General features: G+C 39.8%; 1 protein-coding gene across 1 annotated transcript; it reads right to left on the minus strand.

The window, feature by feature from the left end:
* Positions 1 to 35,817: 35,817 nt before the first annotated feature.
* Positions 35,818 to 39,712, minus strand: LOC149233600 (uncharacterized). Its single transcript, XM_089379804.1, has 10 exons — positions 39,564 to 39,712; positions 39,148 to 39,403; positions 38,775 to 38,979; positions 38,210 to 38,300; positions 37,971 to 38,116; positions 37,635 to 37,878; positions 37,404 to 37,508; positions 37,075 to 37,257; positions 36,546 to 36,747; positions 35,818 to 36,430 (listed from the first exon to the last, which is right to left on the minus strand). Exons 1-10 carry the CDS (start codon positions 39,666 to 39,668, stop codon positions 35,943 to 35,945), a joined length of 2,025 nt encoding a protein of 674 aa, XP_089235930.1. The 5' UTR covers positions 39,669 to 39,712; the 3' UTR covers positions 35,818 to 35,942.
* Positions 39,713 to 72,089: the final 32,377 nt, after the last annotated feature.

A 72,089-nucleotide genomic window follows, 5' to 3' on the forward strand; every position in this document is an offset into this window, starting at 1 on the left:
GAATCCCCTGCAAGGCCACGGAGCCGGTTACCTGCAACCACCGTGACAAACAGTGTTAGGTCGCGGACATAAACAAGCTTATGCAAAGGTGAATAAGCCACGAGAGCCGAATAGACAGAACAGAAGAAAGAAATAGGACCTTACCAGTTGTAACCAGGTCCATAAACCGCTGAGTGCTCAGTGACAACCTAACCACAGAGGAGCTGTGAAGGGTTAGGCGAGCGTTCAAGTTGGAAACATAAATATATAGCATGCAACAATTTCTTACCTGAATCGACGGAGTTGGGCGATGGTTTGGAGCCAGAGACGAAGCTGCAACTGTGAGTTCCCCACCGAGACGGAGCCGAAGTGTTGAACAGAACCCATAAGCAGAACCGAACACCATAACAGAGCCACAGAGGGCGGAGTGTTGCAGAGAGTGACAGAATTCATAGGCAGAACCAAACACCAGAACAGAGCCACAGAGGGCGGAGTGTTGCAGAGAAAACCAAGCTCATGCACAGAGCCGAACAACAGCATAACCACAGAGCCCAACAAACAGTGAAAATGACCGAATGACCGCGAACAATCCGGAGTAAAGGCAAGTGAGATTAGGGTTTTGTCAAATCCCAAGGCGGACAGGTGGAGCGTGGAGAGGCGGAGAGGTACATGCGGGTTGATTAAATATCAACTAACCATTAATTACACAATCACAAAATATCCCATTGCAATACAATCACACAAGGTCCACGTAAGGAGCGGAGGAGAAGGCCACGTGGGCTGGGTCCCCATCAATTGGTATCAAAGCCAAGTTCTCTAGTAAGAGAAGATGGCAGAAGGACAAGTGCCAAGACGAGGACGTGGAAGAGGTGCACGAAGAGGAGCAGATGAAGGATTACGAGAACAAATTAGAGTTCTTACAGCTCGCTTGGAAGCAGTAGAAGCGGGTAGACGAAGAGACCCAGAACTGGGAGACACCAGTGAAGAAGAGGTGATGACAGCTGCAGAGGGGTCTGATGAGGAAGCTCCAGAATTGAGGTTGCTGCGACAGGTTTTGATGGCCAGCAGCAAACCAAAGACAGAAATCTCAAATTATGATGGCAGTCTGTCTGCAGAAGTCCTGTTGGACTGGATAAGCGAACTGGACAAATATTTTGAAAATGAAGAAGTCAGTGAGGATAAGAGGGTTAAGTTCGCTGCCACTAAGTTGAAGGGACACGCACTATTATGGTGGGACAGTGTCCAAGCAGACAGAAAGAAGATGAACAAGACGCCGATACGACTATGGTCTCGGATGATAGCGAAGTTGAAGGGCAGATTTCTGCCGAAAGATTACCAGGTGGAATTATATCGGCGAGTTCAGAGTCTAAGACAGAAAGGAATGACAGTTAGAGAATATACAGAAGAATTTTACAGAGTAAATTTACGTGCTGGCTACACTGATGATAACCCAGAAAAAACAGCAAGGTACGTAAATGGATTAAGGATGGAGATACTCGATGAAATTAGTATTCTTTCTCCCCGGAATATTGAAGAAGCCTTTCAGAGCGCTGTTAAGGCGGAGGAAAAGATTAACAAAAAACAGAACAGCAGAAGAGGGAGAGGAAGTAGCAGAGGACGAGGACAGTCCTACGGAAGAGGTAAGGGTGCTGCAAACAGCGAAGAAAGCAGCAGTTCAAAAGCTTCAGGGACGACTGAGAAAGGAGATAGCACCAGAGGAGGTCGGTCATACCAGAGAGGAAGAGGAAATGGCCGCGGAAGAGGGGCGAATGTCCAGTGCTACAGGTGCCACAAGTGGGGGCACAGAGCCTTTGAATGTCCAGAAGCTGAACAAGCTGGTCAGAGGGGAACGCTGATGGCACAGCCTGAGGAAGCTGAAGCACAACCCCGGGAAGTGGAAGACATGGCAAAAACGGGGGAAGCTTTAATTTTGAATAAAGTGTTGATAAAGCCAACCAAGGAAGTGGCTGAGACAACCCAGAGGAAGGCACTATTCCGGACAGTTTGTAAGTCGCATGGAAAGTGCTGTAAGGTAATTATAGACAGCGGAAGCACTGACAACTTGGTAGCCACGGAAATGGTAGAAAAGCTGGGGTTGAAGCGGATGAAGCACCCCACACCTTATAAGGTGTCGTGGCTGCAGAAAGGACACCAGTTGTTGGTCAATGAACAATGTGAAGTGGAGTTCCGCATTGGCAAGTATCACGACACAGTGGTCTGTGATGTCATGCCAATGGATGTGTGTCACATACTGCTCGGAAGGCCATGGCAGTATGACAGGAAGGTGACACACGATGGCAAAACAAATTGTTATAAATTTACGAAGGATGGGGTCAAACATACTCTTGTACCCATCAAGGAGGAAGATACCGCTGAATCCAGTGGGACAAAAGCATTATTACTTGGAGGAAAGCAGTATATAAAACAGATTGGAAAAAATGAGATTAATTTTGCAGTGGTAAGGAGAATGAAGCCAGTATTATTGAGCGTGGAAAGGACAGAATTGCCTAAGGAGATCCAGGAGCTGTTAGAAGAATTCAATGAAATTGCGGCTGAGGAGTTACCTGATAAGTTACCTCCCAAGAGGAGCATCAGCCACCATATTGACTTTATACCCGGATCAAGTTTACCGAATAAAGCAGCATACAGAATGAGCCCCAAGGACAATGAAGAGGTACGCAAGCAAGTGCAGGAATTGTTAGACAAGGGACTGATCAGAGAGAGTTTGAGCCCCTGTGTGGTACCTACAGTCCTTGCGCCCAAGAAGGGGGGAGAATGGCGAATGTGCACAGATTCGCGGGCCATAAACAAGATCACCATTCGATACAGGTTTCCCTTGCCTAGAATGGATGATATGATGGACTGTCTTAGTGGAGCAGCGTATTTTACTAAGATCGATCTGAAAAGTGGGTACCATCAGATCAGGATAAGAGAGGGAGATGAGTGGAAGACAGCCTTCAAGACCAACGAAGGGCTGTACGAATGGCTGGTCATGCCATTTGGATTGAGTAATGCTCCAAGCACTTTTATGAGATTGATGAACGAGATGTTAAAAGAGTTTATAGGCAAATTTGTAATAGTCTATCTGGATGATATTTTGATTTTCAGCAGGACGAGAAGAGAACACCTTCAGCATATCCGAAGGGTGTTCGAAAAGCTACAGCAGAACCAACTGCTGGTAAATTTAAAGAAATGCACTTTCTTGCAGAAGGAGTTGATTTATCTGGGATTCGTGGTAGCAGAGAATGAGTTGAAGATGGATCCAGAAAAGATTGAAGCGATCATGAGTTGGCCGTCACCCAAGAGTTTGTTCGAGGTACGTAGTTTTCACGGTTTAGCAAGTTTTTACCGGAAGTTTATCAGGAATTTTAGTGAGATCTGCGCACCCATGTTGGAGACCATCAAGAAGGCCAGTCAACCTTTTTGCTGGACTAAGGCGGCAGAAAACAGTTTCCAACTCCTGAAGCGTAAGATAACGGAAAGGCCAATCTTGAGACTGCCCGATTTCAGCAAACCTTTTCAGGTTCGGTGTGATGCCAGCGGGACAGCTATTGGCGCTGTACTCAGTCAAGAGGACAGACCAGTGGCATTCTTTAGTGAGAAGCTGAATGAGAGTCGGCAGAAGTATTCGTCATATGATAAGGAATTTTATGCAGTGGTTCAAGCCTTGAAACATTGGAGGCACTACTTGCTAGGAAATGAGTTCGTTTTGTTCTCTGATAATTCTGCTTTGCAGTATATAACTCAGCAGCACAAACTGAACCATAAACATGCCAAGTGGGTGGAGTACCTACAGAGTTTCACCTTTGTGTTGAAACACATAAGTGGGCAGGCCAACAAAGTGGCGGATGCTTTGAGTAGAAGAGCCCTGCTCTTACAGGAAAGTGGCATACAGGTGATGGGATTTGAATACTTGAAAGATTTATACCAGATGGACACGGATTTCAAGGAAGCTTTTGAAGCATGCCAGAATCCCGTATTGAGAAATACAAGCCCATGGCTAGATTACAATCTACAGGAGGGATTGTTGTTTCGAGGGGGACAGCTGTGTGTTCCAGATTGTTCGATGAGGGAAAATCTGGTGAGAGAGAAACACAGTGGTGGACTAGAGGGACATTTTGGCGTCAATAAGACAGTGGAGCAGCTCGCGCATTTTTATTACTGGCCAAGGATGAACCGAGACGTACAGCGATATATAACCAGGTGTAAAATCTGCCAACTAGCAAAGGGACACAGCCAGAACATGGGGCTGTATACACCTCTACCTGTTCCAAGCAGACCGTGGGACTCAGTCAGCATTGATTTTGTCCTAGGATTGCCTAGAACACAGAGGGGATATGATTCGGTGATGGTAGTGGTGGACAGGTTTTCAAAGATGGCTCATTTCATTCCTTGCCGGAAGACAAGCGACGCCACGAACGTGGCACATCTTTTTTTTACAGAAGTAGTTCGACTACATGGCTTACCAAAAACTATTGTTTCAGACAGGGATGTGAAATTTACAGGACATTTTTGGCGCACCCTGTGGAAAAAGCTGGGCACACAATTAAACTTCAGCTCTGCGTATCACCCGCAGACTGATGGACAGACAGAGGTGGTAAACAGGAGTTTGGGCAACTTACTACGCAGCTTGACGGGAGAAAACTCACGTTTGTGGGACCGAGCTCTTGCCCAGGCAGAATTCGCTTATAACGATTCGCCAAACAGGAGTACCGGTCTTAGCCCATTTCAAATCTTGTATGGTATGCATCCGCGAGGAATACATGAGTTACGAGATTTGGGACAGCTAGAAAGAAGGAGTGCAGACGGGGAAGATTTTGCAGAAGCAATGAGTGAGCTGCATGAAAAGGTCAAGACAAGACTACAGGACAGCACGCAGAAATATAAACAACATGCAGACATAAGGCGGCGAGAGGTAAACTTTGAAATTGGGGACGAAGTCCTTGCACATTTGCGCCGGGAACGGTTTCCTAAAGGCACGTACAACAAACTGAAGTTTAAAAAAATCGGCCCATGTAAAATTCTGCGAAAATTCTCAGCAAATGCATATGAAATTCAGCTGCCACCTGATATAGGCATATCACCCATATTCAATGTGGCAGACCTGTTTCCATACCATGCCCAAGTAGAGGAAGGACGAGTGGTACAGCCACAACGGGACACCCAGTTCGAGGACAATCTTTGGAAGAAACAGTTACCATCGGTCAAGACTCATGAGATAGAAGGAATCATCAGCACGCAGGTGGCCAAAAAGACACGCAGAAAGGAATATCTGCGTTATCTCGTTAAATGGAAGGACCGTCCAATGGAGGACAGTTCTTGGCTTGACGAGATGCAGATCCGAAAAGCAGGTTACTCGGTGGAAGAACTCATGGAACGGAGCCATGAGAACTCTCTTTTACCCCGGCAGCCTGATGCAGGAGCATCTGGTCGACAGGGCACAGACCGAGAAGTGGCAGAACAGGTTTCCGAAGAAGATTGGGGAAAGTGATTAATTCTACAGAAGGACAGCAAGACTGTCTTAGTTTTTTCATTATTATCATTTTTGCTCTTTAAGGATTAGACTACAGCATTTAGTGATTAGCTTAAATGACTTGTTAACTTGTTCCTGTTACAATTGTAATAACCGGTCCTAACTATAAATGTTAAGGGCTTGTAGTATAGATTTTGAATTAAGATTATTAGACTAATTAGGCAAAAGACCATAAATTACTGTAGGCATCAAACTATTGCGAGACAGCAAGCACAGGTAAACAAAAAATAGCCAAACCATGTAACTGGAGTAACTGCCAGGTAACTGTAATCTGGAACTAACTAACAGTTACCTAACCACTGAGTTATGGTATAAGAAGAGAGGGAAAATACATGTAAAAGGTTCTGGAGTACGATATTGAAATAAGAGAAAAACAACAGAATGTTATTTTTCCTTCATATATATTATTCAGTGCATCCTAACCAATTTACAGATTGTGATTCTATGTCCTCAAAACATATTTTGCATCTACAGAAATTCTGGTCAACGCATCTATTATGAATGTGAACCGTGACAGCATTCCACACAGCATCCACGCACAAAACATTCTATTTCCAATTACTGTTTATATCCATCCATTGCAAAGTAACTTTGTAACCAAATTTCATTAAGTCGAGAGGCCAATGCATGCATACATACAGTTCTGTTCATTATAATAATTTGCAGGTCAAACAGTGACAGGGTAACTCCAAATACAAACGTCCCATAACCAGCCGAAGCGAAGTCAAGCGAAGAACAAAAGGAGTCGAGCAGTCGAGCCAGAAAGAGCCATGGTCTCAAACCACAGGTAAGCAACCACGCCGAAACCCAAAAAAGGAATTATTACATTTGCTGTGTAAACAAAAGTTTTATCCAGACATAACATTGCCAACGGCCGAGGGAGCGAGAGCTCACAAGGCTAACCAAGCACGACTGTGGAAAGAACTATAGACGAAGAGCAAAGGACTGAAACAGTTATCTACAAATACCACAGAAACCCTCTGAAGATTACAGAGTGGGTCGAGCCCCTTAAATACTTGACTCATTAACAGAATACAGACACCCATGGCAAACAAATCTCGTGCAGACCAAAAGACACAGAGAAAGGTGAAATAGAAACAGAGCTACCCGAAAAGATAAGCGGTCGAATCCCCTGCAAGGCCACGGAGCCGGTTACCTGCAACCACCGTGACAAACAGTGTTAGGTCGCGGACATAAACAAGCTTATGCAAAGGTGAATAAGCCACGAGAGCCGAATAGACAGAACAGAAGAAAGAAATAGGACCTTACCAGTTGTAACCAGGTCCATAAACCGCTGAGTGCTCAGTGACAACCTAACCACAGAGGAGCTGTGAAGGGTTAGGCGAGCGTTCAAGTTGGAAACATAAATATATAGCATGCAACAATTTCTTACCTGAATCGACGGAGTTGGGCGATGGTTTGGAGCCAGAGACGAAGCTGCAACTGTGAGTTCCCCACCGAGACGGAGCCGAAGTGTTGAACAGAACCCATAAGCAGAACCGAACACCATAACAGAGCCACAGAGGGCGGAGTGTTGCAGAGAGTGACAGAATTCATAGGCAGAACCAAACACCAGAACAGAGCCACAGAGGGCGGAGTGTTGCAGAGAAAACCAAGCTCATGCACAGAGCCGAACAACAGCATAACCACAGAGCCCAACAAACAGTGAAAATGACCGAATGACCGCGAACAATCCGGAGTAAAGGCAAGTGAGATTAGGGTTTTGTCAAATCCCAAGGCGGACAGGTGGAGCGTGGAGAGGCGGAGAGGTACATGCGGGTTGATTAAATATCAACTAACCATTAATTACACAATCACAAAATATCCCATTGCAATACAATCACACAAGGTCCACGTAAGGAGCGGAGGAGAAGGCCACGTGGGCTGGGTCCCCATCAATTGGTATCAAAGCCAAGTTCTCTAGTAAGAGAAGATGGCAGAAGGACAAGTGCCAAGACGAGGACGTGGAAGAGGTGCACGAAGAGGAGCAGATGAAGGATTACGAGAACAAATTAGAGTTCTTACAGCTCGCTTGGAAGCAGTAGAAGCGGGTAGACGAAGAGACCCAGAACTGGGAGACACCAGTGAAGAAGAGGTGATGACAGCTGCAGAGGGGTCTGATGAGGAAGCTCCAGAATTGAGGTTGCTGCGACAGGTTTTGATGGCCAGCAGCAAACCAAAGACAGAAATCTCAAATTATGATGGCAGTCTGTCTGCAGAAGTCCTGTTGGACTGGATAAGCGAACTGGACAAATATTTTGAAAATGAAGAAGTCAGTGAGGATAAGAGGGTTAAGTTCGCTGCCACTAAGTTGAAGGGACACGCACTATTATGGTGGGACAGTGTCCAAGCAGACAGAAAGAAGATGAACAAGACGCCGATACGACTATGGTCTCGGATGATAGCGAAGTTGAAGGGCAGATTTCTGCCGAAAGATTACCAGGTGGAATTATATCGGCGAGTTCAGAGTCTAAGACAGAAAGGAATGACAGTTAGAGAATATACAGAAGAATTTTACAGAGTAAATTTACGTGCTGGCTACACTGATGATAACCCAGAAAAAACAGCAAGGTACGTAAATGGATTAAGGATGGAGATACTCGATGAAATTAGTATTCTTTCTCCCCGGAATATTGAAGAAGCCTTTCAGAGCGCTGTTAAGGCGGAGGAAAAGATTAACAAAAAACAGAACAGCAGAAGAGGGAGAGGAAGTAGCAGAGGACGAGGACAGTCCTACGGAAGAGGTAAGGGTGCTGCAAACAGCGAAGAAAGCAGCAGTTCAAAAGCTTCAGGGACGACTGAGAAAGGAGATAGCACCAGAGGAGGTCGGTCATACCAGAGAGGAAGAGGAAATGGCCGCGGAAGAGGGGCGAATGTCCAGTGCTACAGGTGCCACAAGTGGGGGCACAGAGCCTTTGAATGTCCAGAAGCTGAACAAGCTGGTCAGAGGGGAACGCTGATGGCACAGCCTGAGGAAGCTGAAGCACAACCCCGGGAAGTGGAAGACATGGCAGAAACGGGGGAAGCTTTAATTTTGAATAAAGTGTTGATAAAGCCAACCAAGGAAGTGGCTGAGACAACCCAGAGGAAGGCACTATTCCGGACAGTTTGTAAGTCGCATGGAAAGTGCTGTAAGGTAATTATAGACAGCGGAAGCACTGACAACTTGGTAGCCACGGAAATGGTAGAAAAGCTGGGGTTGAAGCGGATGAAGCACCCCACACCTTATAAGGTGTCGTGGCTGCAGAAAGGACACCAGTTGTTGGTCGATGAACAATGTGAAGTGGAGTTCCGCATTGGCAAGTATCACGACACAGTGGTCTGTGATGTCATGCCAATGGATGTGTGTCACATACTGCTCGGAAGGCCATGGCAGTATGACAGGAAGGTGACACACGATGGCAAAACAAATTGTTATAAATTTACGAAGGATGGGGTCAAACATACTCTTGTACCCATCAAGGAGGAAGATACAGCTGAATCCAGTGGGACAAAAGCATTATTACTTGGAGGAAAGCAGTATATAAAACAGATTGGAAAAAATGAGATTAATTTTGCAGTGGTAAGGAGAATGAAGCCAGTATTATTGAGCGTGGAAAGGACAGAATTGCCTAAGGAGATCCAGGAGCTGTTAGAAGAATTCAATGAAATTGCGGCTGAGGAGTTACCTGATAAGTTACCTCCCAAGAGGAGCATCAGCCACCATATTGACTTTATACCCGGATCAAGTTTACCGAATAAAGCAGCATACAGAATGAGCCCCAAGGACAATGAAGAGGTACGCAAGCAAGTGCAGGAATTGTTAGACAAGGGACTGATCAGAGAGAGTTTGAGCCCCTGTGTGGTACCTACAGTCCTTGCGCCCAAGAAGGGGGGAGAATGGCGAATGTGCACAGATTCGCGGGCCATAAACAAGATCACCATTCGATACAGGTTTCCCTTGCCTAGAATGGATGATATGATGGACTGTCTTAGTGGAGCAGCGTATTTTACTAAGATCGATCTGAAAAGTGGGTACCATCAGATCAGGATAAGAGAGGGAGATGAGTGGAAGACAGCCTTCAAGACCAACGAAGGGCTGTACGAATGGCTGGTCATGCCATTTGGATTGAGTAATGCTCCAAGCACTTTTATGAGATTGATGAACGAGATGTTAAAAGAGTTTATAGGCAAATTTGTAATAGTCTATCTGGATGATATTTTGATTTTCAGCAGGACGAGAAGAGAACACCTTCAGCATATCCGAAGGGTGTTCGAAAAGCTACAGCAGAACCAACTGCTGGTAAATTTAAAGAAATGCACTTTCTTGCAGAAGGAGTTGATTTATCTGGGATTCGTGGTAGCAGAGAATGAGTTGAAGATGGATCCAGAAAAGATTGAAGCGATCATGAGTTGGCCGTCACCCAAGAGTTTGTTCGAGGTACGTAGTTTTCACGGTTTAGCAAGTTTTTACCGGAAGTTTATCAGGAATTTTAGTGAGATCTGCGCACCCATGTTGGAGACCATCAAGAAGGCCAGTCAACCTTTTTGCTGGACTAAGGCGGCAGAAAACAGTTTCCAACTCCTGAAGCGTAAGATAACGGAAAGGCCAATCTTGAGACTGCCCGATTTCAGCAAACCTTTTCAGGTTCGGTGTGATGCCAGCGGGACAGCTATTGGCGCTGTACTCAGTCAAGAGGACAGACCAGTGGCATTCTTTAGTGAGAAGCTGAATGAGAGTCGGCAGAAGTATTCGTCATATGATAAGGAATTTTATGCAGTGGTTCAAGCCTTGAAACATTGGAGGCACTACTTGCTAGGAAATGAGTTCGTTTTGTTCTCTGATAATTCTGCTTTGCAGTATATAACTCAGCAGCACAAACTGAACCATAAACATGCCAAGTGGGTGGAGTACCTACAGAGTTTCACCTTTGTGTTGAAACACATAAGTGGGCAGGCCAACAAAGTGGCGGATGCTTTGAGTAGAAGAGCCCTGCTCTTACAGGAAAGTGGCATACAGGTGATGGGATTTGAATACTTGAAAGATTTATACCAGATGGACACGGATTTCAAGGAAGCTTTTGAAGCATGCCAGAATCCCGTATTGAGAAATACAAGCCCATGGCTAGATTACAATCTACAGGAGGGATTGTTGTTTCGAGGGGGACAGCTGTGTGTTCCAGATTGTTCGATGAGGGAAAATCTGGTGAGAGAGAAACACAGTGGTGGACTAGCGGGACATTTTGGCGTCAATAAGACAGTGGAGCAGCTCGCGCATTTTTATTACTGGCCAAGGATGAACCGAGACGTACAGCGATATATAACCAGGTGTAAAATCTGCCAACTAGCAAAGGGACACAGCCAGAACACGGGGCTGTATACACCTCTACCTGTTCCAAGCAGACCGTGGGACTCAGTCAGCATTGATTTTGTCCTAGGATTGCCTAGAACACAGAGGGGATATGATTCGGTGATGGTAGTGGTGGACAGGTTTTCAAAGATGGCTCATTTCATTCCTTGCCGGAAGACAAGCGACGCCACGAACGTGGCACATCTTTTTTTTACAGAAGTAGTTCGACTACATGGCTTACCAAAAACTATTGTTTCAGACAGGGATGTGAAATTTACAGGACATTTTTGGCGCACCCTGTGGAAAAAGCTGGGCACACAATTAAACTTCAGCTCTGCGTATCACCCGCAGACTGATGGACAGACAGAGGTGGTAAACAGGAGTTTGGGCAACTTACTACGCAGCTTGACGGGAGAAAACTCACGTTTGTGGGACCGAGCTCTTGCCCAGGCAGAATTCGCTTATAACGATTCGCCAAACAGGAGTACCGGTCTTAGCCCATTTCAAATCTTGTATGGTATGCATCCGCGAGGAATACATGAGTTACGAGATTTGGGACAGCTAGAAAGAAGGAGTGCAGACGGGGAAGATTTTGCAGAAGCAATGAGTGAGCTGCATGAAAAGGTCAAGACAAGACTACAGGACAGCACGCAGAAATATAAACAACATGCAGACATAAGGCGGCGAGAGGTAAACTTTGAAATTGGGGACGAAGTCCTTGCACATTTGCGCCGGGAACGGTTTCCTAAAGGCACGTACAACAAACTGAAGTTTAAAAAAATCGGCCCATGTAAAATTCTGCGAAAATTCTCAGCAAATGCATATGAAATTCAGCTGCCACCTGATATAGGCATATCACCCATATTCAATGTGGCAGACCTGTTTCCATACCATGCCCAAGTAGAGGAAGGACGAGTGGTACAGCCACAACGGGACACCCAGTTCGAGGACAATCTTTGGAAGAAACAGTTACCATCGGTCAAGACTCATGAGATAGAAGGAATCATCAGCACGCAGGTGGCCAAAAAGACACGCAGAAAGGAATATCTGCGTTATCTCGTTAAATGGAAGGACCGTCCAATGGAGGACAGTTCTTGGCTTGACGAGATGCAGATCCGAAAAGCAGGTTACTCGGTGGAAGAACTCATGGAACGGAGCCATGAGAACTCTCTTTTACCCCGGCAGCCTGATGCAGGAGCATCTGGTCGACAGGGCACAGACCGAGAAGTGGCAGAACAGGTTTCCGAAGAAGATTGGGGAAAGTGATTAATTCTACAGAAGGACAGCAAGACTGTCTTAGTTTTTTCATTATTATCATTTTTGCTCTTTAAGGATTAGACTACAGCATTTAGTGATTAGCTTAAATGACTTGTTAACTTGTTCCTGTTACAATTGTAATAACCGGTCCTAACTATAAATGTTAAGGGCTTGTAGTATAGATTTTGAATTAAGATTATTAGACTAATTAGGCAAAAGACCATAAATTACTGTAGGCATCAAACTATTGCGAGACAGCAAGCACAGGTAAACAAAAAATAGCCAAACCATGTAACTGGAGTAACTGCCAGGTAACTGTAATCTGGAACTAACTAACAGTTACCTAACCACTGAGTTATGGTATAAGAAGAGAGGGAAAATACATGTAAAAGGTTCTGGAGTACGATATTGAAATAAGAGAAAAACAACAGAATGTTATTTTTCCTTCATATATATTATTCAGTGCATCCTAACCAATTTACAGATTGTGATTCTATGTCCTCAAAACATATTTTGCATCTACAGAAATTCTGGTCAACGCATCTATTATGAATGTGAACCGTGACAGCATTCCACACAGCATCCACGCACAAAACATTCTATTTCCAATTACTGTTTATATCCATCCATTGCAAAGTAACTTTGTAACCAAATTTCATTAAGTCGAGAGGCCAATGCATGCATACATACAGTTCTGTTCATTATAATAATTTGCAGGTCAAACAGTGACAGGGTAACTCCAAATACAAACGTCCCATAACCAGCCGAAGCGAAGTCAAGCGAAGAACAAAAGGAGTCGAGCAGTCGAGCCAGAAAGAGCCATGGTCTCAAACCACAGGTAAGCAACCACGCCGAAACCCAAAAAAGGAATTATTACATTTGCTGTGTAAACAAAAGTTTTATCCAGACATAACATTGCCAACGGCCGAGGGAGCGAGAGCTCACAAGGCTAACCAAGCACGACTGTGGAAAGAACTATAGACGAAGAGCAAAGGACTGAAACAGTTATCTACAAATACCACAGAAACCCTCTGAAGATTACAGAGTGGGTCGAGCCCCTTAAATACTTGACTCATTAACAGAATACAGACACCCATGGCAAACAAATCTCGTGCAGACCAAAAGACACAGAGAAAGGTGAAATAGAAACAGAGCTACCCGAAAAGATAAGCGGTCGAATCCCCTGCAAGGCCACGGAGCCGGTTACCTGCAACCACCGTGACAAACAGTGTTAGGTCGCGGACATAAACAAGCTTATGCAAAGGTGAATAAGCCACGAGAGCCGAATAGACAGAACAGAAGAAAGAAATAGGACCTTACCAGTTGTAACCAGGTCCATAAACCGCTGAGTGCTCAGTGACAACCTAACCACAGAGGAGCTGTGAAGGGTTAGGCGAGCGTTCAAGTTGGAAACATAAATATATAGCATGCAACAATTTCTTACCTGAATCGACGGAGTTGGGCGATGGTTTGGAGCCAGAGACGAAGCTGCAACTGTGAGTTCCCCACCGAGACGGAGCCGAAGTGTTGAACAGAACCCATAAGCAGAACCGAACACCATAACAGAGCCACAGAGGGCGGAGTGTTGCAGAGAGTGACAGAATTCATAGGCAGAACCAAACACCAGAACAGAGCCACAGAGGGCGGAGTGTTGCAGAGAAAACCAAGCTCATGCACAGAGCCGAACAACAGCATAACCACAGAGCCCAACAAACAGTGAAAATGACCGAATGACCGCGAACAATCCGGAGTAAAGGCAAGTGAGATTAGGGTTTTGTCAAATCCCAAGGCGGACAGGTGGAGCGTGGAGAGGCGGAGAGGTACATGCGGGTTGATTAAATATCAACTAACCATTAATTACACAATCACAAAATATCCCATTGCAATACAATCACACAAGGTCCACGTAAGGAGCGGAGGAGAAGGCCACGTGGGCTGGGTCCCCATCATTATCAAAGCTGCTCGAAATTGATTTTTATGCGCGTAAAGCCAAGATTACATATTCGCATAGGACCAGGAATATTTTGATTACTTTCACAGAGAAATAGGAGGCCATCCAAATGCCGTAATTTGGATGCTTTGCGGTCTACAGAGTTCATCCGTCAATGGTGGGCTCCAGTGTCCACTACCAATGACTTTCATATTTTCGTTTATCATTATGTCAATGATTAAGGTGGGCGGCTCCAGTGTCCACTACCAATGACTTTCATATTTTCGTTTATCATTATGTCAATGATTAAGGTGGGCTCCAGTGTCCACTACCAATGACTTTCATATTTTCGTTTATCATTATGTGAATGATTAATACATTTTAGTACAGTGATGTGTGGTTTGATGATAAATTTATTGGGGCGAAGATTGAGTACTCTGACCTGTTTTCTTGGATACTCTAGAAACAGATTCCCACTCTTGTCTTGGCAACACGAAAATCTAGCTTTGCAGATTTTGCACTCTTGCCTTGGCAACATGAAAGTCTCGCTGTGCAGATTTTGCAGATTCCCCACTCTCCCTTGGCGCTTTGCTAAAACTATAAATAGTTTCTTTCGTCGACGTGCAAGCGTTGCGATCGACCCGAGATCACTTAATTAATCTCTTCTGTGACACGCTTTTGTGGCTGAAAGCAGGGGACTGTCTGCCCCAATTCTAGCGAAATTTGTTGGGATGGATACGGATGATTTTAACTTGCCATCTGTCAATCCAAATACAAACAGTGGTCCATTTTAACTTATCATCTGTCATTCCAAATACAAACAAAGAGACTTCACTTTGCGTGTGGCAACATTGAAATTTGTCTATGAATCAATATTGTTTTCCATTTGGCTTATTACCAGTATAAATTAAATATGCCTAGGTTTTGTGTATTATTTAACTCCAAGAAATATCCACCATTTTACAGCAAGGATTTCACATCATGTGACCATGTTGTACATTTAACCAGCTTAATGCCATTGACTTTTGCAACATAAAAGAATTTACTTAATCGCATGCCATTGCAATCAATTCGAAAAAAATCGAAAATGTACAATCTTAAACACACACATATATATATATATATATATATTCCTGTTATATATATTTGGTTTTGAATTAGAGATTAACAAATAGGAATGGGGTATTGAGTAGGTTTTGTTTGTTCTTGAATATGTACATGTGAAAATACATCGCGTGTCACATAAATTATCTTACCTGACAGCAGGTTCGCTTTTGGTCTTTCTACTAGTCTCTCAGACAATAGATGAGATTTGGATGGATGATAAGCACAGGCACCAAACAGTATCGACGGTTAGACTAAGCACATGTTTCCTAATCTTCCAGGGTATTTCTTTTTCAAAAAAGACAAGTACTTATTTTCAAAATTAATTTAAAAGAGATAAAACTTTCAAAGGTGTGAACGTAATGTATATTTAATTTTGGTGATTAGGATGATGATTAATCTTTATTGTGATGATAATCGGTTAGGTAAAAGATTATTTGAATTTCTTGGAATTTTATTTTTATATATAAAAAATATTAAAGAAAGTATTTTGGTTTTATATTTAGAAGATATTAAAGAAAGTATTTCAAGTTTATTATTGACATAAGAGGTTAAAAATGTGATAAATTTAGTAAAATTGTTTTGAAACATATAATTTTATTGATCCATTAGATGAAAAAATATTATATATATTTTTTCTCTCAATGCGAATACAATGAAACTAATGACAGAAGCTTTGGTAGGCAAAAAATCAAAGTTGAAAAAGAAAGTCAGTTTCCCCAAATGTGGTGGAGCCTCAATGCAACAATAAAGAATACAGGCTGAGGAGAAAACGCATAGTTGCTACGACAATGTCTTCTTCTAGAGAAAACAAGACATCCAAGAAGTACATGAGCAAGACATTGCAAGAGTTTAATCGAACTTTGAAATTCATTAGGGATTCGGTTAAAATAGGGATGTTCAAACTTCACACAAGCATGGCCACCAACAACCCAGTGAGAGTGGTGCCAAAGCGGTGAGAGTTAGGGGCACTTAGACAACAATGAACCTATCTTCAAGTTGTTAATTTTTTCCAAGTATGTTCGCCCGGTCTAAGGGGTGATATGTGTTGTGGACTGTTTTCACTATTCATGCTCGTTTTGGCCTTTTCTTGTCTCTGGATGTCATATCTAGAATGGTCTTCTACAAAGTGTTGGGGGACATGGTTTTGTGATGATACCTTTCTTAGACTTCGTTTGAGGTGTTCTTAAGCTTCTGGTATAACAACGGTTTATATACTTTATTGTATCTTCTCTACACACCCCCCTCATCAGTTTAAGCGTATAAATGCCTTCCGGGACTGAATCATATAGGGAAGCCTATTCTCTCATCTCTTTCGGGGAGGACTCTTGTCTACATACAAACAATTTTCCCTTGCTCTAGCACTAGTGGACTAGCTCTTTCATTATTTCCAGGCCCTACAAATATTTTGGATTTCGTATCTGCAATTTCTGGTTGACTTGCATGGGATGCTATTGTTGTTGTTGTGAAGGTCTTTAGTTACTTTTCTCTTCTTCTGCATGTTCTGTGGTTGATTTCCACTTTGTTTTCCTTCTAGCTCACTAGTTTTTGCTGGCCTTCAGCTCTGGTTCTGGATTGTTTTCCCGGTGTCGAAATCCAGTACACTTGGCTGATATTAATTTTTCCAGGGTGGTGGGTGGCATAATCTCCCCGCATCGATCTTGTATCACATGCCATTTATTTCCAGATGCCATCCGGACAATTTTCCATGTGATCTGGGGACCTCGTACTCCGCTCCTTATCTGGCTCTTTATTATTATATTTTGTACACCACCATTTTTCTGGTTTTGGATGTTTAACTGGTGGCAGTCTTTTCTTAGGCTGGATGTGGGCATTATTCCCCGCACGCTTCTCTTTCTCGTAATCTGATATTGTCTCAATCCCTAGATTTGGGTGGGTACATCTGGTACATTCTACCTTATTGTTCTTATCTACCACTCTGTCATATCCTTTAATTCTGACAAGGAACTCTTATCATGATAATTCTTTGTGGATCTACAGCCCTTTTTGGGGGGTATGGACGTTCTTGACTCCGACATGTCAACCCATGAGGCTTTCATCCGGGCTACCATGGACGCTGAGTCACACTTGCTTCAATCATCTGGGGTAGATCGTTGAGGTGGCACTCGGTCCCTGGATGCTTGGCACACTATCCTAGGAGATGCACAAGTGCCAGATGGTAGTCATGCGTCCCTTAATCTGCAGGGTGGCGAACATGCAGGTTATGAACGTCGATCCAGGCATCAACAATGTTCTATCAAGACCACCACCCTACTACCTGCACTATTTTTTGACAATGAGGTTTTGATTGACTGTATCTCTAGTTTACAGAAGCATGCTCTCGTCGGCCGGTGGCATTTTATGGAGCTTAGTGATTCTGAGATGAGAATTTGGGTGGATAAAAAATGGAAATCCTTACTGGGGTATATGCCGACTATCGTGCGGCTGCTTTGGGGTTGGTATAGCTTTCATTTTCTCAGCCAGGAGGATTTGGTGAAAATCAAAGCAATTCCATGGATAAATGGCAGGAGCTTCTTGGCGCTCCACTCCTGGTACATTGGGTTCAACCCACTTAACAACATGCTGCAGAACAAGCTTATTTGGGTGAAATTGCCCGGGTTGCCTATCGAACTTTGGACAAAGCAGGTTCTTATGGACATCGGTAATGCCATTGGCAAGTTTGTTTTTGTTGATCCACGGTGTTTGGGGGCACCAGATAAGAGAGTCACTTGGATTTTGATTGAGAAGGAGTACCGGGGTGGCTTTCCGGATCACATTGAATTGCACTGGGGGGAGACTCACTTATCTCAACATCTAGATTTCTGGGGCATTCCATTCAGATGTTCAAATTGTCATCATACTGGGCATCTCTTGGCCCATTGCCCTCGTCGATCAGGTGGTTGTCTATAAGGATGGAACTGTTTTAGCGCGTCCTCAAAATCTCATTATGGCGGGGGTCAACCTGGGGTAGCACAGCTCCATGGGATTGTTGTGTGGCATAACACAGGTATTTTTCATGGCTCATATTCTTTTCGCCCCCTGTAAATAGTTCCTCAAAATATGGCTCTTTGCCCATCACTGTTCCATCATCCCCTTTGTCCTCTGTGAAGTCAGACATCCCTGTCTCACCTTGTCCTAACCAGAATATCCGAAAATACCCCCCAAGAACCACTCATCCTAATCATGATATCCTGGCACCTTTTACATCACATGACACTCCCTCCACATATCATATTACCTACGTACCTACTCCATCACCCTCTCGTTTTACTAATCGGGCTAAAGGGTCTAGAAACAGTCTTACTCTACCAATTTCACCACTTGCTTCCCCCACAATCTCTGTCGACAATGATTTGGACTTCCTTCTTCAAAGGAAGACTTTGGACTTACGCACGCTCACTATCCATAAGCTATCTGGCTCCTCATTTCCCCACATAAGCCCTACCTCTGCTGGATAAATTACTATCCAATGTAAACAGAACTGACGAAGTGACCATTTCCGGGGAAGACCCAAACCTATCCCTCTCAACTCTCCTATTGATCGCTTTTTGGTTGACATTCCTATTGTTGATATTCCTTCTTCACAGGCCCTTGGAGCACGGATGCCCGAACAGGATTTATCATGACTTTTATCCTCTCTCTCAACATTCGGGGTTTGGGGGTTGCCCCGAAATTTTTGGCTGTCAAGCGACTCTTCCTCTCTATACATCCTTATATTATTCTCCTTCAGGAAACCATGCATTATGTTCCTCATGTTATTCAATACTTCCGGAAAATGTTCCCGGACTGGCATATCGCTGCCACGGCTGTTGCTGGTCTATCTAGTGGTCTCGTGGCCTTATGGGACCCTCGATGGGTTAAGGTCAAGGCCTTCAAATGTTTTGTTGGTATTCTGCTTGAAGGATATATCCATGGACTGGGTGGTCGTGTCCACATCGTGAATATGTATGCCCCCTATAGGGATAGGGCTGTATTTTGGGACAAGCTGATCTCATCTGGGATTATGGAGCTAGTTTCTCTCATCATTGCGGGGGACTTAAATTGCACTATTGGACTGGACAAAGTTTGGGGCTGGTCCAGGAAAATTGACCCACTGGCAGGGAAGATACGTGACGCAATAATGGATCACAATTTTGTTGATATATGTCCAACAATAATGGCTCCTACATGGGATAATGGTAGAGTTGGGATGGCATATGTTGCAAAGCGGCTGGATCGGTTCTTACTGCATGAGCAGATGGTGGAGCGTCTAGGTGATGTACATGCTGGGGTTATCAGTAACTTTCTATTTGATCATCGACCCATTACTTTACAATGGAGGAGGGTGGATTTTAGACATGGCATGCCTTTTAAATTCAACCGGACTTGGTTGGATGACCGAGATTTCAAGACATTGGTACTGTGACCGGGGGCCATCTCCTATGGTTCACATCCTCGACAAGCTGGATATCCTTCGTGGGGAGGTTAAAACATGGCAAAAGCAGAAGACTAAGAAATTACATAAGGAATTAAATGACATACAACACGAACTGGATGCTCTACACCCCAGATGACTTCTAATTGTCTACTTGAATCAACTCGGAATCGTATTCAGGCATTAGAGCTCAAGAAGAAACATATTCTATCTATTGAAGAAGCCACCTGGCGCTTGAAGAGCAGGGCTTTATGGATCAATGAAGGGGACCGAAACACTAAATTTTTTCATCGGTATGCAAATCACAGGCGCAAAATAAATTCTATCTGGGAAATAAAGGATGTTGATGGTCATTGTATTCAGTCGCAGGAGGATATTTGTAAAGTTGTTGTCTCCCATTTTCAGATGGCCTATGGCTGTAATGAGGGGATTGAAGTGGAGGATATTATATGGGGGGTTGATCCATATCCCTCAATGTATGATGATGAATCAAATGCTTCACTGTATAAAATGGTCACTGAAGATGAGCTCCATGAGGTTCTAAAATCCTTCAAAGGCGATAAAAGTCCGGGACCGGACGAGTGGACGGTGGAACTATTTACACACTTCTTTGATCTTTTTAAACGTGACCTGTTGGACATGGTGGAGGATTCGAGGGTCATGGGGGCCATTCACCAGCATATAAACTCCACTTATATTGCTCTTATCCAAAAGTGTTGTCCATCTTCAAGTTTCTCGGATTATAGGCCTATATCACTTTGTAATCTCATCTACAAAGTCATATAAAAAACTATTGCAAGCCATATGTGGAGTACATTATCTCGCTATATCTCACCAGAACAATATGGCTTCCTTCAAGATAGACAAATACATGATGCGATTGCTATTGCTCAAGAATGTATGCATTCGATTCATACAAAACATATAAATGTTGCCATTATGAAGGTGGATTTATAGAAGGCATACGACTGTCTAGACTGGGGATACCTCAGACTGGTTCTTCATAAGATTGGTTTACAACCCAGATGCGTAGCTTGGATTATGGCATGTGTTACTAATGTAAATTATGTGGTGATTATCAATGGATATCCAACACATTTCTTCAGGGCTGGACGGGGACTTCGTCAAGGTTGCTCACTTTCCCCACTCTTATTTATTTTGGTGATGGATGGGATGAGTCTGCAAATCAAAAAAGCGATGGTGAATGATCAGTTCTGGGCTTTTCACATGGAAACAACATCAAAATTTCTCATGGTTTCTTCATCGATGATGTGCTTATCATGCGTATGTTAAATCGATTTTCATGGCTGACTCTTTTTCATATTTTCAAAAAGTTTGCTAACACCATTAGTTTGCATATGAATATTCAAAAGTCTACTATTTATCATGGACTGGGTGATATGGATACTATTGCATATATAAAAATCATATTTGGTATAGAGGCGGAGATGATGAAAAATGGTATGAAGTACCTAGGGTATCATATCAAACCATGTAGTTACAGGATTGTTGATTGGCAATGGCTCGTGGACCGATTTTACAAAAGAATATCCAGATGGGAATTTAGATGTCTGTCATTGGGAGGTTGTGTCATCCTTACCCAAGTTTTTTTCACGCAGCTTGCGGTATACTGGGCTCACCATTTTCATATCCCTATCACCATTATTAACAATCTTAATCGAATCATGGAAAATTTCATATGGGGGGGGGTGGGGGAGTAGTGGTCAAAATGAATTTCATTTGGTTAAGATGTCTCACATTACCTTTCCAAAGCCCATGGGTGGCTGGGGGATTATGAATCTTCGACGCTTTGGATGGTCATTACTGATCAAATCTTTATGGAGAGGTATATTTGGGGCTAGTACTTGGAGTAGGGTGATCAGACACAAATATGTAAAGGAACATGACTTTCTGTTTTGGTATCAGAAAGACACTATAGGTTCCCCGAATGGATCAAAAATTTGGCTTAGCTTCCATAAGATTGGTAAAAAAATTCTACAACATTTTGCATGGTCTATGGGATCGGGCCACAAAATCCTCATTGGTGTTGACCATATTCTAGGTGCTGGTATTGAATGCAACATATTTGTGGCGCTCATCCATTTTTTTAAATGGATGCGGTATATATTTCTAGAATAAAGTTTTATCATATTGGTGGGGTCCTTGTCCTATTTGGAAAAGTGCTCAAGAGATGGGACTGGTGGGGAAAATGGAGCTTGAGTGGAACCGGATTGTTGCTGACATGAAACTTCTCGGTATATGCTGAGAGGGACGATATGACAATATTGTATGGATAGGGAAGTTGAAGGCAAGGGATATCATAGTTGTTAATATTTATAATACCCTCTGTGGTAGGGAGGCTCGGCATGGGGCAAATCCTGTATTATATGCTCTCTGGAAGACCAAAATTCCTATCAAAATCATCCTATTCTCCTGGCTGGTTTATCAAAACAAAAATCTCACTTGGGAAAATCTGCAAAAGCGACAGTGGCATGGTCCTAGTATCTGTACAATCTGTAAAATGGAAGTGGAAAACAACAATCATATGTTTCTCAAGTGCCATCGCACGGTTCAGGTATGGAAAAAACTAGCATCTCAATTCGGTTTTCCTTATATTCAATATGAATGTATTGTGGATTGTATGACGTGGTGGAGTACACAGAAGTTAACATGGAGGATCATTCCACTTTTTCTATTCTGGGCTATATGGAAATCGTTGAACAAGTGCATTTTTCAGAATTCCACTGATGAATTCATGTTGGTATATGAGCGCACAATATCTAATCTCTCAATGATCACTTTTCTTGACTTTGTCAATAAAAAAAACACAACACAAGTGAACTGATCCCCAACTGGAGTATCCAGTGGGCTTTTTTGATGGTGTTGCACAAAGGAACATTTGTGGATGTGGATTTTGGATAGTCATATCAAAAGAATTGGAATACAGGATACACTGGAATGCAGGAAGCGGCACAAATACCAATGCTGAAGTGTTCACAAACTTCCTCAATATTCTTGGTATACATATTTTTGGGGATTCTAAGATTATTATTGATCAGGTAAATGGTTGTGCAAACATCAACAATCCACTGCTCCTTGGATGGTTATGGAGAATTGATCATCTATGGAATTAGTTTAATAATTCAACAATTATGCACATAAGCATAGAACATAACCAAGTAGTCGATGAACTTTTAAAGAGGGACCTACAAGGTAATCTTGGTAATATGCATATTGAAATAATTTTGGATCACAATGTTCTAGATGTTGGGGAGTTTCCTTTCCCTCGGTAACTTCCACTTCCCCTCTTCTTTTTTGCATAATTTTGTATTTGTTTTCTTTTTCTAAATTTGTTGGCCTCCTAGACTGGATGGAAGGATATGAGGAGGTATTCTGATACACCATGTATATTCTCATTAGTCGTATTGCTAGTTGATTTACTTTGGTCTATCTTCTTCAAAATTTCTGAATAGTTTTGCTTATCGGTCATTTGATTTTTCATGTGATGTATTTAGCGTTATATGGTTTTTCGGATCGGGAAGCATGATACGCTTTCCAAGATGGATTTTATGCTGTAATTGGATAAGGATAGATGATGACTATATCTGTATTTTGATCCTATATTGTAATATATTACGTTTTTTTCGTATTGAAAAAAAAGAAAAAGAAAAAAGGGTAAGAGATATAGCATGGCATATGTATAACATTTTCAGCTTTATCTTATCATACCATGTATTTTTGACTAAAAATTCAATGGTAATAACTATGCAAGATTATGGAAAAGGCTATCTATTTTCTAGGGAATACAATATTTCTAAAATTAACTTTATTATTCTAGAAACAATATATTCTATAATAACTTATTCATCTAGGAAAATCATTTAAATAAATAAATTTTAGGATTATGAGGTTAACAAATATTATAATATATATAGTGAAATTTAGTTCTAAGATGGTGAATTGAGTTTTAATTTGGTGTACACACAACATTCTAGGAAAAATTGCCTTTCGTTTTCAACCCTCATAGTGTCACAAAGATGATAGGCTCTTGCATATCACTGTGGTGATTTGGGAATTGTCTAATGTCCAATTGTGCTATATAACTTGTGGGAGTTGGTAAGTATTTTGACATATCTTTACAAATAAGTTAAAAAAATAACTAGCTTAAAAAATGTGACAACCTTTTTTGCTACCCTTCTTGTAAATGTCATTGTGTATATTATTTCATGTAAATAGTGTGAAATTAGAAACAATGATTGAGCTGGAGAAGTGGACATAGATTCAGAGACTGAAGAGGAGGAGTTTCTTGGGTAGTGATTAACCCAAGATATTTCATTTATTTCAGCTACCAAAGTTCCTGACTGAATTTAATGGTATGCGCAATAAATAGGGAGGTGTAGTATGGGTTACCTGAGGAAAAGGACGAGCCCCATACCACCTGTTGTGGCTAAATCTTGCACCTACAACACAAGTGCAACAAGAGACACGAAAGCTCTCTAGAGACATCCTCTAGGTTGATTTTAGATCAGTGCCTAGGACATCTTAAATAGAGGAGTGATTGTAAGGTTATATATGAGGGGTTTGCAACACTCCAATTGTCCCTATTCCAAAGGTATGAGTTATGGATTTTAGGGTCTCCCTCACACACAGAGTGTCCAGTAGTATCACATAGAACAACAGAAGCCGATTACTTCAAAGGGTGTTATAGCTTAATATGCTTTGTTGAGTAAATGAAAGAGGACTAGGAGAAAGCATAATTGATCATATAGAGCCCAAAACATCCAGAATTCTATATTGAACACATAGAGCTGCAAGGAATGGGAAATTCTACACTTGTTTGAGTTAGAAGCGGAATTAAAGGACTGGAGAGAAGATGGATGCTATGATTCTTATAGAGTAGTTTAAAGATATACTTCAATCCTTCATATAGGCATTATGCATTAATAACTCAATACACATGGATCTGTAAGGAAGCATGAAATAATTTCTAACAGCTATTATAGCACACATGCAGAGAAGAATATGAACATAATGGAATTAACAGAAGGAAAAACATACTGTAATGCTAAGAAGGAGGAATCACCACCATTTATGTGATAGTATGAAGATCTTCCTGTGTAAAGTAATACAATCTAAGATCACAGTCATTCACTTACAGAGTTATGAGCCAAAATTAGGTATCACAGAGTTCAGCCCTCGTGGGTGAGAAATTCTAGAACTTGTGTATAATATTGCTTCCCCTTGTTTATAAGAGGAGGGGGAGAAGCCCCAAGAGTTAGCTCAATCGGTCAAATCAAGTGCCTCGCCAATGGGAGGTCACAGGGTCGAATCCCGAAAGCTCTTGGGGTTAGGTCAGTAAATAGGCCGAGGGGTGTTGATGCCTTCGAGTGCGTCCACTCAGTGTTGAACAACCCTGGATGTAGCGGCTACCCATTGACCCGGGTATCCGTGAACCAGAAGTGAAAAAAAAAAAAAGAGGAGGGGGAGCTGGAATTACAGTTTACAAAATATCTGAACCCGAGCCCTAGTTTTCATGTTAGACTAGCTGTCTCGGTTAGTCTAAGGTCTTGCTGCCCCAAAAAAGATTACAATTGGGATCGAATCCCTTCTTGGAAATAAACATAAATTAATGAACAGAGAAAGAAAATGGAGAGATGAAGGAGGAGGTGTCTGCACGCTGTTCCAGTGGAGGCCCCTGATCAAGCCACGTCCCTACTGTGATGCATTCCACTTGCTTCTTGGCCAGTTTCTGTCAATTTTTCCTTAACTGCCTGAGTGACCTGTTCGATGGAATAGGGAGCAGAGTGGGAAAGTCATCTGCCCAGGCGGTCCTTTTCTGTGTAGAGGAATGGGGCACCATGCCGTGCCATTAAAACTTCCTGAGTCCCCCCCCATATAGATCTAAAACAGCGCCATGCTCCATTATAGTCCTTAGCTATCGGCCCATCCACCCATTTAAATCTCTGTGACAACGCTCTCTGCGCAACATGGTCACAGGCCTTTAGAATTAAAAATAGATGAATAGGTGGGCGTTTTTAATTTCTCCCTTAGCCCCTATGATTTCAGCCCCTTTTATAACTTTTTGCATATGATCGGGGGCTGGAACCAAGGGCTTAGTCCTTTGAGTGCTAAGGCTCTCAACAACTGCGTGGGGGCCTTATTCCTTTTTTATTGCAAATCCACATATTGGCTCTTTAAAATTTGCTTTACCCTTTTGCTTGCAGCAGGCCGATAGTGTGGACGTGAGCTCCATATAGACCTTGCCCTAGTCATTTATCACATCCAGGAAGGAGTCCCCGCATATCACAATCGCCTCCTTGGAGTAGAAGGCCCCTTACCCTTTTCTTTGGAACAGGCCAACAATCCGGACACGGGTCCTTATAGACCCTACCATAAATTATACTTTATCACATCTGGAAGGGAAGTCCCGCATATCGCAATCGCTCTACACCAATGTCTTTAGCTTTTTTCCCCTTAACTGTTGTGATCGTCAATCTGCGGGGTGACGTCATCACTACCATGTGTCACCCTATGAGTGGTGACGCGCGGCACCCAGAAATGGTCCCATGTCACCCCGAAAATACTAAAACTGGGTGACACATGGCCTCTGGGAGGAGAGAGAAAGTGGCCCGCCGGGCATTGGTTTTTTCATGAATGCCTTTTTCAGCGAATTTTTGGCCTTCCTGACGATTTTGTATTAAATCGCATAATTGACAGTTTCCATTGTTTCGGAGCTATGACCCTCGTTGATTGTTGAACGTCGATTCCACATGGAGGAGAGAGAAAGGGGAGGCCCAACCCTTATTTTTTCATCCATTTCCTTTGTATTTTGTTTTCTCGGCCCCCTAGGATTTTAACACTGGCATCGCGAATCGGCCCCCGCAAGCCTTTCATGTGTCGGCCCATGTATCTGTCGGTACGCCAATATGTTTATCGTCGATCTCTTTGTGCCCGGGGCTCCAGACTGCTGATATGTTGTACCTAGACCTGCCGACTACTGATATGCGACATCGACGATCAGTGGATCGGTGTGCCTCACTCCTTCAGTGCTCCTTACCCACCTAAACACTGATATTCGATATGTGATGAGCCTCCCAGGTCCCGATTGCGATTTTTCCCTCATACTTAGCAATTTTTCTTTATTTGCTAGGCTTTTCCAAGGTAATCTTCAAAATACTTTATCTTTTGCTCCAGGAGTCCAGTTTTGGACTTCCATATACTATTGGAAAGCTCTTGCTGAGAACTAGGCAATGGAGAGGGACCGATTAAGCTTTGAGATCTTATGTGGCTAAAAAATTGGCATCAAACTTCACTGATTTTGTGTATTTAAGGCAATTGAAGACTGATAAAGTAGTGAGTGACAACATTGGCACCTACTAGGGACAGTGCCTTGTTGGAAAGGTGCTGAGAACCCGTAGACTAGTATCCTTCACCATTGGGCATGGAGTCAGTAATATATGAGTTTTGTAACCAACAAAATCTCCATGGGACTTTCCTCATCAATCTAAATGCAGAAAATAAAAATTCTAACAACTGAAAAGTAAATGCTCAGCTTGTCAGCTTATTTATGTACATTCCTACTTATGCACATAACTTAATTAAGCTAAGTGTGTTCAATCCTCCAATGGAGCTAGGCCAACATTAGAGTACTGGACCATATGACTTCACACTGCCAAAAAAAAGAGAGATTAAAACAAGAAGGTACATAAAAAATCTTCAACTACAAGACCTGATACAAGTTGTTGAAAGAACCACTGTGGCTGGCTTAAGAATAGGCTCATGTAATCAAGCACAGGGTCATGGAATATCTAATGAATGTTTGCAGCATACCCTTCTTCACATACAGTTTGTTGATTGATGTCTTTTTGGTCATGGCAACCACAAACACCGCATGGCTCTTTGGCTTCTTTGCAAATGAGCCTAGAAGGGGAGGGTGACTTCTCTTCTTTGAGGACTTCAAGTTTAAATCCATTTGTATCTAGAAGTCCCTTTCCCTTGTCAGTTGGCCTGGGAGGCTCCTCAGAGGAAGTGCCTTTGTTTTGGTCGTGTCCCATTAATGTCTTTCTAGACAATCGAAGAGTAATTCTCTTATGCAACCGAGCCATCATGAAATTAGAGAACTCCTTGCAAGAATCATCCATCTCATCATCATTTAGCATTACATCAAAATCACCTTCCTCTTCTTCATGTGTCCTAGCTTCTTGTTCTTTGTTAGAGGAAGAGGAATACTTTCGTCGAAGGCCTCTATTCTCTAACTCTAGTTCCATCAGTCTATATAAGGAGTTATTTATTAAGCTAACCTTCTCTTCCATAGCCTCTTCCATTTCTTGACAGATGTAGTAGCCAGAGAGTTTACAATTAATATTCAGAAAGTGGAGTCGCTAGGATGTTTACCATAAAATTAATCAGTGGAGTCGCCAATGTGAGATATCTTCAACCCACACTTCCCTTTCTCACCTAACAGAGGGAATGAAAAATTTTGTCGTACGCAGGGACAAATATTCTAGTATGTTCCCCAGCAACGATGCCAAAAAGATGTTGTGGCTAAATCTTGCACCTACAGCACAAGTGCAGCAGAACACAAGGAAGTTCCCTAGAGACAGCCTTTGGGTTGATTGTAAACTAGTTCCTAGGACATCTTAAATAGGGGAGTTCTTGTAAGGTTATATATAAGGGGTTTGCAACACTCCAATTGTCACATAATGAAAGATATCGAGGGGGCTTGGTTCATTCCTCCAAAGGTATGAGTTATGGATTTTAGGGACTCCCTCACACACACAGTTCCCAGTGGTATCATATAGAAAAACGGAGGTCGATTACTTCAAAGGGGGTTACAACTTAATAGGATTTTTTGAGTAAATGAAAGATGATTAGGAGAAATCATAACTCATCATATAGATCCCAAAACATCCATAATTCTATATTGAACACATAGAGCTACAAGCAATGGGAAATTATACACTTGTTTGAGTTACAAGTGGAATTAATGGACTGGAGAGAAGATGGGTGCTATGATTCTTATAGAGTAGTTTAAAGATATACTTCAGCCCTTCATACAGGCATTGTGAATTAATAAATAAATACTCATGGATCTGTAATGAAGCATGGAATAATTTCTAGCAGTTATTGTAGCACACATGCAAAGAAGAATATGAACATAATGGAATTAAAAAAAGGAAAAACATATTGTAATGATAAGAAGGAGGAATCACCACCATATATGTGATAGTCTGAAGATCTTCTTGTGTAAATTAATACAGTCTCAGATAATAGTAATTCGCTTACAGAGTTATGAGCCAAAATATGGTATAACAAAGTTTAGCCCTAATAGGTGAGAAATTCTGGAACCTCTGTATAATATTGCTTCCCCCTATTTATAAGAGGAGGGGGAGATGGAATTACAGTTTACAAAATATCTGAGCCCGAGCCCTAGCTGTCATGCTAGACTAGCTGTCTCGGTCAGTCTAAGGCTTTGCTGCCCCAAAAAAGATTACAATCGGGATCGAATCCCTTCTTGGAAATAAACAAAAATTAATGAACAGAGAAAGAAAATGGAGAGATGAAGGAGGAGGTGTCCCCTTGCTATTCCAGTGGAGGCCCCTGATCAAGCCACGTCCCTGCCATGATGCATTCCACTTGTTGCTTGGCCGATTTCTGTCAATTCTGCCTTAACTGCCTGAGTGACCTATTCGGTGGAATAGGGAGCGAAGTGGGAAAGTCGTGTGCCCAAGTGGTCCTTTTATGTGTAGAGGAATGGGGCACCATGTCGTGCCATTAATACTTCCTGAGCTCCCCCCATACTGATCTGCAACAGCGCCATGCTCCATTAAAGTCCTTAGCTGCCAGCCCATCCGCCCATTTAAATCTCTGTGAAAATTCTCTCTGTACAACACGGTCGCGGGCCTTTAGCATTAAAAATAGACAAACAGGTGGGCATTTTTAATTTCCCCCTTAGCCCCTATGCTTTCAACCCCTTTTGTAACTTTCTGCATATGACCGGGGGCTGGAACCAAGGGCTTAGTCCTTTGAGCATTAAGGCTCTTAATAGGTGCGCGAGGGCCTTATTCCTTTGTTATCGCAAATCCACATATCCGTGCTTTAAACCTTGCTTTAACCTTTTCCTTAGAGTGGGCCCATAGGCCGAACGCGAGGTGCATATAGACCCTGCCCTAGTCATTTATCACATCCGGGGAGGAGTCCCTGCATATCGTAATCACCTGCTTGGAGAAGGTCCCTTACCCCTTTCTTTGGAGTGGGCCAACAGTCTAAACGCGAGGTCCTTATAGACCCTTCCATAATACTTTATTGCATCTGGAAGGGAAGTCTCGATATCGCAATCGCTTGACACCAATGTATTTAACTTTTTCCCCCTTAACTGCTATGATTGCTGATCTGCGGGGTGACGTCATTACTGCGACGTGTCACCCTATGAGTGGTGACACGTGGCACCCAGAAATGGTCCTATGTCACCCCGAAAAAGTTGAAACCGGGTGACACGTGTCCTCTTCCACATCACTGCTAACATCAGCTGCCTTGTCAGCTCTGAAGACCAATCGCATGCTGCCACGTGGCCTCCAGGAGGAGAGAGAAAGTGGCCCGTCGGCCCTTGGTTTTTTCATGAATGCCTTTGTTAGTGAATTTTCGGGCTTCTCGATGATTTTGTATTAAATCGCAGAATCGACAGTTTCCATTGTTTCGGAGCTGCGACCCCTTCCGATCGCCGATTATCGATGCCACATGGAGGAGAGAGAAAGGGGAGGCCCGACCCTTGTTTTGTTGGCCATTTCCTTTATATTTGGTTTTCTCGCCCCCCCCCCCCCCCCCGCCCCCGGATTTTAACATTGGCATCGCAAATCGACCCCCACAAGCCTTTGGAGTGTCGGCCCATGAATCCGCCGGTACATCGATATGTGTATCGATGATCACTCTACCCCTGGGGCTCTTGATCGCCGATATGCTGTACCTAGACCTACCGACTCCCCATATGCGATATCGGTGGATTGCTATTCCTTGCTCCATTAATGCTCCTTACCCACCTGAACGTCGATATGCGATATGCGATGAGCCTCCTAGGTCCCGATTGCAATTTTTCCCTCATACTAGCCATTTTTCTTTATTTTCTAGGCTTTTCCAAGGTAATCTTCAAAATGATTTATCTTCTGCTCTAGGAGTCCATTTTTGGACTTCCATATACCGTTGGAAATATCTTGTCGAGCACTAGGAAATGGAGAGGGGCTGATTAAGCTATAATAACTTCTATGGCTCAAAAATTGGCATCAGTTCACTTATTTTGTGTATTTGAGGGAATTGAAGACTGATAAAGCAGTGAGTGACAACACCACCTCTATCCTCGTGTGACATGTTGGTGAAGTCAACATGCAACATATAGATAATTGGGTTGACAACAAAAGAAACCCATGGAAAAGAGGCAGATGAAGCTAGGAAAATCATAGAAGAATTACGACTAAAGAGGAGCATGGAGCATAGTGTGGTATGAGACACATAGAGAAGCTTGACATAGAAAGAAACGAATTCAAGAGCTCCTGGAGGAGCGTGAAGAGAAGAAAAGAAAAGACAAGGCAAGATGCTAATCCCTATTAACTTTATGGTGTATGACCAATGTTGTTATCGATTTTGTGATGACTAGTGAAGTCCGAGTGAAGAATTTGACTCACTAATCCTGGTTGTCTTTGTTGGGAACCTCTAAGTGCTTTCCCTGGGGCTGAGAAACACATAGAGCTTGTTGAAGGGCGATTAAACCACTAGGGTGCTTGTTGGAAGGATATTAACCACTTAACATGTGGAGATTCTATGGTGCTTACTGTTGGAGGTAGTTGTTAACCACCCAAAACACGTGCTTTGGATTCTTGTAGTGCTTGTCGTGAAAATACAACTATTAACCACCTTTAAAGTGAGATCATACTCCTATACTGATTAGACCTTCATTGTGACTAGGGTGAACTCTGCGATCTATTTATGAGAGACAATAGAGTCACTGTGGTGCTTATTGTTGGAGGTAGTTGATAAACCACCTTGATAATGCACTCTCTCTCATCTGATTCACTATGGTTGGTGTGAAATTCCCTTGAGTACTTAACCCCTTAGGCTATGAATACAACTCAAGGGTGGTGATCTGTAATAAATATTGCAGTGTAGTTGACTTATGGTTGGGTGGAGAGTTGAAGTCCCTCCCTCAGTTGCTAGTTGTTCAAGTTAATCAGATAAGTGTATTTATTGTGTGTATGTTGCACTATGAATAATGAATAATATTTGATATGTGTTATGACAGTGTATGTATCAACACTACTAATGGTAGAATGTGACATTCATGTTTTTCTATGATGAGATCTCATATATATATATGTGTGTGTGTGTGTGTGTTCATGAAGGACAAAGCTATTTACATGGTCATGTATGATTACTTGCTGTGCATAACTAAGCTATTACAATGTATTATTTCCATTGTCTCATATGTTGTGAATATCATGAATATTTAATTGTTTAAAGGTTGTGAATGTATTTCTAGATAAGGACCATGGTTGATGTTGTGTATGTCATGGTTGACTAATAGATTTGATAGTATTTGCTTGGGATAGTTCCTATAGTTCTCCATGATGTTGTTGTATTTGAAATTACAAAATGAATTGATCTTTGTAATGTTTTTATGACTATGTATAATGTTAGAATGTTCAATGTTTGGATAAGGGTTTCATCCCTATAGAATTGATGTTATGAGTAATGCCTTGCTTTAAGGAAGCTCTAGCCGAGTCCCTTGAAGTTCTCAAAATTTTTAAGTCTAAGTATTGCATAAGTTGGAATTTGTATCCGAGGCCAAACGAGTCATTGGGAGATCCACGTATCTGATGCTAGACAAGTCATTGGGAGATCCATGTATCTGATGCTGGATGAGTCATTGGGAGATCCATGCATCCAGTGTTGGATGCCATTTTGGGACTTTGTCGTTTAGTGTATCTTGGGATGTAGTAAGGAGCAAATGCATATGAGTCTAGAGAATGTAACTAAGAGTTCAACTAGCCTGCACTTGTGTGTTTATGGAAACAAGAAAGATTCGAAATAGTTCAGATGTTCTGTAGTGAAGTTGGTCAAGTGACGATATCTGGTGAGGGCCCCGCTTGGGCAGAGCCAAAGATCATCATAATTGTTGGGAAAATCCAGGATTTGTTTCCTCTATGGATTTACACTTGATGTACATATCCGTGATATCAAATATCAAAATTTGATGGATAGGCTATCTAGGATCTAGGGTATCCGAGTGTGTAACAAGTGTGCACACTTGCCTATGCATCAGATTTCTCCCTGGGCCATATATAATGTGGATAGAACGCGTTGGGTGTAGGCACTACGGGACCCGCAAGGCGAGGTGAGGTGATGGATGCCATGGTGGCTAGTACGGCTATGTGGAAGTTTTGTGGGCTCCATAATAGACTTCATGAGAGAGAGGGTGAAAAGATTCGGTGACTCGAAGGTGCATGGAAATTGTACCATGGAAAAAGTTATGTGCCTTAGATTTTCCTTCAAGATCGGATATAACATGTAGTAGTGCAAATAACTATGGGGTCGGGTCTAGTGGGACCTATGATCTTGATTTTACATAGAATCCATGCGGCAGTTTGATGCTGAGGTGGTGCCATAAGATTGATCAAACTTTGAACGAGCATATTTTTCAATTTGGAAGTCAGATTGTGATAAAATTTATATTGCTGAAAATGTCTTAAAAATCTCAATAGGATGGTGATATCATAAATTAATTCTACAAGTTTTTGAGGGGGAGAATTTTTGTGACCCCATCTTCAAAGTGAAACCATGGAGATTGGGTTAATTAAAGGTAACACCTCCGATAGCCTATAAGAGAAAGGGGGTGAGAGCGAGCGTTATAAAAGACACCATTGAAAATTGGAGACAAGCTACTTATTCGAATTCAATCTTGAACCGCATATGGAAACTCTTTCCAAGGTTTTTGCTTTGAAAGGTTTGGAAGGAAATGAACTAATACATATTAAAAATGAGCACAAATGTAGGAAAAATTTGGTAAAATTTTTAGGAAATGATCAAGGAAACCAAAAACTGTTTTGATTACTCCATCATCAAAAAAGGACTAGTGATGAAATGAGCATGATGCAATCATATTGAAAGTCTTTGAGCTTCAAACTAGAGACCCTTTCCATATCCAAGCTTCTAGGAACCCCAAGGCATCATTCTAGATAGATGGGAACCTCCACTTTCTAAATTTATTACGTTAAACTTTGATGGTTCTTCAAAGGGCAACCCTAGGCCAGCTAGTTTTGGGGGTGCATTCATAAATAACAAAGGCATATTACTATAGGAATATGTAGGCAACTTGGGCATCGAGAGTAGTAATACAACCAAAATGTATGCTTTGGAGTTTGGGCTACTCATAGTAGCCCAAACTTTGGAGTTTTGATCATGTTTCTTAATTGGAACTTTTAGCCTCCACAGGTATCTTGTTGCTTCTTGATTGGAAGTTTTAGCCTCCATGAGTATCTTGTTCTTGTATTTCAATGCATCTTGTGAGATCTTAAATTTAAGTTCAATTCCCTTTTTAGCATTGCATCTTTTTCTCATTTGGAGAAGAATTTTATCCTATGGGGTTTTCCCATTTTTTCCACTTATCAGAGTTTGTGCTTGAGTGCTTAATATGGCCAAGTTATTGAGACCCAGTTTTATCTTATAGTTATTCCCTACATCCACTTAAGTGAGAGTGTTAGTGTTAATTTTCAACATAATTTTTCTATTTGCCAATTAATATTAGATATAAACTTGCGTAGACATCCCCATTTACCAAGTTGTAATGAACTAATTGCTTGGGCTGAGAGATTCTCATTCTCTCCAGAAGCATCTTAGAAATGTTTTTAATTGGTCAAAATAAAATAAAAATAACTTTACCTTAAACTAAAAATAACTTTACCTTAAACATTTTTACTAGGTCAAAAATAAAATTAAAATAAATTAAAAATAACTTTTAAAACAGAAATATCTTTGAACTAAAATAATAAAATAAACTTGAAAATTTTTGAGCATGAAAATCTATGTTATTGACTGATTATATTCATATTCATGTGAGATTTAATTCTTCTCCTAGCTTGATAGATCGAGTTTGGTAGATCTATTATATTCATATTCATGTGAGATTTAATCCCTCTCCTAACTTGATAGATCCAGGTTTGGTAGATCTAAATTGATAGATCTAGGTTGATTAGATCTAGGTTGATTAAAATCCAGCACCAATTTCTACCAATATCGATTATAGTGATGACTATTAGTCCAATTGATTATAGTGATGACTATTAGTCCAATTGAACACCCGTAGTTTTCAAAGTTGCTGGAAACAATGATTCCTAACTACGATTGTTTGGCGCTTGATTGTTGTTTTTATTGATATCGACGATAACGATCCTTCACTTAAAGGTGATTATCAAAGCTGGTCGAAGCCATTATTCCAGAAATTGATTTTTATGCGCATTAAGCCAAATTACATCCTTGACCAGGAAAATTTTGATTACTTTCACAAAGGAATATTTCAATGATTTGTGCGCTACAGAGTTCTTCCGTCGAAGGTGCGCTCCACGACCACCTTCTGTCAATGGTTAGGACGTCTCCTGTTTTATAACAATTTCTTTCGTCGACGTGCAGGCGCTGGGATCGACTCGAAATCACTAAATCTCTTCTCTGACATATTTTGTGGCTGAATGCGAGGAACTGGCTGCTTCAATTCGAGTGAAATTTGTTGAGATCGATACGGATAAGGATTTGGATTGATTCGGCTCCATGCCTACGGAAAGCAGTGGTCGTTTTTAACTCGTCATCTGTCGTTCCAAATACAAATAGACAAAGAGATTTCAATTTGCGGGTTCATGGCCAAGGTTGAAATTTGACTATGAATCAACAATTTTTTTTTCCATTTGACACATTATCAATATAAATTAAAGACGTCTAAAGGATTTGTGTATTATTTAACCCCAAGAAATATCCACCATTTTGACAGGAAGGATTTCACATCATGTGACGATGCTGTACGTTTCCCCAGCTTAATGTCGTTGACTTTTAGAACATAAAACAATTTACCTAACCCCATGCCATTGCAATCAGTGTTGGCTAATTCACTGTATGTCGAAGACGAAGTTCGGTCATAGCAATCTCACACAGTTGACATTTTCCTGAGCATTGCAAGTTGAGCATTTCATGTTACTGTGTAAATAAGTTAGTCGTTCACAGTGAAGTACACACTGGAATTGCTGGAAAAGAGCTCTTTTTAATAAAAAGAGTCAAAATGCTTTTTCAATTATTGTTGTTAGATCAAATTTGTTACACAGTGCAACCATTATTAAATAAATAAGAGACGGGTAAGCCTAAGTAACTACAGATTTTTAGCCACTGTTGTGGTCAATCCAAAACCGAAGGGAAACAGGGGATCATAGTGCTTGTCCCCAACATTCATAGGCAGTTGATCAACACTTTTGAACCATGTTCTTGAAAGTTTCCCTTGGAAGCCATAATCTCCGAAAATCACATCTGTCACACCTTGGCCCTCAGATCCAGGAAGCCACGCCGCAACAAAAGCATCAACTAATGGAAGATAAGGTGTAATAACAAGCGGCCTTCCAGATATCAAGATTACAAGGCATTTCACGGAGCCACATACATTATTAATTGTGTCACCTCCACCCAAAGGAATGGTCAAATTAAGATTATCCCCAGCTGTTTCTGCATAAGGTGCCTCGCCTACAACCACAATGCCATATGAAAACCCTTGTCCTTTGACATAATTTGCATCTGGATTTTCCTGATAAACAACCTCTGTGGAGGGGCTAACAGCAGATTGGATTGCTTCGAGAATTGTAGTTCCTGCATAACAAAAAAAAAACTCAATAAAGGTCAATTGAATCACTGGATCTTATTGTGCTGATCTATAATAAATGGTAACAGACCTAACATAAATCTTACACAAATTCGAACTTACCTTTGGTTGTGTTTCCACTTAATCCTTGCCATGCTATTGTCCATCCACCACACTGATAACCCAGGTTGTCGGGATGAGTCCCTGCAACAAGAATCTTGGTAGCATTCTTATCCAAAGGAACCAAAGGCTTGCTGTCTGACTTTCCATTTTTCAACAAGACCAGAGATTTCCTAACAGCTTCTCTTGCTAACTCCCTGTGCGCCTGTTATTGCAAAAATAACTGTTAAATGGCATGAAAACAGTGCATTGCAAGGCAAGTTCCAAATTCCTGCCAGCGTTGTCCATCTGAAAGCTGTATAATATTATTATTAAAAGTTTTATTCTCGAATTCTTATATCCATCATAGCGTAGATTTTGTTAATGTTTCAGTGAAAAAATTTTGAAAACCAAAATTCAACAGAATTGAAGAAGGGACAGAACACATGCGGTCGTTGCTATGGAAATATAGCTTTACAGACGGTAAAAATGCTGGGATAACAACAGTGGTCTTAACCATTTATCATGATAAACTGCCAATGACAGACTTCACCTTGCTGCCAAGTTGGTTGGCTAGGCTCGGATTTGCCATAGGATGTTCAAAGAGTCCCATGGTGAATTTTACTCTCAGAATTCTTCGAACTGCATCATTTATTCTCGTCATTGAGATCAAACCACTCTTGACTTGCGAAGTCAGATTGCCAATAAAGTCCATGAAATTGTAGGGAACCATAACCTATTGAGCAGATTGCCAATAGAGAAAGTCAGGCGTGAATCTCATAGGTATCTTATTTCATAGGGTATCGTAGGTATGCAACAGTATTAAATGAGGAATACTGGAAATTCAGAAATGCTATCTAGAATGGGAGACAAATATGCTACCATGTCAATCCCTGCACTGACACCGTCAAAGACTGACAAAGAGTAATTAGCACCAGCTGGGCTAGTTATTCTGTCGATACCTTGCCAATCTGAAATAACAAAGCCCTGTGACCAATAAAAGAAGGCATCAAAGGAAAAATAAGTTGAACGTTTTATAGAACATAAATTTTTGAAAAGGTTCCACACAAAAGCAAGGCCGATCAGAATTATAAAAATACACAGTAATAATACCTTGAATCCAAGTTGCTTCTTTAGAACTTGAGAAACGAGAAAACGGTTAGCGTGCATCTTCACTCCGTTCCAACTGGAATAGGAAATCATAATCGTGGAGACCCCTTTAGCAATGGCATCAAAATAGGGGGCCATATGAATATGTACCAATCCATCATAACTGATAACAGTGTTATTCTCATTGATACCATCGGTTGTTCCACCATCACCCACAAAGTGCTTAGCACAAGCTACAGTATTTGACCTGAGAGACATCAATAGATTAACTGATTGATCAAAGAAATGCGTTTTCTATGGGCAAAGCCAAATGAATAAAACACGAGGTTTGTAACTTACTCTCCAGCTACGAAAGGAATCCCCCTTTTATATTTGGCAGGAGGCTGCCCCTGCAGACCCAAGATAATCTGTGTCATGGACTTGACAACTGTTGGATCCTCGCTATAGCTCTCATAGCAGCGCCCCCATCGGGGATCTCTGCAAATCTGAACACGTCAAACAAAATACTCTAAGCAATCCAAACTTCACTTTCATCTTGAATAAACTTTCATCGAGCACATTCAATGCAAGAGTCTTACAGCAACACATGGGGCAAATGTGTACGGAATGCCAGTAGCTCTAACTTCCAGAGCTGTGGCAGCTCCAATTCTTCTAACCAAATCTGGATCTCTGCATCAATAAAACATTCATTCAAGTTGCAAGTGAAATTTCTTAAATAATTTTGATTAAGAGCGAGGGAAATCACTCATGTTTATTAAACACCTAAATTCCCACCCTGACTTTTAATCATGATTCATCCCATTTCACCTACTCATAATTTCCTTTTCCCTCGTAGCTTGAGCTAGGTGATCCTAAGCAATTTTCAGTTGATTTCCTCCTCAAAGTTTTATCATGGCATCCGGATGATCCTCTGCAATTTCCAAATAATTGCCTCTTATGGGATGAAGGTTGATGCCCGCTATTTCATCTATGAGGAAAGTCAATGCCAAGCCATACAAATGGGGATTTTTTCCTAAATAGCAAGAGGCTACAAGATCTAGTACTGTCTAAGGGTTTTTCTGCCATCTTACCAACGACTGAACCAACATCATTTTTAAAAGCATTGCCCTGAAGAGAAAAGAGAAGAGTAGATTTTCTACTTGCCTGGTGGCTCCAAGCCCAATATTGTGAGGGAAGATGGTAGCCCCATAGACATTGTTGTGGCCATGCACAGCATCAATGCCATATATCATAGGTATCTGCAGACGAGTAGACAGGGCATTCTTCTGGAGCCCGTCCACCATGTTGGTCCATGTAGCCGGAGATGCCTGAGGTGCAGGCACGCTCCCTCCTCCGCTAAGTACACTCCCTGCCTCACAACAATATCATCTCACCAACAATCAACAAACCAAGACCACGTATCTTAATATTTTCAGTTATAATCTCGAATAAACTAAAGCGTGTTAGATCTGTGTACAATGTGAAATGAAAAAAGAGAAAAGATTTGAGAAAAATGAGTGAATGCATTGTGTATTACCAATGTAGTAATTTTTCATAACATCTGCTGTGGCCACTGTTCTTTCAATCTGTGTCATTTGTCCTATCTTCTCTTCCAAAGTCATCCGAGCCAGCAAGTCCTCCACACGAGCATTGATGGGCTGAGATGGGTCCTTGTACTTAGCATATTCAACGGCTTCTGCACACCTGCATAAAACCACAACAAACAGCAACAAACACCACCATCCTGAACCCATTCTGTTCGCCATCAATAAAGAAGATCTCTCCACTCTGATCTGTACAGACGAAGAAAGGCCAACTGAGTATAAAAGGAGAAGGAACGAAGAACAAATATAAGTTGCGTGACAACAATATGGAGAATAAAAAAATAAATCAAATCCACCGCACGATCGCCGAGCTGAGAAAGGATTTTCAACAATCATTAATGCACCATACCCGGATATCGCTCCACATTCGATTTTGAATTTGAAAAGAGGGAACAATCGGGAATCGGTAGTGGGCAGGTTTGTTTCTTCTGGATATTCTTTTTGGGGAAGACATCGCGTGCCACGTAAATTATCTTATCTGACAGCAGGTTCATTGTTGGTGTTTGTAATAAGGCTCTCACACGATAGATAGAAGCACACGCACCTAACAATGGAGGTGGGCTCTCAGACGATAGATGATTATTGGGTTGACGATACGCACACGCACCTAACAAGGTTGACTGTTCACTGAGCACGTGTTTACTAAGCTTCCGGGGTTGATTCAGAAAAGACATGTATTTATTTCCAAAATCAATTTCGAAGATTCTTTCAAACGGGTGAATATAATGTATTTTTAATTTAGTGATTAGGATGCCAACCATGATGGATGATATTCATCTTTCCTCTAATCGGTTTATTGTATTTTTAAGGAAGAATTATTTCAAAATGGTTAGGAATTTATGAATTTTGTTAGAAGTAGTATTTGAATCATGTTTTTGATGGTGTAAATGGATTCAGTACCATAAAAATTTCTAAAATATTTAAAATTATGAAATTTGATAGCGTTTATTTGGATTTACAGAAATCTCTTCCCAATTTTTTCATGACCAGAATTTCCATAGCTTTGAGGGTAAAAACATATTCGTTAGACTATGACTTTTTAAAAGGTAAAACCTTATTTAAATTTTAAATTTTATTTTTAATTTATAAGATAGTAAAAATATTTTATTTTTGTATTTAAAAGATATTAAAGGAAGTATTTTAAGATTTCAATGACTTAAAAGAGGTTATGAATATTATTATCGATAAGTTAAGAGGTTACAAATATTATTATTGATAAATTTAGTAAAGTGCTTTCAAACTTTTAATTCATTGGTTAGAGGAAAAAAGAAATATTATATAAATATGTGATAGTATTAATAAATATATAATAATTTTAGTTTTATCCTATTATGTAAATGTGTTTTTAATCAATAAGTCAAGCATAATTACTATGATAATGTTGTGGTAAGACTTATCTATTTCTAGAGAATACGTCATTTATAGAATTAATTTTATTATTTTAAAAATAATACATTCTCTAATAACTTTATTAATCTAGGAAAAATATCTAATAAATATGTTTTAAGATTATAAGGTTAACAAGTATTATAATATATATGATGAAATTAGTTTATAAAGCGTAGAATAGGCGATGATATGGTGTATTGTTAAAGCCCTCCATTATGTGAAGGTCACTGGTTCAAAATTCTGTGAACAAAAACCCAGCCATGAGAAGGGTTGGTGTGGCCCAGGTCGGGGGCAATCCCCGGTGATTTTGATGGCTTAAATGCCCTTGGGTGATAGTTTCCCAAGCTAAAGGTGTAACAACCTTGGTTGAAAATCCATGTAAAAATAAATAAGACCATGGTCATGGGACATGTATTCTCAGCTGAATGGTGGGAAAAACATCCTACTAGGTGCCCATTTGGTTTTTTATGACTAAAGGAATTTGGCAAAGGCATGAGGCACTAATTGGCATTTTATTTATGAAAATAATGGAAAGTAAGAGAAAAGGAAGGTGAAAGGTCATAGGTTGCATGTGAGGAGGAAAATGAAGGAAAATAATGGAAATTGAAGAAAATAGAGGCCTCATTGATAAAAAGGTTTCTGAGGATCAATTCATAGTCTTTTGTTAGTTTAGTTTTGGAGCTCTCATTTTCTACTCTCTCTCTTTCATACTCTTAGACACTTAGAGTTTTCTTGGAGTAATTTTGGAGGAGAGTGACATACTTGGGATTTGGACTAAGAAGGTGTTGTAGCGCCTACAACACCCTCCAAAATTTTGGCCTATACTTAAATTCCAGAGCCTACTCTGGATCCTATGATTGATTGTTCCTTAGTCACTTATTTGGTAAGCTGATGATCTCAAGCTTCCCTCTTCGATCTTAAGAGTTGTTCACACTTTTTATCTTTAAATAATATTTGTCATATTTGGGTATGTGGATTATCACTTGTTATGCAAAGAGAATTTTGTTATGCTTCAAGGGGAAATCTTTGTGAGAATGGGTTGTCCTCACCACATAGACATGTTTCACACTCATTTCACACACTCTTGAAAAAGTGTTGCCTTTATACTCCCAAAATCTATCATTGGAGACAAACTTGCCGTAAGCTGCCACAACGGTTATTGCAATAAGCGAAGTATGTGTTATATGTTTTGGTTTGTTTATGTTGTATCACTAAGTGTTCAAGTGTGTGATCATAGTCAAGTTATATCACTGTTCACATCAGTTCCATTGATCCCAAACTTAGCCAAACTCCAAAGTTTCCCTAGCAACCTAGCCTCATCCAGCTTTCTTGAACTGCGCACTTCGCATATGTAACCCTCAAGCTTTTCCCTTTACCTGCTGGAACTGCGGAATGCACATAAAGCCCAACATCCCTTAGCATTCAAAACTGCACAGTGATTTCCTATAGTGTCCTTCCCTTAGCCGGAACCCACTATCTCTAGAAACTGCGCAGTTTTGTCCCTCAGCTGCCTAGTTTTCCTTGCATCCTGAAATTGCGCAAATGTGTCCTCCCAGGGCATCATCCCACAGTAGTCACTGCTTGCTGAAACTGTGCAATTATGTCTCTCAGGGGACACAAAGAAGTATGACATGCTAGATGACTATTAAGAAGCTGAGGAGAAATATAAGAAGACCAAGGAACCCAAGGTATGATAGAATATCGAGACCGCATGAAGACTCGATCTAACACATAACCCTTTGAAGGGTAGTTATGGAAAACAAAATACATCTTTTGAAATACACCTCTTAGTGTAGCTTGAAGGACTGCTTATCACTGTCATATCATTATGTCTTCAATGACATGAAAGGTTGCAAGCACTGAAATTCATTCCATATGTTTCCTCTATGTGCCTTGATCCCTTTCGCTTGTTGGATCAATTGTCATCTTTTGACATGTTTGGTTGTTATGTCATGTTTGCGAACCGTTTTGGTGACCTTGAAGGTTGGTCTTTGTGTATACAAGTTGTCCTAGCCTTATAAACATCTACCACACTCATACACAAAGTTGTAAGCACTATCACACAAGTGTCGTAATGGTCGTTCAAAGGTCTATCCCAAGTGTCGCACTTGTCGCTTTTAACTCTGGACAGTATCATAGAGGGCAATGCTTTGTCTTGTTGTCCCAATGGTCTAGGTTGTCATGTTGTCGAATTATGCTAAGTATGTGATCACAATGTCAAGTCCTCACAATTTCACTTGCCTCCCACAATTAGCCATTTTCTTAAAAATCCTTCCGACCAAATATACAGTGGAAATAAGAGAAAATATGCATGAAAACTTTACAAAAATGAAAAGCAAAACCTCAGCCAGCAGGGGCCCTCTGCACAGCCTTTGGTTAACACACTGTCACCTCAAAACCACGCTTTAAACAGTCATAAGAAAACATAGTTTTTATATTGCAAAACAGAGGATGTGTCTTCTCGTTACAACAACAAAAACTAAAGCTAAAACAATAACGTCAAGCCTAATATATGTACTAGCTACTTGCGTTGCAAACGCTTTATTTATACAGGAAAATAGATAACTATCTTTCGGAGAAAAATCTTCAGTAGAGGACACGTAAACAGGACAGAACCCGTAAGTTCAGCCCCTTGGTTGCCATAAACATTAAATCTACAAAAGGTGGGTGTTGTATTTGCGTCATGGAGACAGTCTGTAGTTGTCAAAAGTGGATCCATGAACTCAGGAACAGTCTCAGACTTTTCACATGCTGGAACAGAGACCTAATTGACGTAGGACTCTTTGTTTGACTGTCCTTTGACCGATGCCTTTCTTCACGAATTCGATTGAACAGATATGACCTTGTCCATGTGTAGATCATTTCTGAGCTACCCACATGCCTCGTTTCACCTGCCGACACCTGTAACCTACAGAACAATGGAAACAACTGTGGAATTGTGAATTAGCTGCGGAAAGTGGCTACATTTTGTAGCTGATGAACAAAATCTAAATCAAATAGCACACATAAGGATATAGTTAGAAAACCACTTAAATGCACTCCTAGAATCAATATGTAACAATCTTTGATAGCTTATGAGGCACTAATGTGGGAAAATGGAAGAGAAAAGGTTTAGAAAAGTATGTAGAAGAGAGGTAGTTCTGGGGCTCAACATACCCCCACTGTGAAGATGTTGCATGTCCTCATGCAACCAAAACTGTGACTATCCTTCCTTCAATTCATCTGCTCTGAGACTTCTGCTAATACATCTAGCCTTCTCTTCTTCTTCCTTGGTGTCACTGTCATCCTGGGCTTCATCATAAGGCACCTGTATTTGAGGTTGATGAGGGCTCTGCTCAACCTCCTATTCTTCCTCTTCAATTTCCTATTTTTCTTGTGCCACAATCCTAAATGCAACATGGTATTATCATGGATGATTTTGTCCAACTTGTTCTTCTCTTTCAATGTCTCATTTTTCCTTTTGATATGTCTATTCAGGACTTCTAGTTCAAAAACTTCTTGTTTTAATGATTGGATCAAAGTTTCCTGAGCTGTACCAGGCTAATTAGATGAAGTGCCCTGTTCTGTTTCAGTCTTTTCCAATGATTTAATAAAATCATACATCTGTTGTTGAGTTGGATCTATTTCTGGTGTGGCCTCCCTTAGACTGATTTCAAAATCTAGTTGAGGAGAAGGAGAATGTTGTGGACTATGGTCAGGAGGAGTGATTTCTGGTGACTGTTCTGGTGTTTCCCCTCCTAGGTCTATGAAGTGGGCTCCTTTGATTTGCACTTTTTTCAATTTGCCTTTAAGTCTTGAGCTCCTTCTTAAACTCTGTGAGCTGGTATCTCCCTTTTCTACACTTTGTTTCTCCTTCCCTTTTTCTTTTGCCTTAACTGACTGTTCTTTAAGATGAATTAGCCTTTCAAAAAGTATATGTTCTTTTTCTGAAGAAGGTTCCAGGGTCTGATAAATATCTTCAACATTTCTTTTCCCTTTATGTTTTGCTTGTTTTTTAATCTCAGTCAAAGTTTCAGACAACATTTCTTCCTTACTGGTTTCTTTAGTTATGCTAGTAGGAGTATCTTGAATGTTTACACTTGTTTTTCTTCTCCTACTTTTTCTTGTTTAGCTACCTTCAGGTGTTTCAGGTGGGTCCTGAAAGAAATTCCTAATTAGGATTTGGTCCCATGTTTCCCCTTTCTCTTTCAATCGATTTTCAACTAGAATTTTAACAAGGCTGTGATGATAGAGATGAGGCTCTACATCATCCGGATTCTTTTGTACAGTGGTAGAAATCTTTTTCAAGCTACTCAACAAGAAATAAGGTAGATTGATGGTTTGATTCTCCAGAAAATTCATTAATAACCTTATATGGTACATGTAGATAGACCCATACCTTCCTTCACATTTAATGAACTTCTGAATTATCAACAGCAAACTAGTCCATTTTTCCTTTAGGGCTGAAATAAGAATTCCACATTTAAAAATGGATATATCCATACCCGGGTTACGCAAAATGATCCTCCAGGACTTCTCATCGAAGTCCTTGTTTTTGAACCATTGTTCTCCTTCCTGTGGGAGCTCTGTTGCTGCTGCGATGGATGCCTCTGTTACCGGGAATTTGATATCCCCAATCTTGACTTCCATACCGTTGAAGGACCTTGCAAACGTCTTTGTGACTTCTTTATTAATGCCACTTGAATTTCTGAATATACTACAGCCACCTTGATTTCCTTAACATGCTCTTTAGCTGTGGATAACCCTCCATGAATTTAGCCCCATTCGGCTTTGTTCTTACTAGAAGACCCATTCCTCCCTCTTGCTTCGAAAATACCTCTGTAAGTGATGGTTTCATGTAGGCAGAATGGTTATATGAGCGGAAGATGGAAGAGGGCTGCAGAGAAAACCAGTCATTTCAAAGCGGAAGGAATACAGAGCATACAGTGAGAGTGTGTTCACGGAACAGAGGCTTGTGTAAGCAAACCCTGAACTGGCAATCGTAAACTCATGTGAGAGTATGGAGACAGAGTGAGACTGGCAGAATTTTGAAATAAAAGGCTACGGAGTGGACGTTAATGGATTCATAAAATGACTATGGAGTGGAGTGTTAGAGGAATAGAGCTGTGGTCAATTGGCTCACGTATCCATGATTAGTCATTTCAACAGGTGTGATGCGTAGTACGAGTTAAACTCGGAAGAGGATTATGAGGCTGTTAGAATTTTATGCGGCGGTTGTGATGGAGTTATGCAAAGGTCATGGAGGAGTTAAGGAAGCTATCAATTCAATCGTTACACATTATGGAGTTTGTGATTTTACGAACTATACAGATTATGGGTTTGAAATTATATTTGAAATTGATTTTGCTCATACCTTAGAATCTTACCACTTCCATCTGCTAACTTTTGATTAGCTGCCTCTTGTAGGTGCTGACATCTTCAAAAGATCTTCCATACCTGCATTTGGATTTTATCATTATTTGGCTAATCACTTGATTGTCATTGCAGAGTAACAGAGGATTAGCTACAGAATCAACAATCAGCTACGAAATCAGTATTCAGCTGCGGAATCAGAATTTGGTCGTTGAAACTGACATAGTGAATATCATATGACTTGGTGAAATGAATGGAGATGGATGGAAATGACAGATGACTGAATGAATGATATATGGAAAGCTGAACATGAAAGAAATTTTATTGGTGGAATGTGGTGGCGAAATGGAATGAAATGAAATGACATGAAATGAAACAACTATGAGTGAAATGAGAGAGATTTTTTTTGGAAAATATAGGGCATCAGAAGTTTCTGATTTTCGCCCTGTATTTTCTGTATAAGACTGCCAATCAGTGATTGGTTTTCAGGCTTATACATTTTTTTTTTTTTAAGATGATGATGAAAAGAACAAAGACTAGGCTAGTGGAGAAGAAGGATTCTTCTTCACCAGCCTTATTGCAGAATTATCTTGAAAGATTTTGACAAATTCCTCCTTTGAGAGTGGCTTATGATAGATCTTCAATCTGTGACCATTCACAATGAGAGGAGTTTGATACTCATCAATTGTTTTGATTCTTACTGCTCCATTGCTAAAAAAAAATTCAATCTCATATGGCCCAAGCCAATGAGTCTGAAATTTACCTTGAAAATCTTTGAACTTGGAATCAAATAGCAATGCCCAATCTCCTTCTTGAAACTTTTTCTCCTTGGTGTATTTATCATGCCACTTAGCTCTTTGATATTGAACTAGATCAGTTCTTAGGATTGCTTCTTGTCTGATCTCATCTAGTTCATTCAATTGCTCCATTCTATGCTTTTGGGCTTCTGATAGATCCATTCCCAATTGAAATTCCATTTTGAAGGTCTTAACTTGGAACTCAATGGGGAGCAGAACTTCCTTTCCATAAACAAGTTCATAGGGAGAATATCCTGTTGTGTTCCTCCATGTGGTTTTATAAGCCCATAAGGCTTCAGGAAGCCTTTCTGCCCAATCTCTTCTATGTAGATAAACAGTCTTGGTAATGATGCCTTCAATTACTTTGTTTATGGACTCCACTTGACCATTTGCTTGTGGATGGTAAGAAGTGGATTTTCTGTGCTTGACCTTGTACTCTTCCATCAGCTTCTCCACTAGTTTGGATGTGAATTGACCTCCCTGATCTGTCACAATTTCTCTTGGAACACCAAAGTGAGTAAAAATATCCTCATAAAGAAAAGTAACAACTGAATTTTCAGTAGCAGAAAATAATACGTTGGCTTCTACCCATTTAGTGACATAATCAGTACATACCAATATATACTTTTTCTGTTTAGATGGAGGATTAATAGGTCCAATAAAGTCTAAAGCCCATTTTTCAAAGGGTTCGATGAGTACCTGTGGTTGTAATGGCATCTCATTTGAGGGGGTAGGTTTCCCTACTCTTTGGCAGCTGTCACACCTTTTGACATATTGTTTTGCATCTTTGAAGAGGGACGACCAATAATATCCTAAAGAAAGGATTTTATAGGTTTTCCTTTTGTCAGCAAAGTGTCCATCACATGGTTCATCATGACATGCTTTGAGAATATCAGGCATTTCATCTTCCCTGACACATCTTCTGATCACAAAGTCTGGCCCTGTTTTAAACAATTCGTTAGAAATCCATGAATATTTTGAACTCTCCTGAATAATATTTCTTCTTTCACTAGGAAATAAATGTGGATGTAGTTTCCCTGTAACCAAATAGTTAGCCATATCTGCAAACCAAGGAGCCTTAGTAGTTCTTGCAAATAAGTATTCATCAGGAAACTTATCCTCTACAGGAGAATCTTCTTTAATATTCTGAATTCTAGACAAGAAATCAACTATTGTGTTTTGTTTCCCTGGTCTGTCTAACACAGTAATATTGAATTCTTGTAAAAGTAGGAGCCACCTTGTAACTCTGCCATTAGTAACGGGTTTGTTCATTAGAAATATAATTGCAGAATGATCAGTATGAATAAAAGTTTCATAGCCTGTTATATAATGTCTGAACTTATTAATTGCATGAACAACAGCTAAGAACTCTTTTTCAGTCACAGCATAATTCAACTCAGTGGGAGTCAAATTTTTGCTGGTATAGTAAATGGCATAAGGAACCAAGTCTTTTTGTCCCAACATAGCTCCTAGAGTTGTATCTGAAGCATCTGTAGAAATATGGAAAGGAAGTTTCCAATTTGGTCCTCTCTAGATAGGCGCTTCATATACTCTTGTTTTCAAAGCTTCAAATGCTGATTGGCAATCAGGACTCTATTTGAATTCACAGTCTTTTGTAAGCAGTTTGAAGAGTGGAGATGCTATTTTGGTAAATTTTTCTATAAATCTTCTATAATATCCAGTAAATCCTATAAAACTTCTAACATCTTTTTGACAATTTGGAATAGGTAACTTGGAGATGACTTCAACTTTTGATTTATCAACTTTAATCCCATCCTTGAAATATGATGTCCTAGAACAATACCTTTAGTAAACATCATAAAGCATTTTTCATGGCTTAATGAAAGGTTTGTTTCTTTACATCTTACAAGGACTTTTTCTAAATTTTATAAGGCTTCTTCAAATGTATTACCATAAACTGTAAAATCATCCATATATAACTCTACACAATCATGGATTAGATCAGAAAAAATTCCTAGTACTACTCTTTGGAATGTTGCGGGTGCATTGCATAATCCAAAAGGAAGCACTCGGTAGGCAAAAATTCCCCATGGATAGGTAAATTTGGTTTTATCCTGATCTTCAAGTGCTACCTGAATTTGATTATAACCACTAAAACCATCTAGAAATGAAAAGTACTTTTTTCCTGCTAATGTATCTAATACCTGATCGATAAAGGGCAAAGGAAAGTGATCCTTCAAAGTCGCTTTATTCAATTCCCTGTAATCAATGCACACCCTCGATTTACCATTCTTTTTAGGCATTATAACCAAGGGAGAAACCCATCGGCTATCTGAAATTGGGTAAATGAAGTTCACATTGAGTAGTTTTTAGAGCTCTTCTTTCACAATCTCCCTAGGATTTGGATTCATCATTCTCTGAGGTTGTCTGATTGGTCTACTATTTTCCTCAATATAGATATGATGGATGCAAGTCTTGGGGTCAATACCTTTCATATCAATATACTCCCAGGCAAATGCAGCAAAATGTTTTTGCAAGATTTTGGTTAGCTCTTCTTGTTGTAAATTTTCCAAATTTTTGTTGATATTCAATGTTTTGTTTGGAAAAATTTCAACTGTAGAACTGCCAAACTCTTCCATAGAGTAAAGAGACATTTGCCTTGATGACAAATATTCAATATCAGAATCTAACAGAAATTGTGTGTGGTCATATTTTGAAGATATTTCAAAATTTGACTATCTTCACTAACTTCAGAAAGAGTAAAGACAGGTTGTATAGTATCTTCATCATCAACCCATTCATTGTCTCCTACTTCTGTAATTTCTTTTGTCGAAGGATACAAATTGAATTTCTTTGTTGAACTACCATCAGAAATGTACATGTCCCTAGATCTACAACTAATGAAAGCATTAGCTGTGGCTAGCCAGGGTCTTCCTAAGATGAGTGGGTGTCCTCCTAGATTACTCTTGGGAGTCAAAATCGTGAAATCTACTGGATATTCCCAAGAATCTAAGGAGACCGAAATATCTTCTAGTACACCATCTAGTTTTATTACTGATCTATCTGCAAGTTGCAGTAAGGTAGGTGTAAAAAGAAGATTAGGAAGTTTAAGCTGTTCCATAGTCTGTCTACTCATAATGTTTATAGCAGCCCCTAAGTCAATCAATGTATTTGGAATTTCTATCCCATTTATGTGTGTCTTGACAATTGGACTACCTAGATCCACATATTTCTGCATGGTAATATTTCCCATCATGATATCTGCTATTTTTCCTACTAGGTGGATTCTTTTTGTGTCCCTTGGTTTCCTACCTAGTCTTTTGAAACTCAACTCCTTTATTGTTTTTGCTAGAATAGGAATCTCTCTAATGACCTGTAGCAAGGGAATATTGATACAGACACTCTTTAATTCATCTAGGAAATCATAGTCAGGCAACAAGATTTGCTTTTCCACCCCTTTGTCAATTTGTAATCTTTTAGGAAAAGGAGGTGTGGATGTAGATGCAGGTTGCTCAACTATAGGAGTTGTGGGGGTTAACTCTTTTTGTTTTTCTTTTTGAATGATTGGGTTTTGAAGGGATGCTTCCTCAGAACCTTTATTGACTTTTAGAGAATCCTCCTCAGAGGCATCTTGCTCTTGAACATCTATAGAAGGTTTTTCCTTTTCTAAAATTCTACCAGATCTAAGTTGAACATCATTAAGATCTAGAGGAACAATCATATAGGTAGGAAATTGTTGTCCTTCTACCATGTAAGCATTCTGAGGGTTTTTTTTGTTGGGATTTGGTAATGGCTGGGCTGGTAGTTGATTTGGATTTTGTTGAAATGGAAGCAAGAGTTGAGGATTTTGATTTTGTTGAGAAGGTTGTTGTTGTGGAAATGGCAATGAAAGTTGTGGGCTTTGATTTGGAAGTTGTGGATTTTGTTGTTGATTTTGAAAAGATGGAGGATATTGATAAAATTGAGCAAATCTCCCATAAGGATTTTGTACCCCTTGTGCCCATGATTGAGATTGATACTGATTTTGAGGTTGGGGCCAAGGTTGTTGCCAAGAATTCCAATTTGGTGGGAGCTAAAAATTCATAGGATTGTTAAATCCTTGATTTTGTTGCCCTTGCCAAGGTCTTCTTGAAACAAAACAAAGGGATTCTACTGAATTTGGATCTTCCTGAAAGACAGCTTTGAGCCCCCGGATTGAAGGAAAATCCTTGGTCTCATGATTCTCTGAGCAAATCATACATGTTTCTACAACTTTTGCATCCAAGGGGCATTCCCTTAGAGCATGTTTCTTTCTACATTTTGGGCAAAAGATGGCTAAGGCATCAACTTCTATTTTCTGCTTGTTTTGAATTTTAAGGGTGTCTAGTTGTTCACTAAGGCTCCCTAGAATGTCAGTTTTGAACTCATCAAGCATATTTCCAATCTCTGTCCTACTTACTGATCCAGTTGCAGATTTGTTTTCTCTAACAAGAGAAGGATCTCTAGGCCCTTTTCCAGCTTTATATTTTCCCCTTGAGAGATGGACACATAGTTCTACTATGTCATGTAGTGGAAGTTGAGAAATGTCTCCCTTCCCCATCATGTTTAAAATATCTATCCATTCATCTCTAATGGCTTTCAATAGAAGGGCTTTCAAAGTTTCCTCATCTAAATTGTTCATTTTTGCTTTCTTTAAGTTATATTGAAATCTTTCAAGTAGATCCTCCAAGTTCTCATCTTCTTTTGCATCATTTTGAATACCTCATCCTTATGATTAGTGGGCATACAATAATCCAGACATCTATCCAAACATGTTTGCTTCATATCATTCCAATTCCTAATAGATTGAGTGACTAATCCCATGAACCATTTCAGCACAGCTCCTTTCAATGTTGAAGGAAACAGTTTGAGTTTTTGAGAGTCTTCCACATAGTCATAGTTTCGGTACAAGACTTCAAACTCAAATAGAAATGTTTCAGGATCCTCACTTTGCAACCCATAAAAGTTTGGGAGGAAAGATGGTGAAATGTTTTTCATTATTGTATGGGTTTCCTCACTGACTATAGGGAATCCAAATGAGTTATCTCCTTCCCTATTTCCCCCATTATTACCTCTACCTCCTCCATTGTTACCTCCATTGTTTCCTCTACCACCACCTCCATTATTTCCTCTACCTCTACCTCTACTCCCTCCTCCAAATAGTGAAAATTCTCCATCTAGTACTTCTTCTATCATGATAGTTTCCTCAGGGTCTTCTAGTTCTTCTATTAATGGCTGATGAGAGAGAGCCTCCTCCTCTTCTTCTTCTCTAGGTGATTCTACTTCTTTTACTGCAATATGTTCCCCTATAGAGGTGAAGAAGGGTTCTTCTCCTAGATCAGATTTAGTAGATAGTGTGGGAGAATCTTCTAATTTAGTTGTTGCCCCTTGAATTCCAGGAATCCTAAGGTTGGGAGTATGAGTCTGGGATGGAGGTGTATCTTGTCTATGCCTTGAAGTAGTTGGAGTTGTAAAAATCAAACTTTTGCTCCTAGCTAGAAACCTTCCCCTAGAATCTCTTGCTCCATGCATGTCATTTTTTATTTTTTAATGATTTTTTTAGTTGGGCTAATAATCACTTTTCTAATCTTCTAGATCACACTAGGTGTAAGAGAGATAATACTCAAGAAATTATTGAGCTAATAACTCTCTTTTCTGATCCTGTAGATCACACTAGGTGCAAGAGGAGAGCATACTTCAAGAAATTATCAATTTTTCTCCTTTTTTATTTTTTTTATTTTTATTTTTATTTTATGTAAGAGATAGGCTACCTAGTTACACTTCCCTGACAATGGCGCCAAAAATGTTTATTCAATTTAGTATGTCCTAAATTGCTACATTAATTATCAATCCGGGAGTCGTAAACTGATGAAGTGTGGCGCACTGTATGTGCAAGACAACCTCTTTCTTACTTTTATTGTTTTCAATTTTTATCTTGTTTTTGGGGTTTTGTTCTTGTTGGTCCCCTAAAGTGTCTAATGCAAATGGAAATCCTATTCTCAGGTCTTAAGAATACTTTCAGAAGTCAAGTATGGATATAGATTTTAAGACAAGGTTTATGTCTCTTATGGTAGCTTCCAAAACTTAGCACTTCAAAAGATCTCAAAACATGTTATTGATAAAATCAGTAACTGAACAGAAGTGTAAATATGTAGCTACTTAAATCAAGAAAAATATGAAGCACTGATCATGAGGTTACTGTCTCTGTTGTCCATCTAATTACAGAAATAAAATCTAAACTACTGCACTCAAAACCAAAAATAAAGAATCTGGAAACTAGTCACTGATTTCATCCATAATTCCGATATTTCGTCAATTAACTTCTAAAACGGGGTTAAGCTAAAGACACCGGAAATAACATCATATGGCATGAAAGAATGACATTTAAACTATCTATTTGCAGACTAAAGAAAGCAAAATCAAATTACTTCACTTATAATCGATAGCTCGCCATTTAACTTCTAGGGTTAAGCCATGGCACTAGAGATAACGTCAAATAACATGAAGAACTGATATCTAAATTATCTACTTGTAGATTAATGAAAGAAAAATCAAGTTACTTCACTTATAATTCGATAGCTCTCCAATTAACTTCTAGGGTTAAGCCATGACACCAGAGATAACGTCAAATAACATGAAGAACTTGATATCTAAACTAGCTAATAGCAGCAAACAAATCTCACTGAAATCAAAGCATAGCAACTGAAATTTAAAAGCTAAAGTTCAGCAGAGAAGCAAATCTCATATTAGTACTTGATGCAAAAATTATATGGAAAAGCTCGAGCATAACCTATCCTGAAATGCACTGATCAGTGTTAGTGAAAAATATAACAATGCTGCAAAATCATGTACAGAAAAAAACGATTAATACCATAAAAAAATTATGAGAAATATACAGTGGAAATAAGAGAAAATATGCATGAAAACTTTACAAAAATGAAAAGCAAAACCTCAGCCAGCAAGGGCCCTCTGCATAGCCTTTGGTTAACACGTTGTCACCTCAAAACCATGCTTTAAACAGTCATAAGAAAACATAGTTTTTATATTGCAAAACAGAGGATGTGTCTTCTCATTACATCAACAAAAACTAAAGCTAAAACAACAACGTCAAGCCTAATATCTGTACTAGCTACTTGCGTTGCAAACGCTTTATTTATACAGGAAAATAAATAACTGTCTTTTGGAGAAAAATCTTTAGCAGAGGACACATAAACAGGACAGAACCCGTAAGTTCAGCCTCTTGGTTGCCATAAACATTAAATCTACAAAAGGTGGGTGTTGGATTTGCGTCATGGAGACGGCTTGCAACTGTCAAAAGTGGATACATGAACTCAGGAATGGTCTCGGACTTTTCACGTGCTGGAACAGAGACCTAATTGACGTAGGACTCTTTGTTTGACAGTCCTTTGACTGATGCCTTTCTTCATGAATTCGGTTGAATAGATAGGACCTTGTCCATGTGTAGATCACTTCTGAGCTGCCCACGTGCCTCGTTTCACCTGCCGACACCTGTAACCTACATAACAATGGAAATAGCTGCGGAATTGCGAATTAGCTGCGGAAAGTGGCTACATTTTGTAACTGATGAACAAAATCTAAATCAAATAGCACACATAAGGATATAGTTAGAAAACCACTTAAATGCACTCCTAGAATCAATATGTAACAATCTTTTATAGCTTATGAGGCACTAACGTGGGAAAATTGAAGAGAAAAGGTTTAGAAAAGTATGTAGAAGAGAGGTAGTTCTGGGGCTCAACACCCCCTTGCGGTGATCATGAAGCTAATAAATCCACGCATCAAGTCCCCATCCCATCTTCTCATCTGTCTCCCGCTTCAATGGAGGAAATTCCAGAATGGCTCATGAAGCCTGCTATGAAGACTCACTCCTTCATTCTACAAGAGGACGTCACCATTCATAACTCAAGTCTTGAATTTGATCTGCATCTCTACCACCCTCTATCATCTACAAGGCATGAATCCTTGTACCAAGGAAAATTTTAAGGATGGAAGTTTATCTTAAAGTTTAGAAACCTTAGCGAATCTTACTAGTCCCTAATATGAAAATTGTAAAATTTCTAGCAATATTTTTGTAATTTTTTTTAGATTTATAATGATTTTATATTAGTCTATATTAAATTTTGGCAATTTTTAAGGTAAAATAATTTTATACTATATAATGTGGGCGAATCAATTTTAGAAAAATGGAAATCGGAAATTCTTTGTTTTGGAAAAGACATGGAAAATTAGCCCACTTGCGAATATTAGGCCCTAAAATTTTCCCTGCCTTGTACCATGACTCGATTAATCAATCTGCTTCACCAGCCAATTGTTCACATTCTCTTGATTCTCAAGTTTCTAGTTCAAATTGCGATCAGGTGCAAGGCAGTCACATTACACAGGCAGAGGAGAAGAAAGGTGAGGACACTATCAATCTTCCCTCTCTGTTTCAAAATTGTTCGCATCAAAGCAATGAGCTTCCATTCTTGAACTATGCTCAATGTTCTAATCTCTGTGGAACATCCTATACAATCAATTCTTTCGATCAACACCTAGCCTTGTGCGGTAGTCATCCCAATGATGACAACTCCATGCCTGTATGCCATGACGAACGCCCAAGCACATCACGCGATCATCCGGTTTCTCATGAAGATTCTAATTTAGATCTAGAATGTGCTCTAGTCAAGGAAGATATCCATATCGAAACTTCCTCTTCACCTCACTTTCCCTTATGTCCTACAATTTGCAACACATCTACATGTGGCAAAGATACTCCATGCTCTTTTTTTTCTTCATACGATGAGTTATCCCCTTGATTCACGAAAGGCGATGAGGTTGTCCATGATAAAATTGAAAACAGTCTAATTGCAAAAGAATCCTCCCCCCCCCCCTCATCATCTCTTATGTTGCATGAAGACAAATCTTCAAATTAGCTTGCTCATGTGAGCTCACCAATTCATTTATCTTTAGATGTACCATCAAAAGAGCCTCTTCAGTTGAGCAATCTGATTATTGTTGAAGCTGAAAAATACAGTGAAACCTGTGACAGAGGTGGTTACCATCCGGAGAGAATTTTTGAAATTAGTAGCATCAACCACCCTCAAGGCATGGATGATCTAGTTCAATCTTCAAGATGCAATTATGCAATTCTAGAATGTTCCGGGACCTGCCAGGGAGTCGAGGAACTTCAACATCCATTGATGGTTATTTCAGGACTTTGCGACTCTGGTAAGCCCCCCAAACTAAATCAGATATGGTTTCTCTTGCACAATCTGTTTATCTACATGGTTGCACTCGATGTGAATTCACGTGTAAAAAATGTTTGGTATTTCGGGTGTGATCTCTCAAATTTTAAAAATTTCACTTATGACCGAATTCACGAATCTGTTACAGCACATCTATCTTCATGCACATCTATCACATCAAAGTCGGGTTGGGAATGTTCATCTCTCATGAGATCATGGAATTGTGAAGTTGATCATCTCAAAGACTATATTTTCCCGCGATCATGCTTATCGAATTTCCCCCTTCATGGTCAAATCCTCGGTCTTCTTGCGAATCTTGTACTACAAATATGTCCACTCATCACACCAGAAATCTCCCTGTGTGATGATGAACGCACAAGCTATCACACGAATCAAGTTCCTCTCCATTCACCATGCCTCAATTGGTTTCATGCATTCACGGTGCTAGCATCCTTCTTAAACTCTTGTGATGACTATGATTCATGAGAAATTGGTCACCAGTTGCAAGAAGTTGGTCTGTCATATCTAGCTCACAACGAACTTGGCTCGATTGTTCATAGCGTTTGCAAGATTGTTCAAATGGATTTTTCTTTGTTCATTACGAACCAAGAATCTAACATCTCAACTAGTTCATCTAACCATTTCTCTATCTTGGGTGACTACCATTCGACTTATCATTTTCCCATCAACACATCTGATGATAGTTGCTTCACGCTCTCTGATCTTCATTGCTTAACATATCTCTTCAGATTTCCATCAAGCAAGTGAGGCATTTCAGCCTTTGCTGATGGTTATGGCAGGTCCTCATTGTCTTGGCATGACAACCGAGGATTATCAGATCTATTTTTATTTACAAGATTCCCATCATGATCGTGCTACTCGAATCAAATAATTAATCTTTTCAAATATCACGAGGCTTTCCAGACAACCATTATGAATTTTACAATCCAATCACTGAATGGATGGAACAATCTTACTTGGAAAGCTCTATTGCAGGCAACGAGTTTCAATCCTTCCTCGCACTTGCTAAGAAGATCAGTCCAAATGAGGACACACTTGCAAGAGACTTCCCAAGTTTGTTGAAAAGTGGTATCCATCAAAGAGGTAAGCATGTGGATTGGGTAAAAGTAGTGGTTGTGACACGTCTTTCTGCCCACAGGCAAGAAATTCCTTCTCATGTGCAATTTTTTCAAGTTTTTGTATTTTCTGTTGCACATCACTTTTTATCTATTTTAATCATTCATATCTTTGTGGATGCAGGTTGGGAATGACTACGGTGGCTTCACTAGAAATTTCATTACACGTAACCCCGACCATCTAGCTGTTAGGATAGGAGTAGGATTAGTTGCATCTTAGTTTTCCTTTCCTTGCACTCATCTTGCACTCATCCCCAGTAATTCCTCCTGGTTTTCTTTTTCCTAGTTTTACACCATGTTTTCTTTAGTCATTTTGTTCTCTTGTCTTTCAATTTTGGTTTCCTGGTTCTGTGTCTTCTTTCTTTTTTCTTTGTTTCCATTTTTCGCTACGTGAATAAGTGTTGTGCCTGGACCAGTGTCCTGGCTTCTGAATGTGTATGTGGATGAAGTTCAAAGAGTCTTGTGACACTGCATCCCTTGGCTAGTCTTGTGTTCATCTTCTTTGTCTCTAGTTGTAACTTTTGGCCGATGAAGTCTTGATGGAAAATACAATCCGTCTGTAAGGATATCTTTGGTCCAAACATGAACCTGTGTCCAGTCTGGGAACCTCATGCATGTACTTAGTTTTCCTCTTTGGTGTGTTCAAGCTTATCCAACTAGTAGAAATGGATAAGGGGAAAATATAAACCAACAAACCTAAATCAGAGGTCTTTATATGCTTCTCTGAATGAACAACCTCTCCTACGCTTAATAAGTTTGGATCCCTCTTCCTCCCCAAAATTAAATAAGTGTTGATGCTTAGTTCTATTTTCAAAATAACAAAGGAAAAAGAAGAGAAAGGATTCCTGTGTAGAGAGGCGAAGTAGGAAACTCCATCGGGGTATTGTCCAAGCTTGCTAGCAGTGGAGCAATTCTTGTATTCCTGCATAACTACATTAGGGTACTGTTTAGGTCTGTTGGTAGTGGAGAAACACCAAAGATGAAAAACCATAATCTGAAAATATTAAGCTCGCGAGCTAAACTACCCTTCCTTATTCGAAACACTGTAATCTGGCGGAATCTTATGTTGTGTTGAACCGAGTAGGTACAAAAGGGACCATGTTTGCCTATGGGGTAAGTGGAAAAGCTAAATTAATTTTCACAATGAATCAATACTCCCTGAAGGACCAAGGCCCTGCACTAAAATGAACTAAGATAGAGAAGTTGGTATTCAACTAGTGTGTCGCCAAGTGTTGTAGCGACTGCAACACCCTCCAAAAGTTTGGCCTATACTTAAATTTCAGAGCCTACTGTGGATCCTGTGATCGATCATTCCTTAGTTACTTATTTGGTAAGCTGATGATCTCAAGCTTCCCTCTTCGATCTTAAGAGTCGTTCACACTTTTATCTTTATATAGTATGTGTCATCTTTGGGCATGGGGATTATCGCTTGTTATGCAAAGGGAAGTTTGTTTTGCTTCAAGGGGAAATATTTGTGAGAATGGGTTGTCCTCACCACATATACATGTTTCACACTCATTTCACGTAGTCTTACACAAGTGTCACCTTTATCCTCCCAAAGTCTAACATCGGAGCCGCACTTGTGATAAGTTGCCACAAAGGCTTTTGCACTAAGCGAAATATGTGTTATATGTTTTGGATGGTTTATGTTGTATCACTAAGTGTTCAAGTGTGTCATCATAGTTAAGTTCTATCACTGTTCACATCAGTTCAATTGATCCCATGCTTAGCCAAACTATGAATTTTCCCTAGCAACCTAGCCTCATCCAGCTTTCCTGAACTACGCACTTCGCATATGTAACCCTAAAGATTTTCCCTTACCTGCTGGAACTGCATAATGCACAGAAAGACCAGCCTCCCTTAGCATTCAAAACTATGTAGTGATTTCCTCTAGTGTCCTTCCCTCAGTTGGAACCCACTGTCTCCATAAACTGCACAGTTTTGTCCCTCAGGAATTTCAGCTGCCCAGTTCGCCTTGCATCTTGAAACTGCGCATATGTGTCCTCCTAGGGCGTCATCCCGCAATAGTCACTGGCCAATGAAACTGCATAATTATGTCTCTCAGGGGCCACGAATAAGGATGACACGCTAGATGACTCTCAAGGAGATGAGGAGAAAGATAAGAAGACCAAGGAACCCAAGGTATGATAGAAGATTGGGACAACATGAAGACTCCATGTGATGCATAACCCTTTAGAGGGTAGGTATGGAAAGAAAAGCACATTTTTCGAAATACACCTCTTAGTGTAGCTTGAAGGAGTGCTTATTATTTTCATCTCATTATGTCTTCAATGACATGCATGGTTGTAAGCACTGAAAGTGACTCATTGTGTTTCCTCTACGTGTCTTTCTCCATTTTGCTTGTTCGATCAATTGTCATCTTTTGACATGTTTGGTTGTTATGTCATGTTTGTGAACTGTTCTGGTGACCTTGAAGGTTGGTCTTTGTGTATACAAGTTGTCCCATCCATGTAAACATCTATCGCACTCATACACAAAGTTGTAAGAACTGTTGCACAAGTGTTGTCACGGTCATCCAAAGGTCAATCCCAAGTGTCACACTTGTCCCTTTTACCTTTAGACAATGTCACAGAGGGAAATCTTTGTCTAGTTGTCCTGGTGGTCTAGGTTGTCATATTTTTGAAGTATGCTAAGTTTGTGATCACAATGTCGAGTCCTCACAAGTTTACTTACCTCCCACACTTAGCCATTTTCCTAAAAATCCTTCCGACTAAACAACTCCGCTTCACTGGACCCTAACTGAGTTGCATTACGTAGTCTTAGCCCTCAGTGATGTTGCTCTATTGCCTGGAATTACGTAGTGCTTGAGGTTGCGCCCAGTAAAGTTGCACTACACAATCCCATAGGTGAGCAGTCTGCCTTCCTTCCCAGAATTATGCACAAACTACCTCAAAGCTTGACCTGAACTATGCACTTCGTAAGATCAGTCATCAAGCCTCCTCCCTGCCTACTGGAGTCCTGCAATGCACAAAGACCTGAGCTTGCACTTCTCCCATAAACTGTGCAGAGGTGTCCTCCCAGTGACCTCCCTCATCCGGGACTCACTACTCCCAGAAACTATGCAAAACTATCCTCTCTGGTCCCTCTGCTAGCCTATCTTGTCTTCCCTCAAAAAACTACACAGAGGTGCCCCAGGGTCTCACCTTGCAGCTACCATTGGTGACCTCAACTGTGCAATCTTGCCTCTAGTGGCTACTGTGCAATTTTCCCTGATAGTGAAGACTGTGCCTTGAAGTTCCTCTGTCAAGCCTGAGCTGTGCTCTTTGCAATCTCAGTGACCAGTCTCCCTCCCTGTCACCCAGAACCGCACAGTGCGCAGTTACTAGGCCCTCTTCCCAGGCATGTCATCTTTCTGAGGCCCAGTCCATGGAAAACAACACATAATATTAGACTAAGAGGTTTTTGATTTAATGTCATCCCATCATGAGTGAATTGCAGGAACAAGTACACTAATAGATCATGGCGAGACGACGAACGGGATGAAGAAGGAGCAAACATCCTAGAAGACTTGCAGTTGGATGGACGAAAGAAGCTCAATTGAAAGGAACAAATTCATGTAACCATCTTACAATACCAAGACCATTGAAGACCCCACAACATTAATCCATGTGGAGGTGAAGACAAAGCACATCCAAGAACACATCCTTCACTCAGCAGCAACAACGACTTGAAATTGCCACCACAACTAGATAGTCCATGTCAGTAATGTCATGAGTTGTCGAGGCCACATCACTACTATTTTCCATATTTGTTGTAACCGAATTTAATGTAAAGTGAAAGTACAATGGACACAAAATGAAGATGAAGAGTCATGTCAGTTGAAAAGTCATAGGAAGTTGAATGGTCATGAGGGTAGTCCAAGAGTCACAAGGGGCAAGCATCACCCTTCGATATATATACCCTTCCCATTGTATGAGCAAGGGACTTTTCACCTTGGCTCCTCCCATGAAGCATAGAGAGTTTTCATTTAGTTCTTTGAGGAGCAAGGAGTAGCTCCAATGTCCCACTACTGGGGCTAGTGATGTATGATGTACATATGTGTCTTGGAACTTTTGCTTAATACAGAAGCCTGTTTAGGCCAACACATTTTCATGCATGTCTTGTATATGCTTGTAAGGCTATTCTTTCAACATTTGTAATTCAGTTTTGTTTCACATGTATTAAGATAGTTGAACTATTTTGGTTGTTTTAGTACTGACCTTGTTGGGAATGTGTTGTATTGGTTATCACTAGTGTCTCAAACTTATGGACTAATCTGCAGGATACTAGGCAGAGCTTCCTCGTTTACTGGTTATAATGACTGTCATATCTATTATGGACTACTCTGCTGGATGGTGGACATGTCTCTCCTTGTACTTTGGTTTTAACAGCTTCTGCATCTGTTGTGGACTATTCCGTTGGATGTTGGATAGACCATTCTTGGTTCACATGTGTCTCTTCCTGAGTGGTACTATTACCTCTCACTTAGAGGCTCACTTTTCTCCCCCTTTTGTAGTAAGAGAACCTTGACACAATTACGTTACACACTCACTAGGCACACTTGCCTTGCTTTTTGAAGATATTAGCGTAACATTCTCATGTACTGATAGCTAGAGCCAAGGCAGATCTTTGAGTGTTTCACAACTGGGCATTTATATAGTGGGACTCCTAGACCAAATGGTGTGAGGTCTAGTTGGGACTTCATATCGAGGAGATCCCCTTGGTTGATAGATTTTCAACACCATCAACAAAAGGAAAAGGAAGAGGAAAGCATAAGAGGACAGTGGGATAAACAACTCAAATGGGTTTTGCTTGCAATTACCGAGTTTCATGTATGATTTCCTTGTTAGTTTTGGAATGCATTACACATGCATGTGGTTTCTTGGTCATGATATGTCATTGGCGTGGAGGATTGCCAGGATTGACATTTGTTTTTCCTAGCCTTGCCATTTCTTGGATAGTCATGGTGTTGTGGGTTTTATCTTTGTTTTCTAGTTGGTGCTCATGTTCCTTTGACTGTGGGTTGATTTATTGGTTCCTAGAAGCCTTGATTGGGAAAACGTGTAGAAATTCTCACTGTAGATCACCTGATAATGCAATATACTAAAGAAAATTACTTGATCTACTTCTGCAAACAAACTTGCGGAAGCTTAATCGATTTTGAGCAAGATCAAATAGAACACATATAACAGATCAAGAAGAAACAATCACGCATGAACATAGAAGAATACTCTGGGGAAAGCCTCAGCTAAAAACCCCGATCTCTGTATTAGCATACAAGTGGAAATATCTCCAGATTACACAAAGCTTTAGCTCACAAGCTATCCACCTCTCAGTACAATCCCTCAATGCTGCTCATAGACATAATAGACAATACATATGTCTTCCTTCAATCCTCTAAGCCTCCTATTTCCTTGCGCAGTTTCTCCTGGGTCCTCAAGCTACCACCTATGTGTAATTTCCTCACACACTGCTCACCAAACTCAGAAATAACTGCGCAATCCTCAAGGAATGAATTCCTTCTGCATGCAAGAGATATCCTCATGGGAATATTCCTGCAACTGATAGTACACTGTCCCTTCCTCTGATCTCAACTGGGTCTCTGACTAAACTGACATGCATCAGTTATTTATGAGAGACTATTCAGTTATCTGAAGTACACTAGTTACATGCATGCATGCATTAACTAACTGAACTCACAATCTGTTCAACAAACTGTTGGAACTAATCTAATTGGACTTAACTCAGTTAACTAAGCTAACTAATTATAACTCAAAGTACAACTCATCTTGATCTCCTTAATTAAGGGATAACTTCCTCAATCAAGGGATAATTGTTGCATGTCTTCACATAGACTTCATGTTTGATTTTCTCCAACTAATTAACTCAAGATGAATTAATTAATTAGTTTTTCAAACAGCTGCTAAGATCAAATTCGAATTTTAATTCTCAATTTTAGTTTAGGGACTAACTAAAATTGGAATGTATCCTGAAATGCTATTTATAGCAATGCTATTTTTAGCATTTCTATATTTAGCATTTCTTGTTTCTATTTTCAACAAAATGCTCAGGAAGCCCTGTAATGCCTTGGATTGAGTTACTAGTCCTGGAAGCCTTGGTTGGAAAAATGCTCTGGAAGCGCTGTAATAGCTTGGGTTGAGTTACTAGTTCTGGAAGCCTTGATTGAACAAGTGCTCTGGAGCCCTTGGTGGGTTGAGTTACTAGTGCTGGAGCCTTGGTTGGAAAAACACTCTAGAGTCGGATGACAACTATGGGTTGAGTTACTAGTCTTGGAGCCTTGGTTGGACAAACGCTCTGGAGCTTGGAAACAATTGTGGGTTGAGTTACTAGTCCTAGAAGTCAGGTTGGAACAGATGCTTTGGAGCCCTAGACAACTTGGGTAGAGACAGATCTCGTGATGGTTAGTGATGTCCGAATGTGAGTTGGAATCACTAGTTGAGGGTTGAGGTGGTTTGGAATTTGGAAGCCTTGGTTTGGTTTTGGTTGGTTTATTCCATGAGATCCCACATTCATGCTTGGAATATGGCATGGGGGTGATTGGTTGAAAGAGAGATTTGGTTCAACCCAATCTATGGTCAGGTGGTACGTGGAAGTCCCTGACTTGGTTGGAATTTTCATATGTTAAGAAGATGTATTTTCTATTGTGATCTATGAGCATATGTATTGATTATGATGATGATATTATGGTTGAGTTTCTATGATTTATATGTTGGTTATTGTTGGTTTATATTTTGGTTATTAACTGGTGATATGTTGGTTATATGATGTATATTGTTGATGGCTCTTGACATTTTTGATGAATATGTGATGGGTTATCAAATGCATGACCTAATAGATGTTGTTGTAGCTAATATGAGAGGGAATTATAACTTCTTGATGATTCTCAAATAAGTATGAGACCCCTATGTTCATATGTGTATTTATGACTTGTATATTATATGTTTTCCATGTGTTTGACGAAATGTTTTTCATGGATGGGATTAGTTAGGTCATGTCCTTGATTAAGTTTTATGTTAGAAGATTTGGCTTCGTGTCATTTGTTATTTTGGAAAGTCTCATCGAGTTCTGGGTAGCAGTCAGGATCCTAGCTCTAAAAGAGTGGCTTAAATCTCTCAGTCGATGGCATAGAACTGGCTGAAAAAATTTGCAGTCTCTCCCTTGTAGGCTTTTGCATGTGACTAGGGGTTTTTCAGTGAAAAGGAAATTTGACTCAAGGCTTGGACACTTGAAGGGGTGGTTTAGCTCTTGTGGGTCATGTAGCTTCTAAGGAATGTCAATAAGGTTTTCTTGTATCGATTCTGCTTCCTTAAGGTGATCTAGGAGGTTGAATCATATCATAGTAACTCTTCATCACATGTTTACCCTGGTGGACCGGTTAGCTTAGCTAAATGTGGGAGGAGGGTGTTACAAAGTGGTATCAAAGCATGGTTTAGCACTTGGACTGGATGGGCGGAATGTGTTTGTCATGCATGCATGAAGGTTGTATATGTCCTTGTTATGTATGCATGTTGGTGGTCATTGTTACAGTTGTGTTTTCATGTAGGAATTAATGTTTTTCTTGTTGGGATGTGTTTTTCATGAATGCATGTCGGTTGTACATGCATTTGTTATGCATGTCAATGTCTATATGTTATTATGCATGGATTTCCATGGTCATGGTTATGCATGTATTGTAGGTAAGAGATGCATTGTGATGGTAATTGTTGTGGTATTGTGTCATCGTGATGCTATTGGCATGTTATGATGCTGATGTGTTGGTTGAGATAGAGCATGAGATGCAAATCATCAAAGTGAAGTTGTGGCACTAGACTTCAGGGTGAGAGAAGATCATCATATAGGTTTGTATGTTTGGCATGCAAGTATGTGGTTAATGGTTGTTATAAGCATTAGGGTTACTTATATGCTTTTCATTCTATTGTTATTGTGGTTACATATATGATAAATGCTAGTTGATCAATGTAGTCATATGCACATGTGTCAGATAGTCATGAAGGATAGTCACTTGTTGTTATATGCATTGTGGTCATATGCATATGGTTATGGTCATTGAAACTAATATCTTGATGTTATATGTATCATGCTAATTTGGATTGGCCTATGTAGATGGCTAGGGTTATGACATTTAGGTATGAGTAGACCTATTTGTGATAATGTGTTGTACTAATCTAGACTGATTGTGCATATGTGATTGTTATGCAAGAATGACAATTGTTTATGAGTTTATGACGTCACATATTAACTAGTTATTGTTATGGATATCATGAACTTATTTAAGTTTGAGTTGATATGTTGTGAAGTTATATTGTGTTAATATAGATTTATTGTGCAGATAAGATAGCCTCCCATAAGGTATGAATTTGCTTATGTCATCTACTTGGTGTTTGAATGTTTGATTATGTTGTTTACTTGGCGTTTGAGTGTTTGGTGTCTATTATGTCATCTATTTATTGTCTAAATGTTTACTTACTTACATGATATGAGTATATGTCTATAAGATTGCAGGAAGGAAAGATTTTGTTTTAAGATGATTGTACTAATACATATGTGTGAGTTAGTTGATATGTACTTGAGTGTAAGTAGGTGATAGTTGTAACATTATGTAGTATGTTTGATGAATGTGAGTTGATTGTTGATTATGACATGTTTGCTAGTCTTGGTAAAGGTTGATTTCAAATTAATATATATGTAGTCTTGACCTTTGGAACATGTGATCGACATGTGTGAATAGTTGTGGGAAACATGCTTAGTATTAACATGACAAGTTAATGGTTGATTTGTTTATATAACTAACCGTTGGTTTCTAGTTATAGCCAGATTCGTCAAGGAATTCAAGTCCCTTGAGAGATGGCACATATTTGTTCAGCTACAAGGCAATGTGCTTGGAACAACAAGATAAGGTAACTGGTATATTGGTATATTTATTTATGTGCTGACAATTATGTGTGTATGGCAATATGGTGCAGGGGATTGCATGGAAAATAGTCTACCATGAAATCTTGGAGATGGCTCAGGTTGAGCTTTCCTTTGGAAGCATTGGGAAGCCATGGGATTGAGTCATGGTGTTCGTTGAGAGTCTTGTGATTTTGGTGCTTTGTGCTTTGCTTGCATTGGATTTGAAATTCTTTTTATGTTTAGTGTATGTTCATACCACTTTGTTTTTGGTGTCGTATTGTTATTGGTTTTTCATGGCCTTCTTCTTGTATGTTTGTTGTTCTTGCCTTTTATGTTTTTTATGGTCTAGGGAATTGGTTGGGGAAGGATGAAGTTAATGGAGCTCGGGAGAGGTAAATGGAACCCAACAAGTAATGTGAGACTTGAATGAAGCCTGGTGCATGTGTAAGGGAAGTTGAAGGTAAGAATATGACAATTGGTCGGATTAGTTGGGTCCATTGTGGTATTACTTTCAACATTTATTTTATCTTAGTTCTATTTTGTTATTCTCCTTTTTTTTGCTTGTTTTCAATCATATTTCCTGATGCATACAATATGAAGCAGTTAATATGAGAAGTGAGACAACTTGAATTACCTGTATTTGCATGAATTTCTTGAATTACATGATCTTCTTGTTCTCTTAATGTCTATTTTCATTTTCTCATCCTTTCTTTATCTTTTTCTCGTATTTCCTCTGTGCTTGGTAATGTTTTCCTTTCCGAGACTGAAATCTCCAATTTCCCATGTTTGTTGTAAATTCTTAAGTAATTATCACATTCTGATATTTTTCTAAGAGTGAATGTTCATTATTATTTTTTCATGCATTCAAATTTGGGTTGTTTTCTTTTTTGTTGGGTTGACAACAGGAGCTCGATCGAGCTCCTAGTCTATGGCATCTAACATCAATGCCAATTATAAAAGTTGCTGCATGATTACTTTTTTAATGGCTTGATCGAGCCACTAATTAACCATGTTCATGGCTCGATCGAGGGTTTATTTAACCCTCGATCGATCTATTTGAGTTTAGAACTCAAGCTCTTGATCGAGCATCTTAAGTGTTCGATTGAGCTACTAAGGTCCTAAAAATCACAGTTTTAGCACCCCTTCTACAAATTTCTCTGCAACACCATTTTGTACCATAATGGATTTAGGGCAGAATTTTTCCTTAAGTGGTGGAGTTGATCATGTTGGATTCATGAAAGAATCCTCTATCCAATGGCATATGAGTTTGAAACTTTCGAATTCATATGATATTTTTCATCTAATTTCTTTTAAACACAATTATTGAAATTTTTTGGACAGTTTCAAAGGGGCTAAATAAAAAATCAATAACATAAAATATACACAAAGAAAAGATTTCAAAAATACCACTATATTATTTACGAGTCCTCTTCAAATGGGTAATCTTGGTTTTTTAATTTATTTAAATAGTTGAAAAAAATCTTATGTGAACACGTGTCTGCAAAATGCAAAAAATGTAATTTTGCATAAAAAATTAATTTTTTAATATGAAAAACTTATTTCTCTCTGTGTAGATCATGCTTATATATATATATGTGTGTGTGTGTGTGTGTATTAATTACACATTTTAGACTATGTTAAGCTACGCAAACACACAGATACCTCTTAAGTTGTGTGAAAATTTGCAAGGACAAGCGTTTCATTTAAAGTAAAATCGATATATTATATGACACTAATTTGTTTTGCAAAATATATCACATTAGGACAAGAACATAATTCTCCACAAATTGTCTTTTTACTCTGAATAAAAATTCACAATTCTTATATGAATTTTCAGGGCTTCAATTCAATAAAAGAGTGAAATTTTTAAATTTCATCACCACATTTGGCCCCAAAGTGTAACCCTTATTCATGCATGCATCTGAATTCATTGCATTACCAATGTTGTAATTTTTCATAACATCTACAATGGTGACTGATCCTTCAATTTGGGTCATCTGTCCAATCTTCTCTTCCAAATTCGTACATGCTAGAAAGTCCACTCAAGCATTGATGGGATGAGACATGTTTTTGTATTTAATATATTCAATGGTGTCGTGTAATAGCCCCAAGTTGTTTTTATATGTAAATAAAATAAGACAAGGTCATGGGACACGTATTCCAAGCTGAATGGCGAGAAAAACATCATAGTGGGTATCACTTGCAATTTATTAATGGAGATGGAAATTAGCAAAGGCATTGGCAAAGGCAAAGAGGAAATAATTGGCATTTAATTATGAAAATAAAGGAAAATAGGAGAAAAGGAAGGTGAAGAGACAAAAAATTGCATGCAAGGGAAATTATAGGAAAAATAAAGGAAAATGAAGAAAAAGGAGACATCAATGATAAAAATGCAATTGAGAATCAGTTGACAACTTTTTCTCATTCTTTGATTAAGATCAGCTAAGGAGAAGGAATAAGCACTTGGACAACCAAGCAAGAAAATCAAGGTAGCGCAAGAGGAAGCTTGGACACCTACAAGTAAGGACAAATATTAGCCATGGATTGTAGGTAATAGTGTGCATGTGTGCTTTAACATGCTTGTGTGCTTTAACATGCTTGGATTCAAATGCATGGTACATATATTGGCTTATGGTTTATAATTTATGTTTGTTGTCATTGGCATGGAGATTTACTTGGATTGATAGTGGTTTTATCCTTTCCTTTCCATTTCTTGGATAACCATGGTGTTTTAGGTTTTTCCACTTGTTTTTCTGATTGGTTCTCAGGTTATCAATGGTTGTGGGTTGGAACAAATGCTCTGGAAGCCCTGGAACAACTTGGGTTGGGTTACTAGTTCATAGAGTTGTTGGTTGGGACAAATGCTCTGGAGCCCTTGGTGGGTTGAGTTACTAGTCACTAGAGCCAAAATTGGAATAAACGTTTTGGAGCCCTGGAAGGTTGTGGGTTGGGTTACTAATTCTTGGAGCCCTGGAAAGCTTGGGTAGAGACCAATCTGGTTGATGTTAGTGATTTCTGGACCGTATAGGTGTAATCACTCTAGTTGAGGGTTGATGTGGTTTGGCCTCTAGAAGCCTTGGTTGCTTTTTAATTGGTTTAGTCCATGAGATCCTATATTCATGCTTGGAATTTGGCATGAGGGTGATTAGATAAAAGAGAGATATGGTTCAACCCAATCTATGGCTGGGCGGTATGTGAAAGTCCTTGACTTGGTTCAAATTTTCATATGTTAATATGAGATATTTTCCTATTGTGATCTATGTGCATTTTTAGTGATTATGCTGGTGATATTATGGTTGATTTGCCTTGGTTTCTATGTTGGTTATTTGTGAGGTATATGTTGGTTATATGATGTGTTCTATCTATGGTTCTTGTTATATTTTGATAAGCTAATGAATGGTTTATGAGTGCATGGGATAACAAGTGTTATTTAAGTTAGATAGAGAGGGCTTAGAGCCTTCATGGTGATTCTCGGATGAATACTATCAGTTTATGATCATATATGCATTCATGACCTGTAGCTTACAAGTTTTCCATATGTTTAATGCAATGTCTATTATGGATTAGGCACCTTTCGGTTAAGTTATTGCTTTATTTTTTATTGGTTTGATTTTTCATCACCTTTGGTTACATTTTGGAAAGTTACAACCAATTCTGGATAGTGGTTTGGAGGCCATCCTGAAAATGTGGCACAGATCCTGAAACTGCATGCTCAGAACTAGATCATTGGTCATAACCACATAAAGACAAGCTTGTGAGTTTGTTTATAATCTTCCAACCACCTGGATGTAATGCCAAGGGTGTGGCTATGGAGATATTTCATAGGAAAAGGGTTCTATCTCAAAGATTGATCACTTGGGGTGGTTATCCAGCTCCTGAGTGATATGTAGTCCCTATGGGATGTTAGTAAGTGTTCAATTTGTAGGTACCACTTCCTTAATTGGAACTTGGAGGTTGGGTCATGCCATAGTGACATTCGTCTCATGTTTACCTTGACGATCTTGTAAATTTGGGTAAATGTTGGAGGAGGTGTTTACAGATTGGTATCAGAGCAAGGTTGCAACATTGGACCTCGGGGTAAAATGTAGATTGTCCTACATGTTTGTATGTTTGGAATGTCGGTATGATGGTTAATGGTTGTTATATGCATTGTGGTTATATAAATGCCTATAATTATATTGTTGTTATAGTTACATGTGTGACATATGCTAGTTGTTAGTGTGGTCATATGCATTTGCATCAGCTAGTCATGCTTGTTAGTTAACTTGTTTCTATATGCATTGTGGTCATATGCATGATGATTATTGTCATTACGGTTAATTTATTGATATTATTATGTATCATGCTAATCTAGATTAGTTTGTGCAGATGGCTATGGTTATGATATTCATGTATGTCGATATACTTGCAATGTTGTGTCGTATTAATCTGGAGTGAACTATGTAGATGTCATTTTTATGCATGCATGTCAATTGCTTATGATTTTATCATGTAAGCATGTTATCTACTTACTATTATGGATACAATGACCTTATTTTTGTATGAGTTGATGTGCTTATGAATTTATATCGTGCTAATTTAGATGATTGTGCAGACAAGATAACCTCCCATAAAATACACTAAGGTATGATTTCGATTATATCTCTATTTGGTTTATCTAACAAGGTATGTTGTAGGACAATGGAAGACTAGATATGAAGAACATAGTAGTGGACTACAGTTCACGTGACTCTCCTTATAGATCAATTGAGAAGCAAGGGGATGAATAGTCTCCTGATATAGAAGATACAATAAGAATTTTTAGGCAAAGATCAAAAGTTGTAAGGAAGACAATCAAAAGTTTATTGAGACAAAGGAAAGGCTTGCCAGAGCTCAAGAAAAGCAAGAAGTTAATGCAATGATCCTTCAGAGTATTTTAAATTTTCAGAAGTAGGGACAGCTGAGGATCAGTCATGGACAGTAGGAAAAGACTAATGGCGCATATGGTAGCAAGTCTCGATCAAGATATATGTTGGACAAAGATGATATAGTCAGAGGTGGTAGATGGTTGGATACACCTGATAGGAGAGATAGTGCTCATGTATTTTATTCTAGTTATGGTTTTGAGAGACATGATCATCATTACCACCAACATCCTTATAGGAAGAGTGAGAAGCAATATTTTCCAAAGGCATTTTATGAGTTGAAGATGGGTTTGATGACAGATGATGAGTACACTAGTAGATTCCTAGAGTTGTTGAAGTATGTGCCTTATCTCAAGGATGAGAAAGAAATGATCGAAAGGTTCATCAATGGACTGCCATTATCATTTAAAGATTGGATTGAGTATGGCGAGTCTCGGTCATTGGAGGAAGTCATTGGGAAGTTGAAGCACTATTATGAGTAGTCTAAGCGTAAGTCTGAGCCTAAGAGGGATTGGAAAGGTAATGACAAGACTAAGGAAATGTGGGTTAATAAGCGAGGAATAACTTAGGATGTACGTGGCAAGGAGAATGTAGCATCGTACAAGAAGTTAAATGCACTTGGAATAAGACATGGGTCTCAACTTGAGAAGAAGAACAAAGGAGATGGAAGGAAGCGTTTGTAGTGTTGGACGTGTGGTGGAGAGCATAAAAAAGATATTGTTCACAACATTAGGGTGGCATACCTCAGATATATAGTGCGCAGGAGGCGCAGTCGGGGATGTATGTCAGAGCATTCCCTAGATCTATGTTGTAGTTGATAACAGGAAGTAAAGTCACTAGGTATCCATCATTGAGGTGGAAGTGGTGTAGGGACAAAGTTCTAGGTAAAGCCTCAATGCATCTCGCAACAGAAGGAGCTCATGCTTCCAAACTGAGTAATAGAGAAAGTAAAGTGCATGGAAGCACTTTGAGGCCAAGGAATCTACATGAAATATGGTTGATCAGATGCATGCATAATAACAGGTTTTCAGTCATAGTTAGATTCGTCAAGGAATTGGAATCCCTTGAGAGATGATATGTGTAGGTGTTCAGTTTCAAGACAACGTGCTTAGTACAACAAGGTAAGGTAATTGGTATATTTTTATATTCATTTGTGTATT

The sequence above is a fragment of the Pinus tabuliformis genome, chromosome J, assembly GCF_031772625.1.
Source record: "Pinus tabuliformis cultivar Carrire ecotype Pingquan chromosome J, CPIR1, whole genome shotgun sequence".
NCBI lineage: Eukaryota > Viridiplantae > Streptophyta > Pinopsida > Pinales > Pinaceae > Pinus > Pinus tabuliformis.

Bases quoted from the DNA above. Each gene is read 5' to 3' on its own strand.
- LOC149233600 (XM_089379804.1), bottom strand. From the start codon at position 39,668: ATGTCTTCCCCAAAAAGAATATCCAGAAGAAACAAACCTGCCCACTAC. The intron at 38,301-38,774 runs GCAAGTAGAAAA...TTATTGATGCAG, and splicing joins ATTGGGCTTGGAGCCACCAG to AGATCCAGATTTGGTTAGAA. The intron at 38,117-38,209 runs GTAAGACTCTTG...TGACGTGTTCAG, and splicing joins CATTTGCCCCATGTGTTGCT to ATTTGCAGAGATCCCCGATG.